This window comes from Anabrus simplex, chromosome 3, assembly GCF_040414725.1.
Source record: "Anabrus simplex isolate iqAnaSimp1 chromosome 3, ASM4041472v1, whole genome shotgun sequence".
In the NCBI taxonomy this organism is placed as follows: domain Eukaryota; kingdom Metazoa; phylum Arthropoda; class Insecta; order Orthoptera; family Tettigoniidae; genus Anabrus; species Anabrus simplex.
In genome coordinates this window covers 490,432,320-490,504,408 of record NC_090267.1, presented here as the reverse complement: position 1 = coordinate 490,504,408, position 72,089 = coordinate 490,432,320, and positions in this window count along the sequence as shown.

Here is a 72,089-nt window from a genome sequence, read left to right as displayed (position 1 = left end):
CGGCCCCTTTGCTCAGGTAACAACACTTCATATGTTGGACTTACCGCCATAGCAGTAGTGATTCTTACTTGTCAATGTTTAAATGAAGTTTAGATTATCTTGGATAAAAATGTGTTGTGTTGCTGACATATGGCAAATACGACACCGCCTAAAGGATTATTCTATGAAAGAAAATTCAGCGTGATTAGCTGCTACTCCCGGAGGCCCGGGTTCGATTCCTGGCCCTGGCACGAAATTTCAAAAGTGGTACGAAGGCTGGAACGGGGTCCACTCAGCCTTGGGAGGTCAACTGTGTAGAGGGGGATATCATTCCCACCTCAGACATCCTCGAAGTGGTTTTCCATAGTTTCCCCACTTCTCCTCCAAGCAAATGCCGGGATGGTAACTAACTTAAGGCCACGGCTGCTTCCTTCCCTCTTCCTTGTCTATGCCTTCCAATCTTCCCATTCCCAACAAAAGGCCCCTGTTCAGCATAGAAGTTGCGGCCGCCTGGGTGAGGTACTGGTCATCCTTCGCAGTTGTATTCCCGACCCGCAGTCTCACGCTCCAGGACACTTCCCTTGAGGTGGTAGAGGTGGGATCCCTCACCGAGTCCGAGAGATAAGCCAACGCTGGAGGGGTAAACAGAGGAAAGAAAGAAAGAACGAAGGTAAATACCCGAAATAGAAACGGAAAACTAAGATGAGAGTGATACCTGCTTTTAGCCACTCCGTAGTTTTGCCCTGGTCTACAGAGAATTCGTGAAATGATAGTGTCCCTTTGCTCTTTTTTTCCTGTTCGGAATACAAAAAAGGCACACAGCAATATATATTCGAGTATTTCCTATCACAGTTAAAGAAAAGCAAATCACCACATCATTAAGAAACGAATTAGCGCATAAATTAAAATCCTTATTCAGGACGAAGTTACAGCGAAAAATCACTTTGTTCTTGTTTCCATAAAATTTCTGCTCGAAGTACGAAAAGGTGCACAAGAATGTCACAAATTCCAATATTTGTAAACACAATTTAAAAAAATATTCACCACACTACACAATAAAAAATAAACTCACTAGCGCATAACTATCAGATCTCAATATCAAGCCAACAAGCACCTCATTGCGAACACATTGCCAACATTTACGACAGCAAAACCATATAAATAAAACTGGAAATGCGGCAATTTGCGGTATACAGCTTCTTGTCAGTGGGTAGTAGGCCAGCGCTCCAGCGGCATTACGGTGAAACTTTCCAATTACAGCTTTATGCTGGGCTTCACAAGCGATTGTCAAGGCCGGTATAAGGAGCGCAGCGAGGAATCCAGTCGGCCGTGGATTAGGCAACGCATTAATAGGCCTACACTGACAACAACCCATAAGCCTGACATCTACCGGTAACCGGTGAGATTACAAACCAAGTGTCCCGATATTCTGACGGAAAATCTCCCGTTCTTCCAAGTCTTTTTTTTTTTTTTTTTTTTTTTTTTTTTTTTTGGCATTCGGGTCGAAGCCCACTCAGCCAGTGAATTATGAATGGAAGGGAGTTTTATAGGAACTTATGTTTTAATTTATTTGTTGCTCGGAGACAGGAGAGATGGATTCGTCTTCTCATCATAATGCCTGTGAGGACATCCAGTGGTACGCGTGACTAGGCCGTGGATCAGAAGAAGGTAGGAGTGTTGTAGTACTATAGGGTAAGTTCGATGCTAGGTGAAGGACTTAGATTCGCAGTCCAATGTCAGAAAGAAATGCATATAACTCAAAGTAAGCAGATTGATCACTTTTGTGGAGAATTGACGAAAGAATAGGGGGTAATTGGTATCCTAATGCCAATAAATTTTGAAGTAGGCAAGTAGTGCGTACAAAGTGGTGTGGACATCCAAAGAATATATGATTAAGATCGGCAACTGTATCAGCTGAACATGAACAGAAGGGAGATCGTAGTACTTGGATTTTGTGCAGATGCTGAGGGAAACAACCATGATGAAACTTCATTCTTGCGATTGCTCTGATGAATTGACGCGAATAGGGACGCTGATGGTGCCAAAGAACGTTTGGAATATCTGGATGGATAGTGGCATAGTGTTTTCCGCGTTGTTGGGAGGTATCATGCCACTCGTTGTTCCACGCCGTCAATTGCCGTCGACGAAGCAAGGAGGTGTAATCCGATGCTGGAACTGTCGTGTAAATCTGTTGGCCTTCAGTGGCAGCAGATCGTGCTGCTTTGTCTGCTAGCTCATTGCCTGGGATTCCTACATGGGCTTTTACCCACACAAATGAAACTTTCTTCCCCTGTGTCTCAAGTCGATGTAGCTGTGCAATAATCTCGTGTACGAGAATCAAGGATGATGTCCGTGAGTTAATGGTTTGTAGACTCTGCAGTGCTGATCTAGAATCAGACAACACCACAATCAACCGCTCAGGAAGATTTGCAGCGTATTCGAGGGCCCCCAAAATGGCTGTAAGCTCAGCCGTAAATATAGATGCTGTCGGAGGTAGCTTGAACTTACCACAACTGCCGGATTGAACATCGATATAGGCTCTACCCACTGTATTACAGTCCTTTGATCCATCTGTGTAGATGTGTCGGGCGTGTGGCCATTCTGCCAGATAACGTTTCAGGCTGACATCGTTACAGTTCACAGTGATCTCAAATGATGTTTCTAGTCGAATATCCAGTTTCTTAATAGTAGTTTCAAAAGAACAGTTAAAACTGGGATGGGTATCTGTAGTGCTTATAATACGCCTGCAACCACTGAGATTGGTAAATTCATCCACTGGGATCGGTTGACGTTTCTTTCTCCAGTAGCGGGAAGTCAGTACTAGGGTAGTCAGCTTGGATATCTTGTGAAGTATTGGAGACTCCCTGTATTGAAAAAGTTTGAAAATATATTTCCCCGCTAGATATTGCCTTCGTAGATGGAGAGGAGGTTCGAGTGTTTCAAGTAGCAGAGCATTTGTAGGTGTAGTCTGCATTGCTCCTATGCAGAGTCTAAGGGCCTTATACTGACATTTGTCTAGTTTAGTTAACAATGTTTTGGAAACCGTAGCAAAGCATCCACTTCCATAATCCAGGAGAGGTCGAATCAAACTTCTGTACAGTTGCAGCGCAATTTTCGGGTCACAGCCCCACCAAGAGCCGCTAATGGCTCGTAAGATATTGACTGAAATATCACACTTACGGAGCACATGATGAATATGTGGAGACCATGTCAATTTGTGATCGATGAGAAGTCCTAGATAAGGCACCACCACCTTGTAGGGAAATAAGTAGGAACCCAGATGAATCGTGTCCAGTGGGGGTCTCGAATGTCGAGTGTAGATAGAGACTGCTGATTTTCCTGCAGATATCGTTAATCCATGGTTATGAAGCCAAGGAGTGAAAGTCCTCATGGCAACCGTCATCTGTTCTTGACACTTGTCCAAGGATTCAGCTTCTGTATAAATGCAAATATCATCAGCATACTGAAGAACTTGAATCTCAGGAGAAAAAATAGATGTGAGGTCTGCTGTGTATATGTTAAAAAGCAACGGAGACAAGATAGAGCCTTGTGGAAGACCTTGGGATGTCATTCGAGGACCAATTGTCGTGCCATTGTGAAACATGATGAGATGTCTATCTTGTAGAAGGCAACTGAGGTTCCCAATAAAGTCCTCTGGGAGATGTAGGAAGCGTAATTTGTCTTCTAAGACGGCAATAAGCACGCTGTCATACGCAGAAGACAGATCAGTGTACAATGACACAACGTAATTGTTATTGCTCAGACCAAGTTGGATGTCTGTAATTAGATGTACAAGTGTATCTATTGTACCTTTCCCACGTCGAAAATCCATTTGTTGAGGTGGTAGCAGCTTGTGATGTTCTACCCACCATTCTAATCGATGCTTAATCATCCTTTCCATAGTCTTGTACAAGCAGGATATCAAGGACAGTGAGCGATAGGATGAAGACAGTCGTGGATTCTTCCCATTCTTCAATAATGGTACCAGACGAATAAGTTTAAATGACGGAGGATGCACTCTTTGAAACCACATCCTGTTCATCAGCTTAAGTAGTTTCTTATGTCCATCACTAGACATGTTGAGTAACATTGGGTAATGGATGTTATCTGGGCCTGGAGAAGTATTATTACTCGTTTTCAAGGCTTTAATAAGTTCTTGAAATTCAAATGGAAGAAGTAGTGGATGGAAATTATCTTCATGGCCATTGCGTGGTAAATAACCTATATGAGCTGAAGGAGGGGCCATTTTTTTCAGGATGTCCTCTTTTATTGGTATCGTACATGTAGATGTAAACTGAGGGCAGTTCTGTGAGTTTCGGAAACGACGAATATTCCGCCACATCGTAGTAGGAGAGATAGATGAGTTGAGAGAAGTACAATATTGGCGCCAACCCTGACGCTTTTTAAGCTTGAATAAGCGTTTTGCTTTCGCTTGAGTTTGTTGTACGGTGAGGAAATTAGCTTCAGAAGCATCCTGTTTATAATGATGGAGTGCCACACGCCTGTCATGCAACGCAGCTTGACATTCGTTATCCCACCAGGGAGTTGGAGGTCGTTTGCTGTATGCATATGGTCTGTTTTGTGGAATTGTAAGGCAGGCTGCTCGATTAATGGAATCGCAGAATGTTTCGTAGTCTCTGACAATGTCATTCGTTTCGTTGTATTCTTCCAGGATGAGATCTATTGCCTCCTTGTAACTTGCCCAGTCAGCTTGTCGAATTTTCCAACGATGTGTTGGGTAGATGGTATGAGGAATGGTTGATGTATTAGTCGATGTTAATAATATTGGAAAGTGGTCAGATCCTAGAGTGTCCTGTAGAACCTGCCAGGAGAAGTCGAGTGCTATTGAAGGAGATGCAAAAGTAACATCTACTGCCGAAGGAGCTTGATTAGGTCGGGAAATTCGGGTAGGGGACCCATCATTCAGTAGCACTAAGTTTTCTTCTTCAGCTACACCCATGAGTTGTATTCCATGTGAGTCAGTAGAAGAACTTCCCCAATTCAAGTGGTGTGAGTTGAAGTCTCCGAAGATAAGTACAGGCTGTGAAAGTTGGGAAAATAGTCGACGCAGTTCGTGTACAGATACCAGTTGGTTAGGTGATCGGTATACGGAAACAATAGTTAACGGTGAACCCCTGTAGTTAACCTTGATGGCACATGTTTCCAATTTCGACCCTCGAAGATTAAGAGTTACTTGATCATAAATGATGTTCTTCTGGAGGAGAATTCCAACCCCCCCATAACCATCACTACGATCACTTCTTATAAAATTGTAGCCTGGAAGCTGAAAGGGGGTAGTATCCTTCAGCCAGGTCTCACTAACTACACACATTGAAACGGAGTAATCTCGCAGTAGAGTCTGAAGGCTAAGTTTATGCGCTCGTATTGAGTGACAGTTCCACTGTATTATTTTATTCAGTTGATGTGCGGTATCCATGGTTATTCTGATTCAAAAGTGATGAAATAACGTCACGTATATGAGAGGGATCAATTTCCGAGGAGGCCGTGTTTTTAAGCGTCAAAATAAACTGGACAATGTTTTCAAGCAGTAGAGTTGTAGGTAGAGCCTGTGGTGTTGTTTGAGGCTGTTGACTTGGTTGAACTTGTTGTGTAGGGTATATAGGTCCAGTGGAGTTGGCAGGAGAACGCTGTCCATTGTAGTATGTTTTCCACTGGTTGTGAACTGGAACTCTAGACTTTGGGGTGGAAGGACGTTTGGGTGTAAAACGAGAGGACACCTTAGAGGTACTAGGGAAAGAAGAGTTGGAAAGGTTATTGGTGGGAAGTGGCCCACGTGCAGGGAAAGGAAGGGATGGAAATTCCTTGTGATAAGATGTACTTGCTGGAGGAGTGTTATTTTGCATCACAGTATTAGCATATGTGCTTGTAGATTCCATTTCGAGTGCTTGCTCAATGGTGATATTTAAATGGGCCATATTATATTTAATCCTACGCTGTCGTTCGTATTCTGGACAGGATCGATCATCTGCACGATGAGGGCCAGAGCAGTAAATACATTTAGGCGGATCTGGAGTAAGGCAATCTGCAGTGATGTGACTGTCGCCGCAGCATGCACAGCGTGCTTTGCTACGACACTGTTTATTTACGTGGCCGTATTTAAGACATTGGTAGCAAAGGGTTACATTCTGGACGTAAGGTTCTACACCACACCGAGTGTTAAATATATACACGTAAGGAGGTAAAGTGCGACCTTCAAATACAACACGCAACAGTTGCCGAGGCACTAGTACAGTCTGTCCGTCTCGTACAAGTTTACGGTGACAGCGATGTACTTCTAATATTTTCTTATCTGACTGAATTTCTGAAAGTAATTCTTCCTCCGAGAAGGACGTATCTACTGCACGAATAAGACCTGTCTTCACCGTTAGATGCCTTGGTATGTAAAGACTGAGTGAGGGGGATTGTAACTGAGCAAGCCTGTTTGCACAGGTAGCGGAAGAAAGTTCTATTTGAACCCTATTACGTCCCTTTGTAGTAATGTTCATTATAGAAGTACGCATGTCTGGAATTAAGGCCCTAATACACTTTCCCACGGACATTGGATGTAACCGGCCGATATGTTTAGTTACCGCACCTGCCTCATCGGGTTTATGTTCAGCATACACTATGAACGGACCTTCATCATCTAACTTATAGAGGTATGACTCATGCTGAGCGCTGCTTCGTACCTGTTGACTTGGAGCTGGGACGTATTCAACTGCACAGGCTGCACAGATGGGGCTGGCGGAAGTGGGCAGCTAGTTCGATGTTCATGAGAATTTTCTGGCACTTATTGACACTGATAGCTTCTTCACACTTAGGCCCTCTTCATTCCAGTAATCAGGACGCTCGTCCGGGAGACCACGTTTGCGTAGTGTAGATATTTGAGAAGGTATTTGGTCTACATCACTTAACGGTCCGTCTGAATAGCACAAGTTTAATGCGGTACCTATAGCTGAGCTAAGTGAATTATGGTTAGATAGAGTACCTAGGCCACCGTCTGATGATTCCTCCATCCTCACGAAGTCCCGGGGACCCTCGTCCCCACTCACAGGTAACACTAATCCCTTATGTGCACGTGTCTATATAATACTATTATTCAATACAGTCACACAGTTCTGTAAACACGGGCACGAGGTGATAGCGAGCTCTAGAAAGCAAAGCGAGTACAGCACAACCGTGTCTAGATGTTAAGGATGTTGGAAAGTTATTTTCACAAGATTAGTTTGCGTAATTACTTAGTTTTGGTATTTATTTGAGGAGCTTGTTTTTCTTCCGACTATATTCGCTTCCAAGTCTTGTGTATCACGTAGACACCGGTATTAAACGAGTTTCCACTGCCCTCTGTGGATTTTAATATTTTCTTTTTCTGTCAAAATTATGGAACATACTATACTACACGTGCACATTTCTGGAAGCGTATTTCCTGTTGCGTGAAAGAAGACTTTCCTCGAACATTTATTATCACTGTGTCAGCAAGAAAGAAGAGACTTTTGATCGGTGAATGTGAAAATCGAAGGCGAATTCCGCATTCCGATTGGTTCTCTTTGGTGGTTGCACTATTTCCTGTTTCTCGATCTTATCCCGCTTCTTCGGTGGGGGCGAGCTAGCATCTGGGTCTTTGATCATCTGACCATCTTAGCGAGCGGACGAGCTCGTCCTTCGGTCCCCTCGTGAGAAACCCGGTCTCAGCGTAAACACTGCTTCTGCGTTTATTTCGGTTTTTAACTTCATTCAAATGTGATAATTTATCTTTTTCTTACACAGGAGTTTGCCCTCGAGTTTCACGTTCACCGCTAAATTTGTCGAAATGACTTGGCTTCTCAGCTAAGATCATATATTATTTATTTGGAGGCAATACCCTTCTTCTTAACCTTTCTATTATGCCTCGGGTTTGTCTCCCGGTATTTCTGTGTCACCTTGCATAAGTACGGAAAATTTATGCACATTATCTGAAGTGTTTTAGATAATGATGCAAGTTTACTATACCTCTGCGTTTGATTTTATTTCTATATTTGCGTAGGATGGGACTAGCCCTCATTTTAGCCGACATGTGTTGTCTAATTAGGGTTTCCATAGGTTTGAATTTGGTGACCAAAATTTTTTTCAGCGCGTTGTAAAGTTTTTTCAATCAATCAATCAATCAATACTGATCTGCATTTAGACCAGTCGTCCAGGTGGCAGATTCCCTATCTGTTGTTTTCCTGGCCTCTTCTTAAATGATTTTAAAGAAATTTGACATTTATTGAACATCTCCCTTGGTAAGTTATTCCAATCCCTAACTCCCCTTCGCATGAACGAATATTTGCTTCAATTTGTCCTCTTTAATTCAAAATTTGTCTTCATATTATGATCTCTCCTACTTGTAAAGACACTGCTCAAAATTTCGACTACTGATGTCATTCCACGCCATCTCTCCACTGACAGCTTGGAACATACTACTTAGTCGAGCAGCTCGTCTCCTTTCTTCCAAGTCCCCCCAACCCAAACTTTGCAACATTTCTGTAACGCTACTCTAGGTCACAGCAAAGTCCCTTACACACGGTAACGCGCCGAGGGCAGCAGAATTTTTCTCATAATACGTATCTTGCGAATATTAATGGCCATAAAAAGGTGTGCTGAATCAGCGATCATTTTGGTGTACGTGGGGCTATATTGTGATATCAGGTGGGAATGCTGTGTGCTGAATATACAGTGGGTTTCTCTCATCGGTTGGCCAGAATGCGCGCCCAGCGTATCTGTCTCTCATTGACTTATTACATAAGGCAATGCCCGCACTTCGCAATTCAGGTCCGCGCTTAGAACGTGTAATAAATGTTCATCTGTCGCTCCAATTCATCTCGAGTTGTGAAGTGTTACTTCTGGGTATAATTCTCGTAATGCCTCCACATGTGTACATGGCAGAGGAAAGGGTATTCATGTACGATAATTATGTGAAAACAGAGTCTTGCAGGGAAGTCGCTAGGCGATGTGGAACAAAATTTGCAGGTGTACGCCCTCCACATAGAGTGACCATGCACAAACTCGTAAACAAGTGGAGAGGAACAGGTTCTTTACTCGATAAGATGTGTTAAAAACGTGTACTTAACGAGGAAAAAGTGAATGAAAATGCAGAAAGATTAGAACATACGCCTACCAAGTCCCTAAGACGACTTGGACAAGAAGCTGGGGTTTTGAAGAGTTCAGCATGGCGGGCCACGAAAATGTAAACATTGCAACCTCATTAGCCTCAATTAGGGAAGACGAACTTCTGTATGTGAAACCGAGTTTCCGAAGAAGATACTAGAAATGTGTGGATGCAGGAGGAGAACAATTCCAACGTTTCCTGTCATAAGGTAGGAGCTTACTTTCTGAAATCTTAATTACCAGTTTTCTTAATTTTGATTGTTATCTCATGCCATGCACGGATAAAGTGAGTCAAGTGCTGTCCTTGCTGCTGTGCCGCGGAGCGGGCAGTGATGAGTCAACGGGAGGCAGATAAGCTGGGCGCGCCTGCCGACCAAGCGATGACATAAATTCACTTCAGATCATGATGCCACAAATTTCTTTCGGTTTAACAAACCTCTTTTTTTGCCTGTGTGTAGAGTATACCTTCTGCCTGTCGTAAGTGGCTACTAAGAGGGGAACTATACTCGCTCTCTCGTCTTCTAAGCCCAAAAATATATCCATGTTTCTATTTTTCTTTCGAGTGGTGTTGTATGTTGAGTGTTCAGCCCGAAGGCTGGTTTGGACCTCAACAGCTCCGCCGTCAGCCGTCATAGATGGCCCAGGCGTCGCTGAAGTGGCGTACTAGGGCACTGACGAGCGAGGTAGTTCCCCGTTGCTTTGCTCACTGAGCCATAAGTTGCTGTTACATATCATTCTTCGAAGTGCACTGAAATGGCCGCACCGACCGACCCTATGAGCAATATTTTTGCACCATTCATAACAGGGACTGGCTGCATAAGGAATGGCATTACTACCATCACTCATACCTCGGTCACTTCCATACTGTCAAAGCCAAGGATGAGACTGAGAGAGGTCAGTGAATATGACACATTTGCTCTAATGTTAACATTGATGCTTTCACGGCCCGTACTTGTAGACACGATATGCGCTTTAGGGTTTATGCCGTGTCAAGAAAATAAGGTGGAACTCTCTACCGCAGGGCCTCTCAAACGCCCAAAATATCACGGGTGCAAATCGAGGCGCAAGAGCTCCGTGCACCGTGCATCGGTCCCGCTCGGCTCGGACCAACGCTTCGTCTCTGGGCTACTCGGCTAAGCTAGGCTCAACTCGGGTCAACTTGGCTCGGATTTGGAGCGCTACGGAGCAAGTGAGGAAGAGGGAGACAGGCGGAGCGAGCGAGACAGGCGTGTGGAAAGAGAGAGACAGCGCTATTGCTCCAAATCGAGGAGTGGGGGTCTGCACTCTGGTCAACCAAGCGTAGTCGTCCACTCCCATATCCTACTTCTTCACATCCTTAACCACCTCCTTCTTCCCTCACATCTCCCCAACCCGCCCGCATCTCTTGGCCAGAGAGAGGGCGTAACCCTCTAAGTAGCCTCCACGGTGTGCACTAGCCATGTGTCTTGGTAGGTGTGCTAGGTACCGACTGACGAGCCCAACCTAGCACACGGGGGCGAAACGCTGGTAACCAGGAATGAGTTAGCTGGAAAATTTATAATGTCCAATAACGGACCATTTATATTGGTATTATAAATTTACTCATTCGGGACAAATATTTCATATTCCCTATGGTAATCAACATCTATATCATCTGATGGTCAAGCTAGCATCAATTTTTGGTAGTGAGACAGGGTCTCTCATAGTGCATTGGCACTGCCGGTGGCTTCAAGTAGCCTATGCAGTGGCCTCCACGGTGTGCACTAGCCATGCGTCTTGGTAGGTGTGCTAGGTACCGACTGACGAGCCCAACCTAGCACACGGGGGCGAAACGCTGGTAACCAGGAATGAGTTAGCTAGAAAAATTATAATGTCCAATAGCGGACCATTTATTTTGGTATTATATTCGTTTCAGGCAAGAAATCAGTACATCGCTCAGAACCACCCAGTACCTGCTTACACTCTCTCTCATTGGTCACACCCATCAGACGCGTTAACACATCCACACATCTGAAGAGTGAGGGGAGGTGGAGGAAACGGAAGTACGAGGATACCTAGCATGAACGTACACACGCAGAATGGAAGATACTTGCTTCCCCGCCTGCCCAGACGTCCCACCAATGGAGGGAGGAACCACACGCCTCCTTCAAGGCAACAGACGTAATGCGTATGTCAACTCACTGAGGGTCAAATTCCCCAGTTTCTTTGTAATTCTTGTGTGCGAGGTCTGGCTAAAATGTTAGCGGTCTCGACTGACTTCACTATAAAATAGCATCGCGCTCAACCACTGTAAGAAAGAATGACCCTTATCTTCGTCAATATATACCCTGTTAAATACTACTACTACTACTACTACTACTACTAATAATAATAATAATAATAATAATAATAATAATAATAATAATACTCAAACACGAGAGTAAAAATCACCTGGCATTAAATAAATATGATTATCAGAGACACAAGGGCATTTGGGAAACCGTTCCTATGAAGTTATTGTCGGCGTTGATCAAACAATTAAATGCCATATATTGGGGTGGGATTACATCGTGCACACTTCATCGCAATTACATTCTAGTTAATTAATTGTTTTCCTTGATTAGAAAAAGCTAGTATAGCCAGAATGGCCGTAAAAACATCATAATCAGTTCCCGAAAAACTGGAGTTGGGAGTGGCCTGTGAGTGCCCCACGTCGCAAGCCACACCTCCTGGAAGACGAACACATGTGACGTTGTCTTGGTCACTTCGCCTTCATCCTCAGGGTTGGCCAAAATCTGCGCCTAAACGTTACATATTAGCTTTTCCACCCAGAATTCTTGTGATCGCGATTCTACATGTAATGCATAATTCGTTAGGCTGTGAATCGTTGGCTGCTTATAACTGTTGAAGAGAAGTCCTCTGTTCATTTGCTTGTGTGTTCTAATATTCACGCACTGGACGGTAGTTGTTACTGAAGATTTTGACGTTGTGGTGTGCAGCGATATATCACGGCACGACTTGAATCGATGCAGAATTTCGCTGTGAATTTTATCTGCGCTTGGTTTTGTTATTTGGCTGCTGCTTCTTAAGCACATTTAATTTTTGCCACTTTTTCAGAAGCACATATATTTGCCATTATTTTCTTCTTTCTTTCTTTCTTAATCTGTTTATCCTCCAGGGTTTGTTTTCCCCCAGACTCAGCGAGGGATCCCACCTCTACCGCCTGCAGTGTCCTAGAGCGTGAGACTTTCGGTCAGGGGATACAACTGGGGAGGAGGACCAGTACATATCACAGGCAACCTCACCTGCCATGCTGAAAAGGGGCCTTGTGAGGGGTTGGGGAGATTCGAAGGGATAGACAAGAAAGAGGGAAGGAAGCGGCCGTGGCCTTAAGTTAGGTACCATCCCGGCATTTGCCTGGAGAAGAAGTGGGAAAACACAGAAAACCACTTCCAGGATGGCTGAGGTGGGAATCGAACGCACCTCTGCTCATTTGACTTCTCGAGGCTGAGTGGACCCCGTTCCAGCCCTCGTACCACTTTTCAAATTTCGTTGCAGAGGCGGGAATGGAAACAGGGCCTCCGGGGATGGCAGCTAATCACGTTAATCACGACACCACAGAGGCGGATACCATTATTTTCGTGGGGCACACTGGTACCCGGGGTTGCCGGGGCAAATTTATTTAATGTAATTAGCTGCATCCCCCATTCCTGAGCCTATAAAAATTAGCTGTTGTCTATTTTCTCCCCCAGTTTGCCTTGAACTTCAATACTGGGGTTTTGTGTGTGCATTAAAAATACATTTAAGCTTTGTTTCTTGTCCCGTTTATCTTGAAATCAAATAGGAAGTTTCACCAATATATGCACCGCCGTTTTTTCGCGATACTGTTGAGCAGAGCGTTCGATGTGGCGATTGTATTGTCAAAAGTGCATTACTGTTTTCTTAACATGGAATGATCGATAGGTATAGGAAGGAATCGACCGTGGTAATGAGGAAGGAACCAACCTGACAATTTTCTGGTTCTGAAATGGGAAATCAAAGAAAATAATTTCGAGAACAAAGTGAGATTCGAGCCTACCCATCCTAGGGTTGCCATAAGGTTCAGGATGAAATTGAGGACTCCAACATCGACAAGTTCCAACCATAGACGCCGACTCCTCGGGAGCACTTGCCCCCATACATATAGTGGTACGAGGACGGAATCGTGTTTTTGCTCCTGTAAGACAGTCAGCGCCGATGATTCCAACTAGTGTATTTGAGTAATTCCATGTGAAAGACGCACTTTTGTATATGATGTTAATGTTAAAAATCAAACAGAGAAACAATAAGAAATCATACATCATGTAAAACACCTACTTTACAGACCACTCCACAATTATATAATATTCCATGTTATTTGCATAGATTTTAAAGTAACAGATGGGATAGCTCACGTGGAATTACTAATTTCTCAATAACACGAGTAAATGGAAACTAAAAACGGCATTTATTTACCTTTGCTTAAAGATATTTATGACATAGAAGTGCCCTGATGCTGATAGCAATCATACTTTTCTAAACTTGACACACTTTTAAGAACTCATCATTCTTTTAAATGTAATCATGAAATTCCTGCCAAGGGATTTCTTTAAAATTGTATTGCAGCAATAGTATTGATTTAACAGATTCTACTTTCAGTCTTGTTCTGTCATCTGCTCATTGTGAATTAATTAAACAAAAATTTATTTCTACACATGCATTATGGCGAGGTAAACAGAAATAGAACTGAGCCAGTTTAAGCAATTCAGAACATTGCTTACTGGACCCATCTGAACCCATTTATTTCTTTTTTTTTTTTTTTTTTTGCTAGGGGCTTTACGTCGCACCGACACGGATAGGTCTTATGGCGACGATGGGATGGGAAAGGGCTAGGAGTTGGAAGCAAGCGGCCGTGGCCTTAATTAAGGTACAGCCCCAGCATTTGCCTGGTGTGAAAATGGGAAACCACGGAAAACCATCTTCAGGGCTGCCGATAGTGGGATTCGAACCTACTATCTCCCGGATGCAAGCTCACAGCCGCGCGCCTCTACGCGCTCGGCCAACTCGCCCGGTCCATTTATTTCTAGCTAACATGGATACAAAATCGGTTTCATCATTATTCAACACACTGGTCCCGGGAGGAAGTAGACAGCGTTAGCTTTGGTCAAGCCTGTTACCATGACGTCAGACTCTGCTTCAGGATGACTAACCAAAAAAAAATCCATTCCTTTTCAAAAACATTTGAGCAAAATTTTTAATAATTTGGTCTGATTTTTAAATTTCAGGACATTTAGGGATTTTTAAAAAATCAGTTGGGACGTCGGGACACATGTTCAAATTCAGGACAATCCCGCTTTTTCAGGACGAATGGCAACCCTAACCCATCCCCGAGTGCAGAGCTGATAGCCGCAACGCACTGAGCTAACCTGTTCCCGGTGTTCGCCCGTTATCGCACGTGGGTGCTCGTCCTTCTCTTCTGTCAACAAGAAACATGCAATGAGGTCGGCTGTAGCCTTCAGGTAATATGCATTCACTTCCTCTGACACTCGGCTAAACAATAGGAAGGCAGGCGCCATGAAATCGCACAAAAACTGAGTCCTTATCCACGTGTTAAGCCCGTTTATGGTAATGTTAGGTAAACTGCTTACACAAGAGACAGTGAGGCAGGCCCTTTCCGAGAAAACTAAGCAAGTTGTGAGTACTTCAAGGCTTTCTTCTGTTGTTACTTGAGTGTCTAAAGCACACGACTGCTAGAGTAAGGTAGGTAAGACGTATCGCGTGTACAGTGGCGGAGATTAGGGAGGGGGAAGGGGGAATTCAATCGCCCCCCGCCCCCTCCCCCAAAAAATGTGGAGAAAATAAAGGTTTCTTCTTCTTGTACCGTATCCTCCTTGGATGTCGGTTGTCATCAGGGCGACCTGGTTCTTTTTGTCTGCAACTCAGGAAATAGTACGGGGTACTGAGCCCATGTCATTTTCATAGTTTCCGTAGCCAATATATACACTTTCTTCCCCTACTTCTCCTTCCTTCATTTTTACGTTGTAAGATAACCTGAAGGAGTCTAATTGATCATTTCGAATGGAATGGCCAAAGTGTCTTGGGTAAAGAGTGCAAGATTGAAAATAATTAAGTGCAAAACAAAAGTAATGGAGTGTAGTCGTGATTAGGAAATTATGTCTTAAAGGAAGTAGATGAATATTGTTACTTGCGTAGAAAAATAACTCAGATGGAAGAAGTAAGGAGGACATAAAATGCAGACTAGCACAGCCTTGGAAAGTCTTTCTTAAGAAAAGAAATTTGCTCACTTCAAACATTGATATAGGGATTACAAAGATGTTTTAGAAGACTTTCATCTGGAGTGTGGCACTGTATGGGAGTGAAACATGGACGATAACTCGCTCAGAAACAAAGAGAATATAAGCTTTCGAAATGTGGTGGTACAGAAAAATGCTGAAGGTGAGATGGATAGATCGAATCACGAATGAAGAGATACTGAATCGAGGAGTTTGTGAGAGAAGATCGGTTTGGCTAAATTGGACCAGAAGAAGAGATAGAATGATAGAACACATCTTAAGACACCCAGGACTTGTGCAGTTGGTTTTTGAGGGAAGTGTAGGCGGTAAGAACGGTAGGGGTAGACCAAGGTATGAATATGACAAGCAGATTAGAGTGGATGTAGGATGCAGTGGTTACGTAGAAATGAAAAGGTTAGCACAGGATAGGGTGGCATGGACAGCTGCATCAAACCAGTTTATGGACTGATGACTCAAACACATGGTCCAAGTACTCAAGTTTCTTCTTTTTTGATGTTGTACATGACCTCTAGCTCCTTGTTCACGCGTACTTCAATGTTACGTATTCTGTCAACCCATGATATTCTGTGCAGCCGTCGGAAGCACCACATCTCAAAAGATCGAAGTTTTTTGGTGGCGTTATCTGTTAGGGTCCAAGTCTCGGCACCATAAAATAAGACATAAAATACGTAACACTGAAGTAAATGGAGACGGAGATTGATCTTAAAGTCCCTGTTACAGAGAAGTTTGCTCATTCTCTTGAATGCAGTCCTTTCCTGTTCAATAGGGACCTAATTTCAACACCATTGTTCCAGCTGCCGATATAATTAAAGCGTTGGAAATGCTCCAGTGGTGTGCCACCTACTGCAGCACTGTATTCAACCACACAGTTTAGTAATGTCTGCAGATCTTCAGCACTTGTTGCAAGAAGAACAGTATCAAATGCATATCGCAGATAATTTATTGTGATCCCATTAACAACGATGCCCTCTTGTCTTCCTTCCAGTGCTTCAGAAAATACCCTTTCAGAACACATATTGAAGAGGAGTGGAGAGAGAACACAGCCTTGCCTCACTCCTTGCTTCATTTCAATAGCACAGGTGTTTGTGCTGCAAACCTTAACTGATGCAGTCTGATTCCTATACAGGTTAACAATAATTCAGATATCTAAAACTAGCAATTATTTTTAAAAAAGCAATTTATACACACCCTGTTGTCTTATCGCCTAATTATTTCCTTTCATTTCCTCAAACATTAAAAAATATAGAGTTCTAGCTCTTTAGGCAAGCAACTCAGTGTTGAAAACATCCTAGGGATATAACCCACCGCGAGAGTTGACCGTGCGGTTAGGGGCGCGCAGCTATGAGCTCGCATTCGGGAGATAGTGGTTTCGAAACCAACTGTCAGCAGCACTGAAGGTGGTTTTCCGTGGTTTCCCTTTTTCATACCAAGCAAATGCTGGCGTTGTACCTTAATTAAGGTCACGGCCGTTTCCTTTCCATTCCTAGGCCTTTCCAGTCCAATCGTCGCCATAAGACCTATCTGTGTCAGTGCTACGTAACGCAAATAGTAGGCATATAAGCTACGAATTTTAGCTAAATAAAGTATAATAAAGCATGAGAATGTATTCTTTATTTATTCGTAAAAATTACAATCCTTTTCTTAACCATCGTTTGCCTTTTTCTGCCACCACGAATGCTAATGTGAGCCAGCACGGCCGACTGGATCTCTCGCTGCGCTCCTTATACCGGCATTGACAATCGCTTGTGAAGCCCAGCATAAAGCTGTAATTGGAAAGTTTCACCGTAATGCCGCTGGAGCGCTGGCCTACTACCCACTGACAGGAAGCTGAATACCACAAATTGCCGAATTTCCAGTTTTATTTATATGGTTTTGTTGTCGTAAATGTTGGCAATGTGTTCGCAATGAGGTGCTTGTTGGCTTGATATTGAGATCTGATAGTTATGCGCTAGTGAGTTTATTTTTTATTGTGTAGTGTATTTTGTGTTGTGTTGTGTATTTTTTAAATTGTGTTTACAAATCTTGGAATTTGTGACATTCTTGTGCACCTTTTCGTACTTCGAGCAGAAATTTGATGGAAACAAGAACAAAGTGATTTCTCGCTGTAACTTATTCCTGAACAAGGATTTTAATTTATGTGCTAATTCGTTTTTTAATGGTGTAGTGATTTGCTTTTCTTTAACTGTGTTAGGAAATATTTGAATATATATTGCTCTGTGCCTTTTTTGTATTCTGAACAGGAACAAAAAGAGCAAAGGGACACTATCATTTCACCAATTCTCTGTAGACCAGGACAAAACTACAGAGTGGCTAAAAGGTGGTAGCACTCTCATCTTAGTTTTCCGTTTCTATTTCGGGTATTTACCTTCTTTCTTTCTTTCTTTCTTACTCCGTTTACCCCTCCAGGTTTGGTTTTTCTCTCGGACTCAGTGAGGGATCTCACCTTTACCACCTCAAGGGTAGTGTCATGGAGCGTGAGACTGCGGGTCGGCGATACAACTGGGAAGGATGACCAGTACCTCGCCCAGGCGGCCGCAACTTCTATGCTGAACAGGGGCCTTGTGTAGGGGATGGGAAGATTGGAAGGCATAGACAAGGAAGAGGAAAGGAAGCAGCCGTGGCCTTAAGTTAGTTACCATCCCGGCATTTACTTGGAGGAGAAGTGGGAAACTATGGAAAAACCACTTCGTGGATGTCTGAGGTGCGAATCGATACTCCCTCTACACAGTTGACCTCCCAAGGCTGAGTGGAACCCGTTCCAGCCTTCGTACCATTTTTGAAATTTCGGCACGGCCAGGAATCGAGCCTGGGCCTCCGGGAGTGGCAGCTAATCACGCTAATCAAGTATTTTTACCCATGAATATTCTTTCATAGAATAATCCTTTAGGCGGTGCCGTATTTGCCATGTGACAGCAACACAACACATTTTTATCCAAGATAATCTGAACTTTAACATTTAAACATTGACAAGTAAGAAACACTACTGCTATGACGGTAAGGCCAACGTATGAAGTGTTGTTACCTGAGCAATGGGGCCGATGACCTAGATGTTAGGCCCCTTTACACAACAAGCATCATCATCATCGAGCAGAGAACAGTTTACAATTTATTTACTCAAAATACTTTTCTCTCACTGAATTTTATTTAAAGTCTTCTTCTTTTTCTTCCTTTTTCACTATTTGTTTTACGTCGCACCGACACAGATAGGTCTTATGACGCCGGTGGAATGGGAAATAGCTAGCAGTAGGAAGGAACCGGCCGTGGCCTTAATTAAGGTACAGCCAGATGTGAAAACGGGAAACCACGGAAAACCATCTCCAGGGCTGCCGACAGTGGGGTTCGAACCCACTATCTCCCAGATGCAAGCACACAGCGCTTGAAGAATTTTAAAACTCTAATTGAACAATGACTCTTAATCTCAATATTAACATCAGAACACATAAGTATTGTGGTAAGTTCTGCTATGTATCTAAATGCCATGATATAAAAACGATTTCTATTATTCCTCACAATTAAGGAACGTCAGTTGGACTACGCCATCCTTCGCAGTTTCATTTCACGACGTTATTTTGGCACATATCAATGAAAGTAGCATTTAAGATTAATCATTTTAACAATATTAGTCAATGTAACATACTATTTTATTTCCTAAATGAAGACACATCGGCAATCAGAGTCAATATCAGAACGTCAGCTGGACTAAGTCATCTCCCCGCAGTTTCATTTCACGACATCATTTTGGCAAATATCAACGAAAGTAACCTTTAAGATTAATCATTTTAACGGTATTAACTTAGGTAACATTCTCCATAACTCTAAATTACGATAAATTGGCAATCAAAATCAATATATTTTCCATAAAGAAGCATGCATTTCTACCGCAAATAGGTCGGCCGCCAGCGCCACGTGTCGAGCTGTGTAACTACTCCGATTACAGTGCGTGGACCCGATTGTCAAGGCCGGTAAGGAGCTAGCTGGAGCGACGCATCAAGTCGGCCGTGGAGCCAGTGTATTGTTTCACCTAAGCACCACTACGAGCGCTAATGTGAGCCAGTGCATTGTTTCACCTAAGCACCACTACGAGCGCTAATGTGAATTAATGCTGAGTTTCATTTAAGTTTCATTCAGTGTGGACATTTAAAAAAAAATCACAAAACGCCTGAGCGTATTGAACTAAGGTACACATTACAGAAAGGATTATGTAAATAAGATGATTTGGCTAGGATTTGAATAAAAAAGAAAACGAGTAAAGGCCGTTTTTTCGGAAGTGCGTATTAGGCCGGAAGTGATTTTCGAATTTTTTTTTTTTTTTTTTTTTTTAGTTTGATAGAACCAAATACAGTAGAGACAATACACGACACTGAGCGAGATATCGAGGGACAGCTATTGGAGCTCACTCTAGCGGATAGACCTGAACAGTACTGATTCTGCCATAAGAGCACGTGTATTTTTGTGTGAAGTTTTTGGTGTTATTTATGCGTTTTCAGTGAGTTGACATAATTAAATAGTAGTGTGTGTCATTCCTTGATATCTCCTCTCAACATGAGGGGAAAGGTATGTGCTGTGTTTGGCTGCAGTAATTACGAAGTAGAGAAAAATGCGCGGTCGTTCTTCAGGTTCCCTCGTGACAAGAACATGTAAGTAATATTGTGTTTGCATATATATTCTTCCAGTGACAGAGATTTTTATAGTACTTCATAATCTTCTGACCTGCTCGACCCATGTTTTAACGGGCTTAAAATATAATACGCATATTTTATTGTATAGTGCAGCAGTTAACCTTCAATACCGTTGTGTTGTTGTAGGTGTGATCTGTGGGTTTTGAAATGTCACAGAAGCGATTTGGATAAAGTGTACAAGAAAGAAGGGACGTTACGCTTGTATAAGAATTATAAGATCTGTTCAGATCATTTCCAGGCCAGCGACTTTAAAAATCCTCGACTATACAGCCAAGGGTATGTTACATTTTTACTCTAATTGTACGTAAATATTTCTCAAAGCATCATTATCGACAACATTTTCAAACTTTTCTTTCTTTTATCCCTCTTCTCAGATTAAAGCCGGGATTTTATAGATTTTCTTTCTGTTAGTAGGCTTTATGTTAAGAGGAAAATTGTCCAGCTATTAAATGTTAATTCATTTCATCATATGTGTAAGGAATGTGCCGATATTTTTATTGACAAATGTCTTAATGTGATGATACATTGTTTTTAAATGAGGAAAAAAGACAAATCCAACCGTAAGATTTCAGGCAGGTATGCTAAAGCTAAAAAAGTAATGCATAAATGAAAGATCAAGCCATTTCACAGCAGTCCATTTCACACCTTGTTTATATGTCTAATTTCAGTCTTTGAATAATAACCTTTTAAATAATTCTTCATTCATTTATCCAGAATTGCTTTAGCAACTTCGAAGTTAATATCTCAATACCACTGTCTTTCTAGACGTAATTTATTTATCCATTTCCGTATATACATTTCCATTGATATTTGAATTTAGCGCGATTTGTTCAGGTCAAGTCACTAGGAGCGCCACCGTCGAATTGTCTCCCATTTTAGCAAGGCGAAATCCGTAAGTGTCGTGTATTGTCTCTACTGTATTTGATAGAACTATCCAAGACTCACAATTTAAAACCTTTCTGTATCTTTTACCCCTTCAACATTCGGCACAACTGAGGAAATTGCTTGATTTTACGCTTTTCGTGGTATGAGGAAAGCTGAAGAAGTAGAAACTGTCAATTCTACCTGTTAACCTGTCCGACTCGTTGGCTGAATGGTCAGCGTACTGACCTTCGGTTTAGAGGGTCCCGGGCTCGATTCCTGGCGAAATTATTTATTATTACCTATGAACCTGTAAAACATACAAACTAGCGCCAAAAACATACGTGGTGCAGAGGTTCACAAATCCAGTACCAAAGGTTCACGAGGTCAAAAGGAAACAAGTCTCATAATGATTAGCCAGACCGCTGGACACTTTCGCAAAGAAACAAACAAACGAGCAAACAAAAATCCTTCTGCGATAGAAAGGAGTGGTTGGCGACAACGAGTGTGGAAGTTGCTGTAATATCACCTACATGGTAGGTACTGGCACATTTTCTCCCGGAGAAGGAGAACTAAAATTGTATATGTATGTTAGGTATTCAGCCCGAAGACTGATTTGATCCTCTGCAGCTCCGCCAACAGCTGTCATAAATAGCCTAGGCGTCACTGAATAGGCGTACTAGGGAAATGAGGAGTGAGGTAGTTTCCCGTTGCTTTCCTCACCGAGCCAGCCGTTGCTATTACATATCAGTCTGCCAAGCCCACTGAAATGCATGCACCAACCGACCCTATGAGTGATATCTTCACACCATTCATAACAGGGACTGGCTGCATAAGCAATGGTATTACTAGCATCACTCATACCTCAGTCACTTTCAAATTGTCAAAGCCAAGGATAAGACTGAGACAGGTCAATGAAAGTAACAAATTTGATGTAGCCCATACCAGAAGACATAGTGCACTGTAAACACTACATCTCGCCAGCAAAGGCATGAACTAAAATTATGTGTTGTAAATAATCGTTCGTCATTATTTTGAGAGGAAATAATTTGCACAATTTTCTTATCATAGTCTCTTCACGATCAAGTTACGTGAAATCTCTTCAGTCTCTAAGCGTAAAAGAACATATTGATCTTAATTTTCCAAACAACATTAATTCAACGTGAGAACATTCGTCGCTCTCATGAAAGGCGAGGTACAGTACGTCTGTACTGCCGCAACTCTTTCACAGTGCCCAGACGCCTCGACCAGACTATAGAACAGGGATGTCCGAATGGCGGTCAACGAGGGCTTTAACAAACAAATATTTAAAGAAATGTTTACAAAAATATTTTGCATCTCGTTCAAAAACGTATTCATTTTTATACCTTTTATAGACCCAAGTCAGAACTACCGGTAATTCATTCTTTAATAGTATTCCCTTTTTAGAAGTTATCACTTGGTCTGAATATATTATTTTTATTTTAAAAATGTAAAATTAAAAATGTAAAATTAAAATTTCGGCTTGAAATGTGCCTTCACAAATGCCATTGCCAAGACTTAACCATTACAAAAATGTCTATGGAATCCATACCAATTTTTGAACTCTATGCCAACCTCTCTGTGGACAATTTTATGCAACGTAGCATACAATGAAAACCAAGAAATACTTTTGTTACGGAGTTATCCGTGGAAGTCAGAGGTGAAAGAAGGTGCGAGCTGGAATGGGTCTAACTACGAGTCCGAAAGATGAATTAAAATTTCAATAAAGGTTATATTTTCAAAACTTAACAATGGTGACATAGAGCTTTGAGCGTACAACAATTAACAACAAGATCAGGTACACAACCAAGAGAAAAATTTAAACAGTTTCCACTAGGGGGAAATAACAAAGAAAATCAGGTACAATGCCGCTTTACAAGAAAGCGCCAGTTAAGTGGTCTTTACAAATTCTGGGCTACGGGCCCAAATTCATCAATCCTTGAGCTCTCAGCTCACAACCACAAAACACCAAAGGGCAGAAAACCGTTAATACATGGAGCATTAGCTCCCAACTTTAAATTTCAAGCCTCTCTAAGGCACTTTTACCACAACACCATAAAGAGCTGACCCGCTCTCGATAGTTCAAGCCTATCAGAATGCCATAAACCAACTTTACACTTGACTGCCCTTAAGGCATAAGGGGTATCTCGTACCCAATCTACTGGGCCTTAGTGTGCAAAAACCAGGTTAATTTAAATGGCCCCAAAACAAAAGGATGGAGGCGTGAATTTGCACTCCTAAATCTAAATTTTAAAACCTAAGTGGCTCTAGGCCGATACACAGGGGATAATCCCAAGCTAGGGAGGTGACCCGTATGAAAAAACTTTAATACATTAAGGAAAAGAAGAAACGGTTATGAAAACGTAGTCACCTCAATTTCAAAATGAAGGGGAGCTCGAGAGGGTGAAGCACTCTCTATCCCCGAATTAAAGTTCAAGAAAACTGAAGTTTACCAGGAAAAGGGTTTACATGTTTAATACTTTACATATGAAAGGTTTCGAATCCTCCTTGAGAGTTAAACTGCTGAGCTAGAACGAAATAAAGATGTTAAAAGGCCATTACCTTGTTGAAGATCTGCTGTCTGAAGAACGAGGCGAGTAAAGACAAAACTTAGGAATACAAAATTTCTTCAAGAGAGTTCATTCCATTGCGCCAGAGTGTATTACCATAGTTTTTGGTAGAGACATCTGTTAGAGAATGTCCACACTTCTTGATCAATGAAAAACAAAAGCAAATCAAAAACACTCAGTGACATCTTCTGATAACAAGTAGAGTTAGTTCGGTGGTTAAAGTTCCGGGTTTCTCCAGTAGAGAAGTTTCAATTGGCGCAAGATATGAACTTGCGTCGCGTAGAGGTGTACCGCCCGGTACAACTTTAATTGTAATTCGTGTAAGAAGCGGTTTCTGTTCTTCGTTCTTCTCGCATTGGTAGTTCTGGCTGGTACACAGGTACACTCACGGAAGTTCTCCTAGAAGTACACTGCTGGAATTTTAGGCTCTTGCAACTATATATCATTGTTCCCTTCACGCTACTCCCACTAAATTGCTCTCCTTAAAGTTTTTTTGATTCCATTATTCATCTCAGTTTATCTTTAGGTATTGTTTTCACTTTTTGTCATTTGTAAAACATTAACACGTTCTTCGCGGTCGTGACACCAAAAACCAAACTCCATGGCACTACAGCCCTTGAAGGGCCTTGGCCTACCAAGCGGCCGCTGCTCAGCCCGAAGGGCTGCATGTTACGAGGTGTCGTGTGGTCAGCACGGGGCCGCTATATCACCGTCAGATAGCTCCTCAATTGTAATCACGTAGGTTGAGTGGACCTCGAACCAGCCCTCAGGTCCAGGTAAAAATCCCTGACCTGGCCGGGAATCGAACCCGGAGCCTCCGGGTAAGAGGCAGGCACGCTACCCCTACACCACGGGGCCGGCGGTTCGGGTCACCATGTGTCCCAAAAAGGTTATTCTTATCCGTCGGTGCGAACTTCCCGAAATTGAGGAGTGAGTAACTACGTCCTAGTTACAAATTTCCGATAACTAACAGCAACATAGTGTTCCTATTGAAGTAAAGGCATACAGCTAGTTTCGATCGGGTCACCCTGTGTTCGGATTGTTGCCAAATCTATATTTTTACGCGGGAATCGTTTGTGCGGTTACGGCGAATGAAGCCTGGGCCTACAGATGGTAAATTATTGTTTAATACGAGGAGTGCCACGCTTCTGACATCTCGTGTAACCTATTCCTTTCTACATTGCTCTCAGGTAAGCAAATATAAGTTTTCACATTTATATTTATTGGAAATGAAATGGCGCATGGCTTTCAGTGCCGGGAAACCCCAGGACGGGTTCGATACGCCAGGTGCAGGTCTTTCGAGTTGATGCCGGTAGGCGACCTGCGCGTCGTGATGAGGATGGAATTATGATGAAGACAACATATACACCCAGCCCCCGTGCCAGGGAAATTAACCAATGATGGTGAAAATTCCCGACTCTGCCGGTAATCGAACCCGAGACTCCTGTGACCAAAGGCCAGCACGCTAACCATTTAGCCATGGAGCCGGACGTATTTATTGGAGTACTTATTGATATGTTTATTATTTTCCGTATATAATATTAACAACCAAGTTAAGGCCCATTTCGTTTTTTAGACATGGAGCCTTCACATTCTGACACACCGGTGGCACCGAAAAAGAAGGATGTTTAGGACTGTACAAGAACCCGGATGAATTGCTCATTATTTGGAGAAAAATGATGACAATGACCGTGATTTTCTTCAGTATCTGATATTAACCCTACGTACAGACTCGTCTTTTGTGATAGTATTTTATTCTTTCTCTCTTAATCAGCTTACCCTCCAGGGTCGGATTTTCCCTCGGACTCAACGAGGGATCCCACCTCTACCGTCTCAAGGGCAGTGTCCTGGAGCTTCAGACATTCGGCCATGGAATACGACTGGGGAGGATGACCAGTACCTCGCCCAGGCGGCCTCAGCTGCTATGCTGAACAGGGGCCTTGCGGGGGATGGGAAGATTGGTAGGGATAGACAAGGAAGAGGGAAGGAAGCTGCCGTGGCCTTAAGTTAGGTACCATCCCGGCATTTGCCTGGACGAGAAGTGGGAAACCACGGAAGACACTTTCAGGATGGCTGAGGTGGGAATCGAACCCCCCTCTACTCAGTTGACCTTCCGAGGCTGAGTAGACCCCGTTCCAGCCCTCGTACCACTTTTCAAATTTCGTGGCAGAGCCGGAAATCGAACCCGGGCTTCCGGGGGTGGCAGCTAATCACACTAACCACTACAGGGTACACCACAGAGGCGGACTAGTACTTTATTACTAAACATAATATGAAAATAATTAACATACGCCTATGATATTCCCATAAAACAGACCAATTAACGAGAAACTAACATTTAATTCCGGTGTCTTTTCTGGGTCACGCACTTGTGGAACCGGAAAACTGTCGCAGAGGTAAATACAACGGATTGTCTCCTCAGAAATAACGCACACAAGTGCTCCAGCATTGTTTTGGATTTCATATGAGTAGTAGGGACCAACCAAAGTCAAATTCGTCAGGTCACCGGTGACCCGAACAGATAATAACTGCAGGCAGCATCGGATTACCGGTGGGCCGATACGACGTAAAATTAAGTTATCAAAATCCAATCAATGTTATTTGCTTTACGTCCCACTAACTACTTTTACGGTCTTCGGAGACGCCGAGGTGCCGGAATTTAGACCCGCAGGAGTTCTTTTACGTGCCAGTAAATCTACCGACACGAGGCTGTCGTATTTAAGCACCTTCAAATACCACCGGCCTGAGCCAGGATCGAACCTGCCAAGTTGGGGTTAGAAGGCCAGCTCCTTAACCGTCTGAGCCACTCAGCCGGCTATCAAAATTCACTGCCGCAGGGAATGTGTTAATTCAAATGAACTGACATTGTTGGGTGCTCTCCTTTCAAATTCAATTGTCCTGGGTATAATAGCGTTCATTTTTAATTTCGATATTTTGTGCAATATATATATATATATATATAAAATAAGAGTTTTGTCTGTACATTGCTCAGAATTTGAAAAGAATGGTATTTCTGTATCGGCCATGTCCACAGTAACAAGAAAATGCATTTTTTTACTTTTCCGTAATGTCTGTCTGTCTGTCTGTCTGTCTGTCTGTCTGTCTGTCTGTCTGTCTGTCTGTCTGTCTGTCTGTCTGTCTGTCTGTCTGTCTGTCTGTCTGTCTGTCTGTCTGTCTGTCTGTCTGTACACGCATCAATAGGAAACGGCTGAAGAGTATTTGATGAAAATCGGTATGTAATGTCGGGTGATAAACCACTACAAGCTCGGCTATAAATTATTTTATTCACGCTGGGTAAAATAGTAGTTTAGGGGAAGGCCTGAAATGTAATTCTCAAATAAGTTATTTATGTTATTAGTGATCGTATCGATAAATCTATATATATAAAATAAGAGTTTTGTCTGTACATTACTCAGAATTTGAAAGGAATGTTATTTCTGTGTCGGTTATGTCCACAGTGACAACGAAATGCATTTCTTACTTTTCCGTAATTTCTGTCTGTCTGTCTGTCTGTCTGTCTGTCTGTCTGTCTGTCTGTCTGTCTGTCTGTCTGTCTGTCTGTCTGTCTGTCTGTCTGTCTGTCTGTCTGTCTGTCTGTCTGTATGTATGTATGTATGTATGTATGTATGTATGTATGTATGTATGTATGTTTGTATGTATGTATGTATGTATGTACACGCATCACGATAAAACGGCTGAAGAGAATTTAATGAAATTCGGTATGTAATGACGGGTGATGAACCACTGCAATCTAGGCTACAAATTATTTTATTCACGCTGAGTGAAATGGTAGTTTAGGGGAAGGTCTGAAATGTAATTCTCAAATAAGTTATTTATGTTATTAGTGGTCGCATCCATAAATACACTGACTGACAGAGCAAATGCAACACCAAGAAGGAGTGGTCAGAACTTTATGCCAATTGCAGGGTAGACTGACGTCACTGAGGTATGCTCATGATGTGAAATGCGCCGCTGTGCTGCGCACGTAGCGAACGATAAATGGGACACGGCGTTGGCGAATGGCCCACTTCGTACCGTGATTTCTCAGCCGACAGTCTTTGTAGAACGTGTTGTCGTGTGCCACAGGACACGTGTATAGCTAAGAATGCCAGGCCGCCGTCAACGGAGGCATTTCCAGCAGACAGACGACTTTACGAGGGGTATGGTGATCGGACTGAGAAGGGCAGGTTGGTCGCTTCGTCAAATCGCAGCCGATACCCATAGGGATGTGTCCACGGTGCAGCGCCTGTGGCGAAGATGGTTGGCGCAGGGACATGTGGCACGTGCGAGGGGTCCAGGCGCAGCCCGAGTGACGTCAGCACGCGAGGATCGGCGCATCCGCCGCCAAGCGGTGGCAGCCCCGCACGCCACGTCAACCGCCATTCTTCAGCATGTGCAAGACACCCTGGCTGTTCCAATATCGACCAGAACAATTTCCCGTCGATTGGTTGAAGGAGGCCTGCACTCCCGGCGTCCGCTCAGAAGACTACCATTGACTCCACAGCATAGACGTGCACGCCTGGCATGGTGCCGGGCTAGAGCGACTTGGATGAGGGAATGGCGGAACGTCGTGTTCTCCGATGAGTCACGCTTCTGTTCTGTCAGTGATAGTCACCGCAGACGAGTGTGGCGTCGGCGTGGAGAAAGGTCAAATCCGGCAGTAACTGTGGAGCGCCCTACCGCTAGACAACGCGGCATCATGGTTTGGGGCGCTATTGCGTATGATTCCACGTCACCTCTAGTGCGTATTCAAGGCACGTTAAATGCCCACCGCTACGTGCAGCATGTGCTGCGGCCGGTGGCACTCCCGTACCTTCAGGGGCTGCCCAATGCTCTGTTTCAGCAGGATAATGCCCGCCCACACACTGCTCGCATCTCCCAACAGGCTCTACGAGGTGTACAGATGCTTCCGTGGCCAGCGTACTCTCCGGATCTCTCACCAATCGAACACGTGTGGGATCTCATTGGACGCCGTTTGCAAACTCTGCCCCAGCCTCGTACGGACGACCAACTGTGGCAAATGGTTGACAGAGAATGGAGAACCATCCCTCAGGACACCATCCGCACTCTTATTGACTCTGTACCTCGACGTGTTTCTGCGTGCATCGCCGCTCGCGGTGGTCCTACATCCTACTGAGTCGATGCCGTGCGCATTGTGTAACCTGCATATCGGTTTGAAATAAACATCAATTATTCATCCGTGCCGTCTCTGTTTTTTCCCCAACTTTCATCCCTTTCGAACCACTCCTTCTTGGTGTTGCATTTGCTCTATCAGTCAGTGTACTACATAACTAACCTAACTTTAGTTATGTCGTAAGTTAGTAGTAGTTATGTAAGTAGTTATTAAATTTCCGATCACTTATGTCTTATACATTGTTACCGTACCGCATATAATCGCAGATATTCATGAATTTGGATTTTTGTTACTAAGTCCATATCAGCGCCGAGTCACGAGAAAATGGGTAAACAGAATTTAGTGAAAATCGGTATGTAAAGTCTGAGAATAAGGAACTACAGTCTACGATATAAATAATTTTGTAAGATACCCTAATATCACAGAGTCGAAAGAAAACTAATGTGAAGGCCTGCAATATAGAAAGCTCATAAACTTTATCAACAATAACACTACATTGACCATTGTTTGTTGTGATGTGCTTTTTGTCTTCTCTTTCCTCTCATCCCCGATAGATAGGATTACTGCAGCGTACCGAGATTTTTTAAATTTGCTTGACGTCGCACCGACACAGGTAGGTCTTATGGCGTCGATGGGATAGGAAAAGTCTAGGAAGTGGAAGGAAGCGGCCGTGGCTTTAATTAAGGTACAGTCCAGGCATTTGCCTGGTGTGAAAATGGGAAACCACGGAGAACCATCGTCAGGGCTGCCGACAGTGGGACTCGAACCCACCATCTCCCGAATACCATCTTCAGGGTTGCCGGCAGTGGGGTTCGAATACACTATCCCCCGGATGCAACCTCACAGCTGCGCGCCCCTAACCACACTTCCAACTCGCTTGATCGTACCGACTGTAACAGCCTGCCTGTATATGGGTGGGAAGTAGCTGGGGTGTAAGATAACTTTCTTCTTTAGCATGCCATTCCTCTGGTTCATACATCTTCTGATATATCTGGTACGTAACACACTAGTTCATCATAGTATTCGAGCTATACAATCCCTACTCTGAGCCACTGATTGGATTGAGTAGTGTGCATATTTAACGGAATAATAACAGAGGAGTGTTCACGGCAGTCTGCGACCTGGTTATTCCAGCTCTGGAACTTTGGACTGTTAGATCGACACCGTAGTACTCTTCGTTGAAAGTGAGAAAGTGTGCGGTTTTTCATTTGATCGAGTATTTTATATCATAACATTGCTTTCAATCGCTACATTCCTACTGACGTTTTTGTAATGACCTATGTTGAATTAAGTTAGGAAAACCACCAAGTCAGTCTTTCTGAGAATCCCGTAGCGAAGCACGGGTACATCATCTAGTTTTATTATAAAATAATGTTTTAGGTAATTAAAATTGTTAAACGTTAATTTTTTTATTGAACTATGCGTATTATGCGGGGCTGCCTGGTCGAGGCTCTGTTCACCCGGAAGGACGTGGGTCCAATTCCCAATCAGCAAGTCGAAAAATTTAAGAAACGAGATTTCCACTTTCGGAGGTGCACATGGCCCTGAGGTTTACTCAGCCTACGCCAAAAATGAGTACCAGGTTAATTCCTGGGGGCAAAGGCGGCCGGGCGTAGAGCTAAGCACTCTACTCCACCAAGTGCCGAGGTTACGAATAGTGGAAGCCATTACCTTCCACCCCTCCCATGGCCCTCATGCCCTGTACGTAGATGACTTTGCTTTTTTGTATTGCTTACTCTTATTTGTGGAATTTTATAAAAATCAGCCTATTATTAAAGTGTGGCCCGCGACCATGCCTACGGTTTCCAATGTGGCCTTCTAGCCCCTGCTATAGAACTACCGGGAGGAATGGAACATCTTGCGCTCTGCCGCGTACTGGTTGATACACTGCACGCAGAAAACAGGACAGGTTTACTGAGGTCGGCAAGTGATCAACATTCGCTGCATAAAGTAAAAGAAAGTTATAACTTGTTTCTTATTCCAATGAGTCATTAGTGTCACTTTGTATAGACTATTAAAGAGCTCGCATGACACAACATTTATACGACAGCAAGTTTCCATATGGAATGGTTTATCCTCGGCAGCGCCCTCCATATGTCACTTCATGGACTGATCTGGGCCACTTTTGTATTCAATGAAGGTCTTTTATTTATAGTAAGTTATTAAGTCTCTAATTAGACCCAGCAGCCGCTCGACATAAACATTATAAATCGTTAATAAAATTTACTATCGAGCTTTTAAGGAAATTTCAGTGAAAATAAATTCAGTATTGCACTGCAAGACTAGTGTTATTTTCAGTAGCCTAACGTCCTGTTCGCAAACTCTAAAAAGGATAATAGTGAACATCAAGTTGGGATAAAAGTGATGCTAAACTACGGCTAGAGCCCTCCACGGATGAGGAAAACCGCGATGTTAGTGTCTTGGCGGATGCAAACTGTACACCAGTGCGGATAAGTTTGCTGATCATTTCTAAATAATGAAGTTTATTAATTTTCATTCAGGTATACTCTTTATTTTCGTTTGTGGTTAGGCGATTCTTGACAGTGGTATGGGATAATGGTGATGTATAAAGAGCCTTCAGACTATAAAGCCGTAAATCTGATCTAAGCCTAACTGGCTCCTGTCCGCAATTAATGAGAGGAAGGAGAAAAGGTCGGTAGTTGTAGCATGAGAAAATCCCTCATAAATCTGTGATTGTGGGGGAGGGTCTTGTGACAGGTATCAGGCCTATTGCATTGTGTTAAGAGATCTATCCATTCCTACACCTTCGGTGTAATATATAGTGGCTAAATATATACAATATCCGCGGATGACCATTTGCGGATGTGGAGCGGATGAGGATAATATTTTTAATATCCGCGCAGGGCTCTAACAATGGCATGCGATTATTATATACATCGTACGTATTTCTCGGTCATTAGACTATTTACATAGCGATAGAACCTCATGGGAAAGACTGCAAGAACCTGTAGGTCATGTCATGTTAAGGAAACAGTACTGCTCTTATGACAACAGGGTTGCCATGCCGAACGGCTCTGCTCAATAGCGTCACGGGAAAACTGCGGCACATAAACTGTTTGGTGAAACTCAGTACTTTGGTTCAAATTAAAAGAATGAAGAAACTAAGCTGTAATTTTTAAAAAAATCTAAGGTACAGTGGTTGTAAGGAGGGGCGGGGGAACTTATTTATGTTTTACAGTAACATGGGTAAACTACTGCACATAAAAACCCTCAGTATATAAGTTCAAGGCAAACTGGCAGAAAATAGACAACAGCTATTTTTATAGGCACGGGGTGGCGGATGCACTTAATTGCATTTGATAAATATACCCAAGCAACGCCGGGTACTATTGGGCCGTCATATAGTCCCGCGAAAAGAATGGTAACAATTGAATGCGCTTGAGAAAAAGTTGTAAAAATATGGCAAAAATAGAATGAGCTTAAGGAACAAAAGCTAAATAATAAAACCAAGGAAAGCAAAAAAGCAAAGTCACCTCCGTGAAGGCCCTTGGAGGAGTGGAAGGTAAAGGCTTCCACCATTGTTAACCTCGGCATGTGATGGGGTAGAGTGGTTAGCTCTACGCCCGGCCGCCTTTGCCCCCAGGAATTAACCTGCTACTCATTTTTGGTATGGGCTGAGTGAACCACAGGGCCATATGCACCTCCGGAAGTGTAAAGCTCGTTTCTTAAATGTTACGACTTCCTGACGGGGATTCGAACCCACGTCCTTCTGGGCAAACCGAGCACGCCTTTGCCGCCTCGGCCAGGCAGCCCCTAATACAACCAAGCAGAGATAAAAATCATAGTGAATTTCTATTCAGCACAAGTCATGCCGTGATTTATTGCTTCACACCACAGCATCAAAATCTTCAGTAACAACTACTGTACAGAACACACTTACAAATAAATAGATGACATTTCTTCAACACTGATAAGCTGCCGGCGATTTACAACGTAACGGATTACGCGATGCATGTACCAGAGCATCTCAGAAGGAAAATGAAGGAAGGTAACAAAGTGATGGCTATTCCCGCCATTGTGCTTCCTCCCTCCGAATGTTTTTGTGAAATAGAAAAGCTTCAGTAGTTATTTTAACAACTCATGGGCTACCAAGTACGTTATAATATTCCTTAATCACGAGGAATTATGGGTGTCTAAGAGAGGGTGTGTTCACTCCTTGTAGGTCCATAAGAGCAATATGCTTTCTTACCATGGAATTAATTATAGGTACCGGGCGAGTTGGCCGTGCGCGTAGAGGCGCGCGGCTGTGAGCTTGCATCCGGGAGATAGTAGATTCGAATCCCACTATCGGCAGCCCTGAAAATGGTTTTCCGTGGTTTCCCATTTTCACACCAGGCAAATGCTGGGGCTGTACCTTAACTAAGGCCACGGCCGCTTCCTTCCAACTCCTAGGCCTTTTCCATCCCATCGTCGCCATAAGACCTTTCTGTGTCGGTGCGACGTAAAGCCCCTAGCAAAAAAAAAATTATAGGTGTTAATATACTGCTAAAAATAGAGGGACAAGAATTTGATCGTGTGCACCATGTAAGTAGTCCGTGATTGAGATATATACCGTTGATCCTATTCTTCCGAAATGTTTTAAGAATGAGTTGAATCCTCCACATTTCGTTGGAAAACCATAGCTTTCAGGCAGTAGTCAAATGTATCGTGCTATGCCTCAGAGTAAAATGGACGAGCAATGGCATCTAGTGAGTGTAAATAAAGAGTACGTCTCTATACTCTTTGTGTACGTTTCATGAGCCGAAATGAGGTGTTTGAATGAGACAGGATGTGTTCGGGCAGTGCCACTACTACAAGAAGGTTGATCTACTCGTGCAGTGGCTACAGGGCTTCGTGTGGCTTCAGCTGTTGTAGGGAGGGCTTGAAAATGATTTCGTAAAACTAGTTCATACACACGATAGCCAGAGCAAGGGAGAGAGAAGACCGATATTTGGTGAATTGTTCTCTCCGCCAGCGCTCTGCGATTGCCCGGGACCTACAGTATGTTCTAAGAGCGTTTTCAGTGATCAAACAATACGCAATAAACTCCTAGAGGCAGATTTAAGACCAAGAAGACCTCATAAGGTCTCAATTAACTGTTCGGCACAAGAGAGATCGACTTCGATTTGCTGACGACCATAGGAACTGGCAGTTACGTCACTGGCGCAATGTATTGTCCCGCTTTCGTCTAACACGGTGAACGGACGGACACGTGTCTATCGTTGTCGTGGTGAACATGATAATGAAGTAGCAGTCCAGGAAATGGACAGATTTGGCTGCAGCTCAGTAATGGTGTGATGTGGCATCACAATTGATGGCCAGTCGGATCTTCAGGTAATCAGAGGCCGACTTCATGCTCAGAGGTACATCAACGAGATTGTACTGGATCATGTTATGCCCAATGCAGTTGTAATATGTTCCCAGTTTGTTCTGTAACTCGACAGTGCGAGAGCGCATTCAGCAGCAGTCACCATGGAAACTCTACAGGACTTCGCGATTCAAACATTAGACTGGCCTGCTCCGTGTCCTGACCTCAATCCAATTGAGCATTTATGGGGTACGTTGGACATACAACTTCTGGGCCGTCTTGTAGCACCTCAGACTCTTGAACAACTTGCTGAGGTTCTTTCTTGAGGAGTGAGACAACATTCCACAAGAAACTGTTCGCAAACTTATCAGGAACATGCCTCAAAGATGTGAGACAGTAATACGGGCACATGGAGGGCCTACCAGATATTGCAATGTTCCTTTTTGTGCTCTATGTGAATTAATTGAAGGACTTTCCACTTTGGTTTACGACATTGTGTTGAATTTCTGGTCATAGCAACAACATGTGTGGTAAGAAGTGAACAGGATATGTGCATTTCAGTTAAATAAAGGTTTCGCCTAGGTACTTACAGTGTTCGCTATGTGGTACTATCATGCCATCAACACAGTAATTAAAACTGAAAGGACTTTTCCTTTTGTGAAACTTACAATCTGTTTATTGTTCCCATTTATCATCTTGCCATTATCCGCTGTTCAACTGCAACTCATTTACTATTCTGTACAGTATAACATCATCCACAAATAGCCTTATATATTCTAATTCTCCGAAATTCTGAAATTCTAGACATTTAGCAACCCATTTAATTACTCTTTTGTCTAGTCCAGTTGCCCTCATTTTCGTCAGTAATCTCCCATGATTTATCCTACCAAAAGCCTTGGATAGGTCAGTAGTGATATAGTCCATTTGACCTGAATCTAAAATATCTATTCTATCTCTCTGGAATCCTACAAGTTAAGCTTCACTGGGATAACCTTTTCTAAACCCGAACTGCCTTCTATCGAACCAGTTAGTAATTTCGCAAAAGTGTCCAACATAATCAGAAAGAATGTTTTCCCAGAGCTTACAAACTACACATGTCAAGCTGACTGGCCTATAATTATCCGCTTTATGCTGTCATCCTTCCCCTTGTACCCTGGAGCGACTATTGCAACTCTCCATTCATTTGGTATCGCTCCTTCATGCAAACAGTAATCAAATTATTTCGGACATGGCACTATATCCCAACCCATAACCTTTAATATATCTCCAGAAATATCATGGGGCCGATCGCCTTAGATGTTAGGCCCCTTCAAACAAGAAGAAAGCAATAAATCTTATCAATCCCGGCTGCCTTTCTAGCTTTCAACTTTTGTATCTTTTTATAAATGTATTTATTATCATAGGTAAATTTCAGCATTTCACCATTATTAGTCGCCTCCTCTATCTGGACATTATCTTTATATGCAACTACCTTTACGAATATTGCTGACTGAATACGTCTACCTTCTGTAAGTCCTTACATACACACTCCCCCCTGTTCTTTAATGATCCCTGGAATGTCCTTCCTCGAACCTGTTTATGTTTCGGTTTAGTCTGTCATCTATAGCTCATTCCATGTTGAAATGAAATGAAATGTCGTATGGCTTTTAGTGCCGGGATATCTCAGGACGGGTTCGGCTCGCCAGGTGTAGGTCTTTCTATTTGACTCCCATAGGCGACTTGTGCGTCTTGATGAGGATGAAATGATGATGAAGACAACACATACACCCAGCCCCCGTGCCATTGGAATTAACCAATTAAGGTTAAAATCCCCGACCCGGCCGGGAATCGAACCCGGGACCCTCTGAACCGAAGGTCAGTACGCTGACCGTTCAGCCAACGAGTCGGACATTCCATGTTAAGAAAAGGGTACTGATCTTATGACAACACAGGGATCTTTACCTGAATCTGAGGGCTGGTTCGAGGTCCACTCAGCCTACGTGATTAGAATTGAGGAGCTATCTGACGGTGAGATGGCGTCCCCGGTCTAGAGAGCCAAGAATAACGGCCGTGATGATTCGTCGTGCTGACCACACGACACCTAGTAATCTGTAGGCCTTCCGGCTGAGCAGCGGTCGCTTGGTAGGCCCAGGCTCTTCGGGGCTGTAGCGCGATGGGGTTTGGTTCTTATGACAACAGGGTCTCCATATCGAACCCCTTTGTTCAACAGCATCACGAGAAAACGGTGGCATGTAACTGTGTGAAATTCTTTATTTAACTTCGAGGTAAAAGGTAGAAGAAACTAAGCTGGAGATAATATTCAGGAACTCTAGGGGATTGGGGGGAGGGGAGGTTAGAGGAGTTCATTTTGATGTTCGTAGGATAACGGCAAAACAGCGGAACATGAATTTGTGAAACTCGTTTTTAAGTTCAAGGTAAAAGGGAGAAAAAAATACGCTGAAAATTAAGCACAGTTTACTTTTTACTTCGTTTCTTCCTCAGTCTCATCCATAAAGTAAATAAATCACTGTATTAATGTTAAAGAAAGAAATCACACACATAGACTAATTAATCACATAACACTCACTCAATACAAGACAAGTCCACACTGATATAAAGGCTAAAAAATGATACGCAACACATAAATAGACGTCTTCTTTACAACAGTTATAAGCTGCCAGGATTCACAGAGTAGCGGTTCACGTGATACATGTAGCAGAGCGGCACAGGAGGGAAATGAAGCAAGGCAACGAAGCGATGGCTGTTTCAGCCATTGAGCTTCCTCCCTTGGAATGTATTTATCAAATAGAAAAGCTTCAGTATTTATTTTAATAGCACTCAGGCATAAAATTCCTCATCCTTTTTTTCCTTCTTTCATAATACAATATAAAGTACATTCTAATATTCCTTAATCACGAGGAATTATGGGCGTCTAGGAGGGGGTGTGTTCGCTCATTGTAGGTCCATGAGAGCAGTAGTTTTCTTAACGCGGAATGACCTATAGAAGGCCAACGGTAAAACGGAACGTCGTAACTGACGAGCAGACAACCAGATGGCGTCAAATTAAAATGTCTGGACTCGGCAGCTGAGGCTAGACTATTATTATAATTTTTAACTCCTTGACTGAGGTTGGCGACAGAAAGGGCATCCGGCCGTAAAAACCTGCCATATAATTTCATCTCAGCTCATTCCCGACCCCGTGTTAGGAAACGGGACTCAGGTGCAGACATGCATTGAAAAATCGTACAATATTGCAGTTCATTCATATTTTTTTAAGTACACCAAACATTCGTACATTTTACGGAAATTCAAGGTGGCAGATATGCTATTCTCACTGCTGTTACCATTTTAATCCTAGACGGAAAGCATTGCTGCGAATAGTGAGAGTAAATTTATGAACTCATCCATACTTATTCGACTGCTAAGAGTTAATGGCGAAGTATATCGTCCTTGGAGAGAAAAAACCTCGTATGTCACAGTGCCCCCCACCCCCCTCATTTTTAATGTTTACATAGAACAGGCAGTAAAAGAAATCGAAGAGGAATTTGAAAAGGGAATCACATTCCAAGGCGAGGAAATCAAAACTTTGAGATTTGCCGATGATATTGTTATTTACCGAGCTCGATAGCTGCAGTCACTTAAGTGCGGCCAGTATCCAGTATTCGGGAGATAGTGGGTTCGAACCCCACTGTCGGCAGCCCTGAAGATGGTTTTCCGTGGTTTCCCATTTTCACACCAGGCAAATGATGGGGCTGTACCTTAATTAATGCCACGGTCGCTTCCTTCCCACTCCTAGCCCTTTCCTGTCCCACCGTCGCCGTAAGATCCATCTGTGTCGGTGCGACGTAAAACAACTTGTTTGATATTGTTATTTTATCTGAGACTGCAGAAGATCTCGAGAAGTTGCTGAAATGTATGGACGAAGTTTTGGGTAAGGAGTGCAAGATGAAAATAAATAAGTCCAAAACAAAAGTAATAGAGTGCATTCGAACGAAGACAGGCGATGCAGGAAATATTAGATTAGGAAATGAAGTCTTAAAGGAAGTAGACGAATATTGTTACTTTGGAAGTAAAATAACTAACGATGGCAGAAGTAAGGAGAACATAAAATGCAGACTAGCACGAGCAAGGAAGAGCTTTCTTAAGAAAAGAAATTTGCTCACTTCAGACATTGAAATAGGAATTAGAAAGATGTTTCTGAAGACTTTCATCTGGTGCGTGGCAATGCATGGAAGTGAATCATGGACGATAACTAGCTCAGAAAGAAAGATAGAAGCTTTTGAGATGTGGTGTTACAGAAGAATACTGAAGGTGAGTTGGATAGATCGAATCACGAATGAAGAGATACTGAATCGAATTGGTGAGAGGAGATCGATTTGGCTAAATTTGACCAGAAGGAGATACAGAATGATAGGAGACATCTTAAGACAACCAGGACTTGTTCAGTTGGTTTTTGAAGGAAGTGTAGATGGTAAGAACGGTAAGGGTAGACCAAGGTATGAATATGACAAGCAGATTAGAGCAGATGTAGGATGCAATAGTTACGTAGGAATGAAAAGGTTAGCATAGGATAGGGTGGCTGCATCAAGCATGTCTATGGAGTGATGACTCAAACACAAAGAACAATATGTCACAGTGCTCTTCCTATCCATTGTGGTACGCCTCTTAGCCACACATGGATATCGAGTCCATCAGAACAATTTCCGCAATTTTAGGAAACTCAGTCGTCACAAATTGGGAACATGCATAATTTTCAAAAATATTTTTTTGGAAAAGTACACCAATGAAATAGTACGTAAACGTATTACATTGTGGTATGTTGCCTTGTTTTCTACCATTAAAAAAATGTTTAATAGTGCCTTTCCGCAAGGCGAGTGAAACGGCCTCTGACGTAAGCGGCGCGCTGTGACGTCACGATCCAGTACCGCATGGAGCTCTACCAGCCGTTGTGCATCAGCCGTTGCTAAAAGCCGATTGTTTATTATTCATGATCGCGAGTAACTTCGAAATGACAGAAGAAAGGTTCGAAACAGCACAGTCAGACAATCTACCCTGTGTAGATGTCATCATTCTTGAAAAATGTGACTTTTGTGGCCGCAGAAATTCGCGGATAACAAGCAAGTTTGTAAGTGGCGTCTTTTATATACGTGCAATGTACTGTAACCCATAGTATTAGGATAACAACGAACCTGGATAGATATCACATCACTTTCAACATTTCCTTCTAGACTGATTCCCCTATTAAAGAATAACATTACATTTTCGGGCTTTCAGCATTAGTAAAGTAAGAAATCGGATTTCAGCACTAACATAAACATATAGGTAGCATTATAGCACTAGTCCGCTTCTGTGGTGTAGTGGTTAATGTGTGCCACTCCCGGAGGCCCGGTTTCGATTCCCGGCTCTGCCATGAAAGTTGAAAACAAATAGTACGAGGACTGGAACGGGGTCTACTCAGCCTCGGGAGGTCAACTGAGTAGAAGGGTTTCGAATCCCACCTCAGCCATCCTCGAAGTGGTTTTTCGTATTTTCCTACTTCTCCTCCAGGCACCTAAGGCCACGGCCGTTTCCTTCCCTCTTCCTTGTCTATCCCTTCCGATCCTCCCATCCTCCAACAAGTCCCCTGTTGAGCATAACGGGTGAGGCCGCCTGGGCGAGGTAATGGCCCTCCTCACCAGTTTCATCACCATACTCAAAGTCTCAACGTTTCAGGACACTGCCCTTGAAGTGGTAGAGGTGAAATCCCTCGCTGAGTCCGAGAGAAAACCAACCCTGAAGGATAAACTGATTAAGAAAGAAAGAAAGAAGGAAAGAAAGAAAGATCATAGTAGGCCTACTATAGGGCTATAATCTATCATTCCCAAAAAAATATATATTTATGGTTGGGACAACTGGCCTACCCACTTCCAGGGCCCATGAAAGAGAATTAAATATCTTTGTGGAGGGAAAAAGTTAAACATGATAAAGATAAATATGACTTCACAAGTCGGGCTGAGTGGTTCAGACTGTTGAGGTGCTGGCCTTCTGACCCCAACTTGGTTCAGTCCGGTGGTAGTTGAAGGTGCTCAAATACGTCAGCCTCGTGTCCAAGACGTAATTGAAGCATTTAAATAAAGCATTATACATTACAATTTAAAGTTTTACCACTAGAACAGCTGACATGGAAAAGTGATTTGAAAATTCAAACAAATTCATCTTACGTTAAAATATTAAAAATATATATATATATAAACTGTAAACTTTTCCGATATATCACCAGCATTTCTCCGGCTCGCCAAAATCCATTTCTTCCTAGTTTTAGCGTCTTTGGAACATTTATAAACAATTTGTTTGGTATGGTATGCGATGTGCTATTGCACATCGGAACTCTACACCATTTATAAGTTTTCTGCCTCACTGTCTGCGCAGGATTCATTTTAAGTCTAAAATATACCACTCAGATTATTATCCAATGTATAGACCTCGAATTTAACCATACTAGACACTAACGTAAAGTAGAAACACGCGAAGTGTATCCTGCTTCTCACAGCACACTGTGTTATTTCGTCTGCTAATTCAGTCAACCTGTACGATGACGTCAGACCAATGAGATCGCGTGCTTGCGTGACGTGACATTTTCGTAGATTTTTATCACGTTTGGAGTTATTATTTGTACATTCTGATCACATTTTTGAATTCTGCATGAAATTTTGAATCAGATTAGCATATTTTTAATTAAAACCCCGGATCATGCATGTTCCCTATTACCAGCGTTTCGCCCCAGTGCGGCATGGGGAAGGTGCGGTATGTAACCGATGAACACATGATGCACTGGGACGAAACACTGGAAATTTATGACGATTGAGTTACATGAAATTTATTTAGCTACTTCAATCGGAAGCTATATTTTTGGTTAGTTTCCGCTCTCTTAGTTTTCCTATGCTCACGTATAAAAGAAAATGAACCATACAGTTCCGCTCTTTAGGAATATTTGTATGCGTCACGTATTTACGCACTCGTACAGTGTACTCTATTTAGACTAAGGATTATTCTCCTTTACACCTTCGTGTACAAACATGAACACAACGGACGTGTTATAATGGCCTGCTTATCCATATGAGGCTGGAAGGCGTGACCAGTTGTATGGAAAATAATGTATAGATAGAGCATTGTAACATACGACGTATTGTTTCTTTCCCGACGATGTTTGAAACTAATATTCTAGAAAATCTGGGAAGAGGATAACACAGTTAAAACATTACATGTAACAAGCTTTAGCAGCTTCATTTTAGATAAAACCCCGTATTGACTATAAAATCAAGTAGCGAATATTTGAGAATAAAAATATTATATTTAAGCGGTCCGCCTATTCAGTACATATATAATTTATTAAATCTAGTGCATGTTTCTTCCCCGAAGGGACACCATCAGCTAGAATAAATCACACAATGTTATCAGATAGAAATAATTGTGTGATTTGTTCTACCTGATGATGTCCCTTAGGGAAAGGAGCATGCTCTAGATTTAATAAATTACATATGTGTTGAATAGGCTGACCGCTTACATATAATATTTAAGTTATTCTTAAATATTCGTTACTTGATCAGTAACAGGCAACTTTAGTGAATGGAATTGCTCCCTTCAACGTCCAGTTCTGTCGTGGTGGAGTTCTAGCTAACTGCGCCTAAGCAACACTATCGGAAGTTCCAAACAGCTTTCTCTCGTATTCAGGCTGCCATATCCAGCAAGTTTTATGATGTTTTCTTTCTTATGCTATGATTTATCTCCTTTAGAAGCCTTTATTTGTATCTTGTTGTTCCCATTCCTTAGGTCGTTTGCGACCTTCACGAGCACATATGGCTCTGAAAACGAGAAGAAAGATCACCTTATTTTCAAAATCTCAATAAAGTTCTAGAAGGTCAAAAATGAAGAATGTTCCACTTTTAGCCTCAAGAGTAACCTTAAGAATGTAAAACAGGTTTTATATCTAACACCTACCTGCGCAGCCATACTCTTCACGACAGGGCAGGGAACTCCACGGGTTGTACTTCTAAAGTTTGAATTCCGAGATAGTAATAATATCCGACTCCTTGTCTGAATGGCCAGATTAGGGGCCTTCGGTTCAGAGGGGCCCGGGTTCGATTCCAAACCGACTTGGAGGTTTTAATCGCAATTGATTCATTCTTCTGACTCAGGGACTGAGTGTTTGTGTTTGTTCCAACACTTTGCTGTTCATATAATCTCAGTACACCACACTGTCAACCACCTCAGAAACACGAAATAGTGATTAAATTCCTCCACGTAGGGTTGGCGTCTGGAAGGGCACCCGACTGTAAAACAGGTCCAAATACACATGTGTGACACAGTTCGCACCCGCAAACCCTCAGGTGTGGGAAAAGCGTCAGAATAATAATAACTAGAGGACCCGTGCTGCTCCGCCTTTTCAAAGGTTTTATGAACATTTAATTTATGGTATGCCGCAGTTCGTCCATCATGCCGTCTGTTTGGTAAAAATCTATCCATATATTCGCTTTTTTTTTATCCTGTAGTTCTTGATGTAAAGCTTGGCATTGTGTCGTAGAAGGCAAGGGTATTTTTAATCGCAGTTCATCTATATAGAACTGTTGTCTTGAGCCTCATAAGCTGGTCTTGAAGGAGCGTTTTTTGACAGGCAGAGAACTTTCTAAAGATACATGACCTTCATTATTTCCAGTCTAGCTAGGTTATCCTTAGATAAGTGTTCCCAGATAATTTCTAAGGCGTATGTCATTATGGGGTCTGTTTGTACGTAGACTTTTTTCTCTTACCAGCATGTAAGTAATTAAGAACGCTTTGTCATGTGTTGAATATATTTGGAAGCTGGGAGAGGTTAGAGAATCAAAATCTATCTAGCAGGAATAGTATTCTTCCGTGATCAGAGGAAGTGTATACTCCCTGGCTTGACAGGTGGTAATCAAACATCAGAATATTAATGTAGGTGTTAGTCGCTTAGCAATCTGCTGAATACAGAATGTATTGCGGGTTAGAGTAAGCCTTCCCCTGCAATTATTGAAGTGATCATTTAATGATTTTTTTTTTTTGCTAGTAGCTTTACGTCACACCGACACAGATAGGTTTCATGGCGACGATGGGACAGGGAAGGGCTGAGAGTGGGAAGGAAGCGGCCGTGGCCTTAATTAAGGTACAGCCCCAGCATTTGCCTGGTGTGAAAATGGGAAACCACGGAAAACCATCTTCAGGGCTGCCGAGAGTGGGGTTCGAACCTACTACCTCCCGAATACTGGATACTGGCCGCACTCAAGCGACTGCAGCTATCGAGCTCGGTAATGATTTTATTTTATGACTAGCTGATGTATCCGTGCTTCGCAATGGAATTCTGAGAAAGACTGTCTTTGTGGTTTTCCCAACTGAAGTCAACATAGGTCATTACAACGACGTCAGTAGGAATGCCGCGATTAAAAGCAATGTTATCAGACAAAATACTCGATCAAATGAAAAACCGCACATTTTCTCACTTTTAACGCTGCCGATCTAACATTCCAAAGTTCCAGAGCTGGAATGACCAGCTCGCAGACAGCCGCGAACACTCCTCTGCCATTATTCTGATAAATATGCACACTGCTCATTCCAATCAGTGCCTCGGAGTAGAGATCGAATAGCTGGAATACTATGATGAACCAGTGTGCTACGTACCAGTAGCATCAGACAATTTATGAAACAGAGAAATAGCATGCTAAAGAAGAGAGTTGTCTAACTCCCCAGCTACTTCCCGCCAATATTCAGTCAGGCTGTTATACTCGGTACGCAGCAGTGATCCCATCTATCGGAGATAACTGGCAGCAGACGACACAAAGCACATTACATCAAACAATGGTTAATGTAATGTTATTGTTGATCAATTTTATGAGCTTTCTATATTGTAGGCCTTGACGTTTAGTTTTCTCCCGCCGGGCTGAGTGGCTCAGACGCTTAAGACGTTGGCCTTCTCACCCCAACTTGGCAGGTTCGATCCTGGCTCTGTCCGGTGGTATTTGAAGGTGCTCAAATACGTCGGCCTCGTGTCGGTAGATTTACTGGCACGTAAAAGAACTCCTGCGGGACTAAATTTCGGCACCTCGGCGTCTCCAAAAACCGTAAAAGAGTAGTTAGTGGGACGTAAAGCAAATAACATTATTTTTAGTTTTCTTCCCACTCTGTGATATTAGGGCATCTTATGTAAAGTGAGTCCTCCCTTCTTTCATGATTCAGTCTTATCTTCTTATTCAAGCGATCGTTCCTTCATGAGCTTTTTCTCAATTTTATAATCATCTTCACAATTTCTCTTTTCGATATGGACCGATGACCGTGCGTTTTCACACCTTGAGACAATCACGATAAAATCCATGGCCCGTTAACACGATTGAACAATAATTCCATGTAAGCAATACTCGGTGTTGATATGGACTGATAAAATAATCTAGTCCGCCTCTGTGGTGTAGTGGTTAGTGTGATTAGCTGCCACCCCCGGAGGCCCGGGTTCGATTCCCGGGTCTGCCACGAAATTTGAAAAGTGGTACGAGGGCTCGAACCGGGTCCACTCAGCCTAGGAAGGTCAACTGAGTAGAGGTGGGTTCGATTCCCACCTCAGCCATCCTGGAAGTGGTTTTCCGTGGTTTCCCACTTCTCCTCCAGGCAATTGCCGGGATGGTACCTAACGTCAGGCCACGGCCGATTCCTTCCCTCTTCCTTTCCTGTCCCTTCCAGTCTTCCCATCCACCCACAAGGCCCCTGTTCAGCATACCAGGTGAGGCTGCCTGGGCGAGGCACTGGTCATCCTCCCCAGTTGTATCCCTGACCCAGACTCTGAAGCTTCAGGACACTGCCATTGAGGTGGTAGAGGTGGGGTCCCTCGCTGAGTCCGAGGGATAAACCGACCCTGGAGTGTAAACAGATTAAGAAGAAGAAATCTAAATTCTTATTATCGTCGTCCCCCTGTGGGTGAGGATGGTAAAATAAAACCCACGGTAGCCCCTGTCTGCTGTAAGAGGCGACTAAATGTGGCCCCACAGGCTCTGAACTTGGGAGGGTGGGTTTGCAAACATGGGGTCCTTAGCTGAGTCCTGGCATTGCTTCCACTTACGTGTGCCACGCTTCCCACTTTCATCTAACCTATCCGACCTCCCTTGGTCAAGTCTTGTCCTCCTCTGACCCCGACAGTATTACGTATGGAGGCCTAGGGAGTCTTTCATTTTCACGCCCTCCGTGCCCCTTGTCTTTCTTAGGCCGATGTCTTCATTCTTCGAAGTGTCGGACCCCTTCCGTTTTTTTCTCTCTGATTAGTGTTATATAGAGGAGAGTTGCCTAGTTGTACTACCTCTTAAAACAATAATCACCACCACCACTCTTATCATACTCGGTACGGTAAAACTGAATAAAACATAAATGATCGGAGATCGTATTCTCTATAACTTTTGTTATGTAGTACTTTTCGATATGAAGGTAATCAAAAATTAAATTTGGGGGACCTTCTCTTAAACTACCATTTCAACCAGGGTGAATAGCATTATTTATAGCGTAGACTGTAGTTCCTTATTCCTCTACTTTACATACCGATTTTCACTAAATTCTGTTTACACATTTTCTCGTGATTGGGCGCTGATATGGACTTAGCAACAAAAAACCAAATTCATGAATATCTCTGTTATAGCCTGTAAAGTAAAAATGTATAATACATACATGATCGGAAATTTAATTATATATAATTCAGGTGCGTAGTATTTATCCATAATAATAATTTCGTGTGACTTTTTCTAGCCGAGTGTAACCCTTGTAAGGCAGACCCTCCGATGAGGGTGGGCGGCTCATCCATGTGTAGGTAACTGCGTGTTATTGTGGTGGAGGATAGTGTATGTGTCGTGTGTGATTTGCAAGGATGTTGGGGACAGCACAAACACCCAGTCCCAGAGCCACGGGAATTAATCATTTAAGGTTAAAATCTCCGACCCGGCCGAGAATCCAATCCGGGACCCCTGTGACTTAAGCATTTAGCCTTGGAGCCGGACATTTATCTATAGGACCACTGATAACATAAATATTTGAAAATTAAATTTTAGGCCTTCCCCTAAACTACCATTTCACTCAGCGTGAATAAAATTATTTATGGCCTAGATTGTAGCGACTTATTCCCCGACTTCACATACCGATTTTCATTAAATTCTCTTTAGCACTTTTCTCGTGATCCGCGTACGTACATACATACATACATACAAATATTACGGAAAATTAAAAAGTGCATTTACTTGTTAGTATGGTCACGGCCGATACAAACATTGCATTCCTTTTAAATTCTGAGTTATGTACAGACAAAACTCTTATTTTATATACTGTATATAGATTAATCTATAGGAAGTTGGCTGAACTTAGAGACCTATCAATGGTTCATGATTCACCGGCAGCTAGTTCCTGAGGGAATAAAACAAAAATGAAGCAACTCGGTCCGGCAGAACGGACGGACGGATTTGTCAAACATATTTTTAGTGAACTCTCTTAATATAGAGATAATTCTTAAACAAATGAGGTTCCAGAACAAAGCAAAAAAAAAGGAAGACAGGTACTCTTTAGACAAAGGGGAGAGAGAAACAACACAACCAGAGGATGCGTAATTACTGGACAAACATCTCTGGCGGAAGACCCGCCATCTTTGAAGGAAGTAGTAAGCTGCTACGCCATATTTTCTGGTGGCAGCAAGGAACAAATACTCACTTATAAAATGATAGGCCTATATTTCTTCTTGTATTCCCTCTATTTGTAAATTAATTGCAGAATACGACTTAGGCATCTTTCCTTGTTGAAAACTAACAGCTGAAACATGACGAATAGAGTTCTATTCGTCATGGCTGAAGAGTGACCCCAGGAAACATGGCGGACTTGTTGAAACTTTCCTCAGCTATGAGCTATGTATGAGCCCTTCCCAGCCAGTCTATGTAGTATATTATAGGTCGTTGATCAAAACCCAACCCAAACGCAATAGCTGAATATCTAAAGTGTTAATTCCAACAGTTAATGTGGGATGGAATATAATACATTTATTTATCATCTACATGCTAACCCAATCATAGGTGATGCAATAGATTATTAAATAACTATCCGCACTAAGGGAAAATTTAATGATAAATACAAATTTACACATACCTGCAAATGTACATCTTCACAGAGATTTTCTGCAGATATGATACACATACACTATTCAAATAATAATTCGCACATAATTTACACAATTACCACGTTGAGCGCCTCCGTAGCTCAGGTGCCAGCACGCCGGCCTCTCACCGGTGGGTTCCGTGGTTCAAATCCCGGTCACTCCATGTGACATTTGTGGTGGACATAGCGGAGGCAGGACGGGTTTTTCTCCGGGTACTCCGATTTTCCCTGTCATATTTCATTCCAGCAACACTCTCCATTAACATTTCAGTTCATCTGTCAGTCATTAATCATTGTCCCAGAGGAGAGCAACAGGCACATTTCCTATCCTCGCCGCTAGATGGGGGCTTCATTCATTCCATTCCTGACCCGGTATAATGACTGGAAACAGGCTGTGGATTTGCATTTTCACCACGTTGAGCCCCTGAGAAGGAATCTCCGTATTGCAGTGGAAGGGTGATGAAAACTGTCAAGTGACCCTTCCAGCTGATTTATGGTCCTAACGACTTTCATGAACCAAGTGTTCTGGAGTGCAACTGTTCTACATTTGGGCAAGTGGAATGCAAATTTGTACCTTGTTCGCCTGCTTGGAACAGTAGAGCCGGACAGTCCACTTTACTCTTGAAGCATTTTGTTGCTAACATTGCGGGATAAAATGAAATGCCTTTGGCAGCATGGGATACTAACCCGTTAGTTATCCTCGCCCAGAAGAAAAGTACACATTGTAAATCTCCGAAAGTCGCTCTCTTTCACAATTGAACCTCCCGTCATGGAACCAACTTTTAGCACTCAGGGACGTATGCAGAAATTATTTTCGGGAGGGGATAAAATATATTAAAATTTGAGGACTTCTATAAAATTGTGAAATTAGAAACAGCACATTACAACTTTCACAATAACACAATAATGTAATTAAGACACATTTTTATTCATGTTGAGGGCCGATGACCTTCGATATTAGGCCTCTTTAAACAACAAGCATCATCATCATCTATTCATGTTGAAGATTACAATAGCAGATCTTCCCCGGGATTTTTTGGCCAGCTCATGGAATATATTTTCTACGGTCACATGTTTTTCTTTGTGTATATACAAAAGAGCTAAGGCATTAAATCCTTCCTGTGCAGTCATATTCTGCAAATAACCTTTTAAATATTTCAGGGTTGAAAAAGAGCTTTTTGGCATGGCAGCCGTTACTATGGCTCATCCCATGTTAGAAAACAGTGTTGCTCTTATAGACGTACAAGGAGTGAACACACTCCCTCCTAGACACTCATAATTCCTTGTGAATATTACAATGTATTTTATATTGTATAATGAAAGGAAGAAAATGGATGAGAAATTTATTTGCCCACGAGTTATTCAAATAACTACTTAACATTCTCTATTTAATAAGTTGATTCGTACCGGGCGAGTTAGCCGTGCGCGTAGAGGCGCATGGCTGTGAGCTTGCATCCGGGAGATAGTAGGTTCGAATCCCACTATCGGCAGCCCTGAAGATGGTTTTCCGTGGTTTCCTATTTTCACACCAGGCAAATGCTCGGGCTGTACCTTAATTAAGGCCACGGCCGCTTTCTTCCAACTCCTAGGCCTTTCCTATCCCATCGTCGCCATAAGACCTATCTGTGTCGGTGCGACGTAAAGCCCCTAGCAAAAAAAAAAAAAAATGATTCGCAAGGAGGAAGCACAATGGCGGTAACAGCTATCGCTTTGTTACCTTCCTTCATTTTCCTTCTGAGTTGCTCTGGTACGTGTTACGCTGTGAGTCGCCGGCACCTTATCACTGTTGAAGAGAAGTCATCTATTTATTTGCGTGTGTGTTCTCATATTCGTGTATTGTACAGTAGTTGTTACTGAAGATTTTGATGCTGTGGTGTGCAGCACATCACGGCATCACGTGTACTGACACAGAAATTAGCTATGATGGTTATCTGTGCTTGGTTTTGTTGTTTAGCTTTTGTTTCTTAAACGCATTTTATTATGCCCCATTTTTACCACTTTTTCACAAGAACAGTTAATTGTTACGGCACTTGGTTTATCCAGTGGCTGAATATTGTGCCCCGATGTGGCAACGTAGCGCTCATACTAGGAAGATCGACGTCCATTTGAACGAATGTATGAGAACCATAACAGGCACACTAAAATCCACCCCAATCCCGTGGCTACATACTATCAGTAACATACCACCTCCGGAACTGAGACGACAGGAAGCAACTACAAGCGAGTGGAAAAAGTTACACCATTCTGATCATCCACAGAATCTCCCAATCCACAAGGTCCTTACTGACCTACCTCCTTCTCGTCTTAAGTCAAGGAACCCAATATGGCATGACATAACTGGCTTCAGTATCCAGGAAAAATAGCGTCAAAACTCGAGCTCTGCACGTGTGAAACACCAAGGCATCCAAGACCCCACAACTGGACTCCCAGGATTTCACCTGAAGAGACACCAATGATCTAAACTCAACCGTTTAAGAACAGGCCACGCTAGATGTAATGCCATGCTACATAAGTGGGGACTTTGAGAATCCCCTGCCTGTGACTGCGGAGCCTCTTTCCAGTCAGTGCAACACATTATTGAGGAGTGCCCTCTGAGGAAGTATGATGGACCAGCCCGAGATGTCCCTTCTTAGAATGGCTACAGCAACTGGACATTGATTTGTAAATATGAACGCTACCAACATTCTTGTCCTTGCATATATTGTAAATTTTCGTTTTCTTATGTATACTTGCCATACGATAAATTAATTAACGGCACAGTAGTACCCGGCGTTGCCTGGAGAAATTCATTAAATTCAGTTAACTACATCCCCCACCCCGAGCCTATACAAATGATCTGTTGTCTATTTTCTCCCAGTTTGCCTGGAACTTCATTAGTGGCTTTAAGTCGCACGACACAGATAGGTCTTATGGCGACGATGGGATAGGAAAGGCCTAGGAGTTGGAAGGAAGCGGCCGTGGCTTTAATTAAGGTACAGCCCCAGCATTTTCCTGGTGTGAAAATGGGAAACCACGGAAAACCATCTTCAGACCTACCGACAGTGCGATTCGAACCCACTATCTCCCGGATGCGAGTTCACAGCTGCGTGGCTCTAACGACACGGCCAACTCGCCCGGCAACTTCAATACTGAGGTTTTGTACGTGCAGTAGTTTACCCATGTTGTTGTAAAAACCAAAATAAGCCCCTCGCCCTACAACCCCTGTACCCTAGATTTCAAAGAAAATAATTTTCTTCCTTCGTGTATTTTGAACTTACGTACTGAGTTTCACCAATATATGTGCCACTATTTTCCCGTGATGCTGATGACCAGAGCCGTTGGATATGGCAACCTTGTTGTCATAAGCGCAATAACTCGATGTATTGTTGGGAAAATACCACTGTCGCAAAATGTTAAATGCAGAAATGAATTCCATTGGTTGAGAAATTGTTTCTATAGCTCATTCCTATCCAAGGAATTGTAAACGGTATGTTGGACGTTTAAAACCTGTACCTTTGTAGATTGTAACACAAAAAAGATAACGTGTCAGCTTCCCTTGAATGAATTAATATAAGAAAATAAAACAGATTGTTTATATCGAGCGCAGTATAAATCAATCCGGAATATCTTGAATAGTGGAGGAGAGCTTCGTAATCACAATCGCACGTCAATGCTCCCTCCCCTTCCTGCAAAGTGTGTCCGCTCTCTCGCTTCACTGTGACGTATGCTTGCTACGTAAGCTGCCCGCATTTACGTCACGTCAGCCCGGCCGCACTGGGCTAGCCTCAACGGGCGCCCAGCTGAGCACCTCTGTTCTATAAGAAAAAGTTGCATATAATTATTATTATTCATTAATGGAAGCATCGAGACATTCTTGCATTTACGTAGTTCAAATTAAAAGCAAAACAATGAGCCACCTATTATCTTCCTTTACATGGTTGGCACAATTAATCATAAGTTCTAAATTTCAATTATTTTTTGGGTGGAAGGGGGGGGGGGGCGAATTATACCTTACCGAGCTCGATAGCTGCAGTCGCTTAAGTGCGGCCAGTATCCAGTAATCTGGGGATAGTGTGTTCGAACCCCACTGTCGGCAGCCCTGGAGATGGTTTTCCGTGTTTCCCATTATCACACCAAGCAAATGCTGGGGCTGTACCTTACTTAAGGCCACGGCCGCTTCCTTCCCATTCCTAGGCCCTCCCTATGCCATCGTTGCCATAAAACCCATCTGTGTCGGTGCGACGTAAAGCAAAAAAAAAAGAATTATACCTCCAATTCCACCCCTCTGAGTACCGTACGCCCCTGTTAGCACTTGAGGCTAGCTGTGACTGCTATCATGCGCGATAACTTGAGGCCCACCGTCCGGCAGTAAGATAAATAATTAGTATGCCTGTCATGGAAGCACGTCTGCTGCGCTCATAATTCCAAAATTATCTGACATCGCTGTTTTCATAGTCAATAGAACGCGTGTCTTGTTAACAAGCCGGCACATTTAACAGTCTGCTGTCGCGCTGTGGCGTCACAACGACACGGAGACTGACAGCTCACGTCTAGCGTGAGATATTACTCTAGCCAGCAGTTTACTTACAGCGAGTCTTGAAATATGGCTGGAGTGCTTCGGTTGAAGGGCTTATATTGTTCGCAATATTTATAGATTCACCAAGATTAGCTGCCACCCCTGGAGACCGGGGTTCGATTACCGGCTCTTCCACGAAATTTAAAAGGTCGTACGAGGGCTGGAATGGGGTACACTCAGCCTCGTGAGGTCTGGAAGTGGTTTTCCGTGGTTTCCCACTTCTCCTCCAGGCAAATGCCGAAATGGTACCTAACCTAAGGCCACCGGGCGAGTTGGCCGTGCGGTTAGAGGCGCGCGGCTGTGAGCTTGCATCCGGGAGATAGTGGGTTCGAATCCCACTGTCGGCAGCCCCGGAGATGGTTTTCCGTGGTTTCCCATTTTCACGCCAGAAAAATGCTGGGGCTGTGCCTTAATTAAGGCCACGGCCGCTTCCTTCCCTCTTCCTTGTCCATCCCTTCCAATATCTTCATCCCCCACAAGGCCCGTGTTAACCATAGCAGGCGAGGCCATCTGGGCGAGGTACTGGTCATCCTTTCCAGTTGTATCCGCCGACCCCAAGTCTCACGCTCCAAGACACTGCCCGTGAGACGGTAGAGGTGGGATCCCTCGCTGAGTCCAAGGAAGAAACCGACCCTGGGGAGTAAACAGATTATGAAAGAAAGAAGGAAAGAAATAGATTCACAAAGAATGAGACACTGAAGCATGTCTCAAAAAAGAAACGTTTCCCTTTGCGTAAAGTCAATGATCATGATTGTATTTCAATAAATGAAACTCAATGTTATATCAAGGAGAACTGCAACTCTACGACAAAGAAACTTAACATGTAGGCACAACATCTTTGGCGACCAAGGCATACGGTAACGACTAGTGTGATGTCACTGACGGTTCTCTTTCTATTTCAACACATTCTGTTTATACAAATCCACAGCCGCAGCATCTTTGGCGACGAAGATAATAAAAGGATATAAAAAGGCAGGTGTCTGCCATTAAACTGAAAACTGCCCGACTCGTTTGACTGGCAGTAGGCAAGTAGGCATACATTACAATGAAAATTTCCTAACGACTAATGTGACGTCACTGACGGTACACTTTCTATTTCACCACATTATATTTATATAAATCTACATCCGCAGTATCTTTGACGACCAAGGCCTAAGGTAAAGACTAATATCATATCGCTGACGATACACTTTTTTTTTATCACAACACACACTATTTATAAAAATCCACAGCCACAGCATCATTTTTTGACCAAGACCTGCGGTAACGACTAATGTGACGTCACTGACGGTACATTTTTTATTTCAACAGACACTATTTATAAATTGTTGTCAGCCATATTAATCATATTACACGGTAAAAATGTATGTCCCATTAAACTACAAATAAAAGGGGTAGAAGAAGAAACATTAAATAGTGAAGTGTTTTAAGTTATTTTGAGAAGGTCCCCAGTTCATTTTCCCAACTGAAGCGACCGAAAGATCAAGTGACATTGTGCTACACCATTGTCCCCATAGTAAGTGCTGTCGCAATGCAATTCGTTTGAGAACTCTTACATTCTAGAACTGACTGCGATATTGAACACTTGTCATAGCTATCGCCTGTGGCAGTAAACTAAGTGCATATTCCCAGTGACTGTGTGGTGGCATATTTATACCTGTGTAGATAGCTCTTTTGGAAGGGTCTACGATTATTTCTGGGGCTCCACCCAATGATTTGGGAGATGACACCCCACCACTTCGACCATTTCACGAGTTCTCTCCTCTACCAACCCCTGCAGTAAAACCTACTCCCTTAGATAGTCAGATTAATGTAATTAACCCTGGAAACTTTGGCTTCATTCCAGAGATCCTCCAGCTTCTTAAATTAGTCACAAATTCTACAGCCATCTCTTCTCAAGTCACTGCTCAATCTATAGTGACACAAATTGTGAACCAACTATGACTAACAAAGTTGCTAAAACTACCCCCTCTACCTCCGAATGGAAAGTAGTCAGTCCAAATCCACCAGAAAGGCTATATTCCCCGGAAGGGTTAGAAGGACGACGCAACCAATCAGGAAAAATGCGCCCATTAAAATAAGTAATGCTTTTTCAATTCTCGCTGGGAGCAACCAACCTTGCGGTAATCAGCAATCCTATTCTGCCAGGAGAGTACCTGGCGAGACGGAAGCGACTCCCGCTACAAGTGAATCGGAGGCTGTGGCCTCAACTTCACAGTCCCGGGACCCCGAATTGGTCCCCAGTGAGGTCTCACCTATGGATGAAGAACCCAATTCGGTGGTCAGAAAGATAGGGTCCCCCCAGTAATTGTGTCGACAAAGTTAATTTTTCCCGTGATACTAAATACCTTAAAGGTATTCTCAGAAGAAGCCGGCCCCGTGGTGTAGGGGTAGCGTGCCTGCCTCTTACCCGGAGGCCCTGAATTCGATTTCCGGCCAGGTCAGGGATTTTACCTGGACCTGAGGGCTGGCTCGAGGTCCAATCAGCTTACGTGATTAGAATTGAGGAGCTCTCTGACGGTGAGATAGCGGCCCTGGTCTAGAAAGCCAAGAATAACGGCCGAGAGGATTTGTCGTGCTGACCACACGACACCTCGTAAACTTCAGGTCTTCAGGCTGAGCAGCGGTCGCGTGGTAGGCCAGGGCCCTTCAAGTGCTATAGTGCCATGGGGTTTGGTTTTGGTTTTGGTTATTCTCAGTGGGGAGTTAAGAGTAATCAATCAACGTGATTGCTTAAAATATCACGCTGCGAACCATGTGACCTTGCCGTGGTGGGGAGGCTTGCGTGTCCCAATGATGCAGATAGCCGAGCCGCAGGTGCAACCATATCGGATGGGTATCTGTTGAGAGACCAGACTAACGAATGGTTCATCGAAAGGGCGGTAGCGGCCTTTCGGTAGTTGCAAGGGCGGCAGTCTGGATGATTGACTGATACGGCCTTGTAATAATACTCAACATGGCTTAAGTGTGTTGATACTGCTACACGGCTGAAAGCAACGGGAAACTACAGCCGTAACTAACTCCCGAGGACATGCAGCTCTCTCTGTATGAATGATGTACTGATGATGGCTTCCTCCCGGGTAAAATATTCCGGAGGTAAACTAGTCCCCCATTCGGATCTCCGGGGGGGACTACACGAGAGGGGGCAATCATCAGGAAGATGGATACTGACATTCTGCGAGTCGGAGCGTGGAATGTTAGAAGTTTGAATCGTTGTGGTAGGTTAGAGAATCTGAAAAGGGAGATGGATAGGCTAAAGTTAGATGTAGTTGGCATAAGTGAAGTACGTTGGCAGGAAGAACAAGATTTTTGGTCAGGCGACTACCGAATTATCAACACAAAATCAAACAGAGGAAATGCAGGAGTTGGTTTAATAATGAATAAGAAAATAGGGCAGCGGGTAAGCTACTACGACCAGCATAGTGAAAGAATTATTGTCGTCAAAATAGACACCAAACCAATGCCCACCACAATGGTGCAGGTCTATATGCCTGCTAGTTCAGCGGATGATGAAGAAATCGAAAGAATATATGAGGAGATAGAAGATTTAATACAATATGTAAAAGGTGACGAGAATCTAATTGTGATGGGAGACTGGAATGCAGTGGTAGGCCAAGGAAGAGAAGGTAGTACAGTAGGAGAATTTGGATTGGGACAAAGGAACGAAAGAGGAAGCCGGCTGGTTGAATTCTGCACTGAATTTAGTCCTTGCCAATACTTGGTTCAAACACCACAAACGACGGCTGTATACGTGGACGAGACCTGGAGACACTGGAAGGTATCAAATAGACTTCATTATGATTAGGCAGAGATTCAGAAACCAGGTGTTGGATTGCAAAACTTTCCCAGGAGCAGACGTGGACTCTGACCACAACTTGTTGGTCATGAAGTGCCGGCTGAAGTTGAAGAAATTGAAGAAAGGAAAGAATGCAAAAAGATGGGATCTAGACAATTTGAAAGAAAAGAGTGTGAGGGATTGTTTCAAGTAACATGTTGCACAAGGACTAAATGAAAAGGCTGAAGGAAACACTATAGATGAAGAGTGGAGAGTCATGAAAAATGAAGTCAGTAGGGCTGCTGAAGAAATGTTAGGAAGGAAGAAAATATCAACTAAGAATCAGTGGATAACTCAGGAGATACTAGACCTGATTGATGAACGACGAAAATACAAGAATGCTAGAAATGAAGAGGGCAGAAAAGAATACAGGCGATTAAAGAATGAAGTGGATAGAAAGTGCAAGGTAGCTGAAGGAGAAATGCAAGGATGTCGAAGGCTGTATGGTCCTGGGAAAGGTAGATGCTGCATACAGGAAAATCAAGAAAACCTTTGGAGAAAGGAAATCTAGGTGTATGAATATTAAGAGCTCAGATGAAAAAACCACTTCTAGGGAAAGAAGACAAAGCAGAAAGATGGCAGGAGCATATCCAACAGTTGTATCAAGGTAAAGATGTAGATAATTTGGTTCTGGAACATGAAGAGGCTGTTGATGCTGATGAAATGGGAGACCCAATTTTGAGGTCAGAGTTTGACAGAGCTGTGAGTGACCTCAATAGGAACAAGGCACCTGGAATTGATGACATTCCCTCTGAATTACTGACTGCCTTAGGAGAAAGCAGCATGGCAAGGTTATTTCATTTAGTGTGCAAGATGTATGAGACAGGAGAAGTCCCATCCGATTTTCGGAAGAATGTTGTTATACCTATTCCCAAGAAAGCCGGTGCTGACAGGTGTGAAAACTACCGCACCATTAGTTTAGTATCTCATGCCTGAAAAATTTTAACACGTATTATTTACAGAAGAATGGAAAAACAAGTTGAAGCTGAGTTGGGAGAAGATCAATTTGGCTTCAGAAGAAATGTGGCAACACGTGAAGCAATCCTGACTTTACGTCTGATCTTAGAGGATCGAATCAAGAAGGACAAGCCCACGTACATGGCATTCGTAGATCTAGAAAAGGCATTCGATAATGTTGATTGGACCAAGCTATTTATGATTCTGAAGATGATAGGGATCAGATACCGAGAACGAAGAATTATCTACAATCTGTATAAAAATCAGTCTGCAGTGATAAGAATCGAGGGCTTTGAAAAAGAAGCAGCAATCCAGAAAGGAGTGAGGCAAGGCTGCAGTTTGTCCCCTCTCCTTTTCAATGTTTACCTAGAACAGGCAGTAAAGGAAATCAAAGAGAAATTTGGAAAGGGAATCACAGTCCAAGGAGAAGAAATCAAAACCTTGAGATTTGCCGATGATATTGTTATTTTATCTGAGACTGCAGAAGATCTCGAGAAGTTGCTGAATGGTATGGATGAAGTCTTGGGTAAAGAGTACAAGATGAAAATAAATAAGTCCAAAACAAACGTAATGGAGTGCAGTCGAACGAAGGCAGGTGATGCAGGAAATATTAGATTAGGAAATGAAGTGTTAAAGGAAGTAGATGAATATTGTTACTTGGGTAGTAAAATATCTAACGATGGCAGAAGTAAGGAGGACATAAAATGCAGACTAGCTCAAGCAAGGAAGAGCTTTCTTAAGAAAAGAAATTTGCTCACTTTAAACATTGATATCGGAATTAGAAAGATGTTTTTGAAGACTTTCGTGTGGAGCGTGGCATTGTATGGAAGTGAAACATGGACGATAACTGGCTCAGAAAGAAAGAGAATAGAAGCTTTTGAAATGTGGTGTTACAGAAGAATGTTGAAGGTGAGATGGATAGATCGAATCACGAATGAAGAGATACTGAATCAAATTGGTGAGAGGAGATCGATGTGGCTAAATTTGACGGGAAGAAGAGATAGAATGATAGGACACATCTTAAGACACCCAGGACTTGTTCAGTTGGTTTTTGAAGGAAGTGTATGGGGGTAAGAACAGTAGGGGTAGACCAAGGTATGAATATGACAAGCAGATTAGAGAAGATGTAGGATGCAATAGTTACGTAGAAATGAAAAGGTTAGCACAGGATAGGGTGGCATGGAGGGCTGCATCAAGCCAGTCTATGGACTGATGACTCAAACACACAACATAGAGGATTACAAAAGGTTGAAAACATACTTCGAAAATTCAACTGATCCCCACTACACCCATCAGTTACCCCACTCCAGACCATTAAAAGTTATTATAAGAAATCCAATCGAGACCGTCGATATTGACGATGAAAAAATTGAACTAACAGAATTAGGATATGCAACTATAGACGTGCACCAGTTCTCAAGACGAGACAACAGTAAGAGAGTTATCAAACTCCCAGTATTCTCCCTGACACTTCCCCGGGGAAGTAAGAAAATTTGGTCAGTGGTAATACCCCAGTACAATGTCATAAGTGCCAGCGGTTTGGCCGCTCAGCCAACTATTGCTACATACCTTTGAGGTGTGTGAAGTGTGGTTCTGCACATGCTCCAAATCAGTGTCCCCTTAAACCCGAGGAAAAGGCGTACTGTGTAAACTGTGGTGGCGATCATCCTGCCTCCTGGAAAGGATGTTAGTTATTTGTTCAGCAGATGGAGGCTAGCAAACAGAAATCACCTGCGCGAAAACGCACTATTATTCAGCAAGCTAGACAGGTCACCAGTGACTTTTCTTTTGCGAATGCTGCAGGGGGAGACACCCCTCCTGCCTCCTCTGCTCCAGGAGTGACGATAAGTGACCTCTCCGGCATACGAGAAATTTTGTCTTTATTAAGGGAACTTAACCTCCCCAGGTTAGTTCTCATATTACGTGAAACGGCTATTAAGCTTAGACAGTGTACCGATATATTTAGTAAAATAGAGGTACTATTTAACGCCTTCTTGAGTTATTATTACTCAGAGTAGGCGACTGTCTGACTATGGACTCACTATATGTGCTTTTAATTGCGAAGGCGTGACTGACCAAAGACTTGAGCTCGAGGCCTTCGTCTCGGACAATAACATCGACGTTTTACTATTATCGGAAACCTATCTTAAACCTCATATAAATTTTAAACTACGTAACATGACAGTACACAGACTCGACAGACCGACGCCTAAGGGTGGAATAGCCGTATGTATTAAATCGAAGATAGTACATCATGTGCTACTTCCTCCCTCTGACATGACTCTGGAATGTATCGGTGTAGAGGTAAAGCTGAACCACCTCCACTATCGTATATATTCCGTTTACTCAAGACCTACAAGTCCTCTGCAACCAGCAGACTTGGACTTTTTACTAAATCAACAAGATAGGGTTCCGATAATAGTAGCCGGCGACCTCAATTCAAAGCACATAGACTTCAAATGTAGAACTACTAATCCAAAGGGAAAGATTCTAGCTAGTTTTTTACATGATAATAATGCTCTGATTTACACCTCTGATGAACCAACCTACTATCCGTGGTCATCAAAGTGTAAACCAGACATTCTAGACGTTGTTCTGTGTAAAACTTATTACAACCCGATTGAGGTTAATGTACACAGAGTTCTAAATTCAGATCACGCACCAATCATCTTTAATCTTACGTGGACATATCAGAGAGCGCCTCTACCTGACGGTATATTCATTTTGCTAGATATAATCGACATATCTATAAAAATACGTATGAATACCAGGCTCACTTTCGAAACTAAAGACAAAATATACTTTGCCATTACTCATTTTATTCATAAAATGCGTAATGCAATACGATACGCAAAAACAATTACGGTGACAGGCTCAAACACAAGAAAGAATGAACCCCAGTGGCAAGGCCAGGTAGGCAACTCCCATGGTCCGGCTAACACAGGGATACCTCCACCCGATGCCAACAGAACAGGGTTTCACAACCAGTCACCAGACAACCAGACTCAGACTCCAGATCTCCTTAAGGACTTGATCCAAATTAAAAATAATGTTAGGAAGCGCTGGCAGAGATTTCAGGATTCTGCTGATAAAGAAGAATTCAAACAATTAAAGAAAGTTATACAGGCCAGACTACTTGAACGTAAGATTGAAAGATGGGAGTCGCTAACTGCGACCTTAACTAAGAGTGACAGCGACTTTTGGCGCGTCACTCACTCCCTGACCGGATCTAAAGCAACAAACCGTGCTATTCACGGGTGACATGGGCAAGCCTTCTCCCCATTGGAAAACGCCGAGTATTTCTCAGATACTTTAGAAAGTCAATTCACAGCCAATAGAGCTACGAACGACGAAGACATTGTTAACATTCATGACGATAGTCTGCGAAACGTTTCGAGACTTAGAAGACAGTGGACAACGACCATGAACGAATTTGACAAAATTACTCCTATGGAGATTAGACGGGTCATCAGACAACTACAAAAGGGCAAAGCCGCAGGCCTACGTAGTGTAACAACAGAGCACTTAAAATATTTGCCCCCCAATGCATTAAAATTTTTGGCAGATATTTTCAATGCTTGCATTTCCATTGGCTAATTCCCTAGAGAATGGAAAATAGCAAAGATAATAATGATCCCCAAGCCCGGAAAGGAGCACCTTCTCCCTCAAAATTATAGACCCATCTCATTGCTGTCCCATATTTCAAAGATACTTGAGAGATGCCTTTTAAGACGCCTCAATTCTCACCTCAACAGTCATGACATAATACGACCCGAGCAGTTCGGGTTCAGGACAAATCGTAGTGCCCTGCTACAGGTACTACGACTGTTATACGACATAAAACTGCCATAGACATCATACAGCCGGTCCCGGCTATATTCTTGGACATCGAACATGCATTTGATACAGTGTGGCACCCATTGTTGTTATATACACTGACTGACAAAGCAAATGCAACACCAAGAAGGAGTAGTTCGAAAGGGATGAAAGTTGGGGAAAAAACAGAGACGGCACGGACGAATAATTGATGTTTATTTCAAACCGATATGCAGGTTACACAATGCGCACGGCATCGACTCAGTAGGATGTAGGACCACAGCGAGCGGCGATGCACGCAGAAACACGTCGAGGTACAGAGTCAATAAGAGTGCGGATGGTGTCCTGAGGGATGGTTCTCCATTCTCTGTCAACCATTTGCCACAGTTGGTCGTCCGTACGAGGCTGGGGCAGAGTTTGCAAACGGCGTCCAATGAGATCCCACACGTGTTCGATTGGTGAGAGATCCGGAGAGTACGCTGGCCACGGAAGCATCTGTACACCTCGTAGAGCCTGTTGGGAGATGCGAGCAGTGTGTGGGCGGGCATTATCCTGCTGAAACAGAGCATTGGGCAGCCCCTGAAGGTACGGGAGTGCCACCGGCCGCAGCACATGCTGCACGTAGCGGTGGGCATTTAACGTGCCTTGAATACGCACTAGAGGTGACGTGGAATCATACGCAATAGCGCCCCAAACCATGATGCCGCGTTGTCTAGCGGTAGGGCGCTCCACAGTTACTGCCGGATTTGACCTTTCTCCACGCCGACGCCACACTCGTCTGCGGTGACTATCACTGACAGAACAGAAGCGTGACTCATCGGAGAACACGACGTTCCGCCATCCATCCATTCCCTCATCCAAGTCGCTCTAGCCCGGCACCATGCCAGGCGTGCACGTCTATGCTGTGGAGTCAATGGTAGTCTTCTGAGCGGACGCCGGGAGTGCAGGCCTCCTTCAACCAATCGACGGAAAATTGTTCTGGTCGATATTGGAACAGCCAGGGTGTCTTGCACATGCTGAAGAATGGCGGTTGACGTGGCGTGCGGGGCTGCCACCGCCTGGCGGCGGATGCGCCGATCCTCGCGTGCTGACGTCACTCGGGCTGCGCCTGGACCCCTCGCACGTGCCACATGTCCCTGCGCCAACCATCTTCGCCACAGGCGCTGCACCGTGGACACATCCCTATGGGTATCGGCTGCGATTTGACGAAGCGACCAACCTGCCCTTCTCAGCCCGATCACCATACCCCTCGTAAAGTCGTCTGTCTGCTGGAAATGCCTCCGTTGACGGCGGCCTGGCATTCTTAGCTATACACGTGTCCTGTGGCACACGACAACACGTTCTACAATGACTGTCGGCTGAGAAATCACGGTACGAAGTGGGCCATTCGCCAACGCCGTGTCCCATTTATCGTTCGCTACGTGCGCAGCACAGCGGCGCATTTCACATCATGAGCATACCTCAGTGACGTCAGTCTACCCTGCAATTGGCATAAAGTTCTGACCACTCCTTCTTGGTGTTGCATTTGCTCTGTCAGTCAGTGTAAAATGCACTTTGATGCCCATGTACAGCCACGCCTGACTCGAATGGTAGCCAGCTTCCTGGACAGAAGATCGTTCTTTGTGAGTGGAGACGTGAGCGCACCTCCATTTGCGGAGTGGAAGCGGGGGTACCCTAAGGCAGCACACTTTCACCGGTGCTCTACAGCCTCATGGTGAACGATCTTCCAAGATTACCGCACGTACGTATAGCGCAGTACGCAGTACGTCATAGCTAAACGACATCTGAGCTTTAAATACTTATCTGAATATTTAACGCTCTTTGAGGACTGGTACGACGTTAACCGTGTTAAGGTTAACGCGAAGAAGACGGTTGCCATGAACTTTACTAGACTCAAAATAGATCCCCCGCCACTGATTTTTAACAATACCTCCTTACCATGGCAACGTAGGACAGGATATTTGGGAATGACCCTGGATAGGAAAGTTTTATGGAGAGATCATATTACTCAGGCCATCGCAAGAGCGAAAGTCCGTACGTCTGCTCTGTACCCTCTCTTGAGGGACAGACATCTGCATGTTCAACTCAAAAAGAGGATGTATCTAGCCCGCATTATGCCTGTCTTAATGTTCGGCTGCGAAGCCAGGGGGGATATATCCCCAAGACATATATTAGAGCACTACAGATCGTACAAAACAGGGTCATATCCACTATGACCAGCTCCCCACGATTCACGAATCTACGAAGACTACACACCTCCCTACAAATACTGACAATAGACAAGACAGGTCTAGGTGTATTAGGTCGTATCCCTGCCGGTCCTCAAGATCGCGGCATCAACATGTTTAGAAAACTTTTCCAAATTTCAAAATTGCCTACTAGGCGTAAAACCCGAGGACCGTGGCTAATGTATAAAAGATAAAACTGATGCGTGAAAAGTAGGGGTTTTTCATACCGATCATGTATTCTATACATGACCGGATACGATTTTTCCCCGATAGCGAATATTTTTAAGGTCAGAAAAACTTACCTTAGGTGAGTTTCTCTCTCCTCAATTAAAAAAATAATCAGATACATGTAAAGGGACCAGGTTTAGGTCCTGGGACATACAGATCCATATGAGAGACCAAAAAAAACTATTTATAAAAATCCACAGCCGCAGCATCTTTGGCGACCAAGGCCTACGTAACGACTAGTTTGGCGTTACTTCCGTCACACATTTTGTTGCGTTACGCAAATTTTCGGATGAACCGCCCCCGCCCCCGCCAACAAGCCATAGTCATAAGACATACTCATGTCAAAACATTAAAAAGTAGTAGACCACTATCGGCAGGCCTAGAGGTGGTTTTCCATGGTTTTCCATTTTCACACTAGGCGAATGCTGGGGCTGTACGTTAACCAAAGCCACGGCGGTTTCCTTCCCATTCCTAGCCCTTTCCTGTCCCATCGTCGCCGTAAGACCTATGTGTCGGTGGACGTAAAGAAAAAGTAGTCTGCCGTTACGTCAATAATAATAATAATAATAATAATAATAATAATAATAATAATAATAATAATAATAATAATAATAATTCCGCCTCTGTGGTGTAGTGGTTGGTGTGATTAGCAGCTACCCCCGGAGACCCGGGTCGATTCCCGATTCTGCCACGAAATTTGAAAAGTGGTACGATAGCTTGAACGGGATCCACTCAGCCTCGCGAGGTCAACTGAGTAAAGAGGGGTTCGATTCCCACCTCAGCCATCCTGGAAGTGGTTTTCTGTGGTTTCCCACTTCTCCAGACAAATGCCGCTATGGTAGGTACCTAACTTAAGGCCACGGCCGCTTCCTTCCTTGCTTCCTTCCTTCCTTCCTTCCTTCCTTCCTTCCTTCCTTCCTTCCTTCCTTCCTTCCTTCCAATTCCCCCCACCCCTGTTCAGCGTAGGAGGTAACCCCACCTGGGCGAGTTACTAGCCCTCCTTCCCAGTTGTATCCCCCTACCCAAAGTCTCACGCTCCAGGACACTGCCCTTACTGAGTCCGAGGGAAAACGAATCCAGGACGGTAAACGGATTAAGGAAGAAGGAAGGAAAGAAAGAAAGATAGATAGAAAGAAAAAAGAAAGAAAGAAAGAAAGAAAGAAAGAAAGAAAGAAAGAAAGAAAGAAAGAAAAATGAACACTAATTTTGATCAAAATAGATGTCAATTTTTCCAGCCCCTAATATTATTGAAGATGTTTCCGTGCGCCATTCTGATGAGTTTATATAATACGAGAAGGATAATATTCTGGCCATAAGCAGCTGTTAATTGGTTGAAGTTACTGATATTGTTGTATTGGATTGGTCATTCATATTCGTGTATAATATGTATGGTGTTGAAAATCTGTGTCGTGCAGACACAGCAGCAAAAAAATAAATTAAAAAACAAAGAATAAAGGCGGAAGTGTTTTCTTCTAAGAATAGAGTAGAGGTGTTTCGTCAATAACAAGGTGTAGGTCTACCGGTCAACGCCCAGCACAAAAAAGGTGGCGAGATGTGAAAGGTGTAGGGGTCCCTCGTTGTAGGAGAGCTAAGACTGAAAACACTGTATTCAATTTGTCAAAGATGAAATCACGCCCTGCGTGGGGATGACCTACAGACAACATGAGAGGACAGATTATTCAATGACATTGTACACAAGATTTTAAAGGTAATTTCAATCAACATCACGTACTGGGCAAGGTCTCTTTACGGTTACGACCAATATCCATCGCTGCACGGGTTACTTCACCATTAAAACTCTAAACCCCGGTGTAGGCCCTACTATTTTGAAGACAATGACTTGATAATATATACCGTAACTGTCAGACATTATAGATATTACATTTACATAACCCCTTATTTCCGAATATGGGCAGGGTAGAAAAAAATCTGTCCAGGAAAATATTTATAAGACTGACGCGGAATTGACCCTTTATCATGAACAGGAGAACAGCACAGCACAGGAAGTGCTAGAAACCTTGACTTCGATGGACAAGTCGTTTGCTGTCACATGTCTAGGCCTGTGCATCTCCCGAGTACGTCATTACGTGTGAGTGAGTGAGACGAGCAGTGAGCACTTGAATGCAGCACAAAATGGTGCTCAGATAAAACAGCGCGTGTTCATTGTCCAGTGTTTTGCGGAACACGATTTCTGCAAGAGTTTAAGACTGGAAGTGTTTTGGGCAAAACCACCAGCAAAGTCTGCAATGACATACTTAGTGGCAAATTGGCGCGAAACGTAACTTTCCGAAAAGAGTGCGAACAGCAGAAAACATTGGTCGAGTGAAGGGAGTTTGGAAAGTTCCCCACACTGACACTTCCACACAGTGCAAGAACTACTGACCCTTCGCAAGAGGGCAGTACCCTTGAGCGCGAGACTTTGGGCCTGGGGGAATATAACTGCGGAGGAGGATCAGTACTTCGCCCAGGTGGCCTCACTTGCTATGCTGAACAAGGACCTTGTGGGAGGTCTTCTCGATTGGAATGGATAGACAAGGAAGACGGAAGGAAGCGGCCGTGGCCTTAAGTTAGGTACCATCCTGGCATTTGCCTGGAGGAGGAGTGAGAAACCACGGAAACCACTCCCAGGATGGCTGAGGTGGGAGAACACTCCTCTACTCACTTGACCCCGTTCCAGCCCTCGTACCACGTTTCAAATTTCATGGCAGTGCCAGGAATCGAAACCGGGCCTCCCGGGGTTGTAGCATATCACGCTAACCACTACACCACATAGGCGTATTATTATTATTATTATTATTATTATTATTATTATTATTATTATTATTATTATTATTATTCTTTATCTGTTTTCCCTCCAGGGTCCCTTTTCCCTCGGACTCAGCGAGGTATCCCATTTCTACCTTCTTAAGGGCAGTGTCCTGGAGCTTCAGACTCTGGTGGGGGGTTACAACTGGGGTGGATGATCAGTACTTCCCCAGGCGGCCTCACCTGCTATGGCTGAGGTGGGAATCGAACCCACCTCTACTCAGTTGACCTCCCGAGGCTGAGTGGACTGCGTTCCAGCCCTCGTACCATTTTTCAAATTGCATGGCAGTGCCAGGAATCGAACGCGGGCCTCCGGGGCTGGTAGCAAATCACGCTAACCACTACACCACTTAGGCGGATTATTATTGTTATTATTATTATTATTATTATTATTATTATTATTATTGATTCGTTGTGCCCAACTGTAGAGCGCGTTTGAACTTGTTTTGCACAATGTTTCTTCTTCTTTTCTTCACAATATCTCTTCATTCTTTCACTGTGTTCCTTTCTGCGTGTTTCTGTCCAGCCTGTATTTTTTCTTCTTGGTTTCTCTGCAAATTTATGTTTGTTTACTAAGCTTCTAAATTTCATTCTATCTTGAATGGTTTCGTTCTCAATACCGATTTCTTGTAGATCTTCATGAATTTCTGCTAACCAATTGTTGCGGATTTTGAGTCCTAGAGCTAGATTTATAATTTTCTTTGTCAGCCTGTTGTTATCCATTCTGTGTAGGTGTCCGTAGAATTTTAGTCGTCTCTTTCTGATGGTATCTGTGATTTTTTCTGTGAATTGCAAAATTTCGTGTGTTTTCTTTTTCATCCAAATTCCATTTTCGAACTTTGGTCCTAGGATTTTTCTGAGAATTTTCCTCTCTTGTTTCTCAATGCTTTTCATTTGTGACCTGCCGCCAATGATCAGTGTTTCAGATGCATAAAGTGCCTCTGGTTTGATGACTGTATTGTAGTGTCGTAATTTTGCATTTTTTGATATACATCTTTTGTTGTATTTGTTCCATGTGATTTTGTAAGCCCTTTGCAGTTTAGCAGTTCTTTCTTTGTTAGCTTCCTGATTTAACCCTGCTGGCTGAATAATTTCACCTAGATACTTGAATTTGTCTACTTGGGAAATTATTCCACATTTGGTGATTAATGGTTGATAGTCGAATCTTGATTTAGTTCCTTCCATAAACTGCGTCTTTTCAAATGAAATTTGAAGTCCGGTTTTTGCGGCTATTTCATGCAATTTTTCTATGGAGTGGATTACTTCTTGTCTGTTGTTCGAAAGGATCGCAAGGTCATCTGCGAAAGCTAAGCAATCAAGGTGAATTTTGGCTTTAAGAAGTCTGCCAATGTTTATACCTTTAGTTTCTTTTCTCCATTCAGGAATCACTTTTTCCAAAACTAAATTGAATAGTAGCGGAGATAGTCCATCTCCCTGTCGGACACCAGTTCTGATTTCGAACTGTTCAGAAATTTCTCCCAAGAACTTAACTTTTGATGTTGTGTTGGTCAGAGTTTGTTTAATCAATTCCCTCATTTTCCTGTCGACTTGAAATTCCTCTAGTATGTTGAACAGGGTGTGCCGATCTACGGAATCATACGCCTTTTTGAAGTCAACAAAGGTGATTACTGTTTGTTTGGTTTTGCGAATCTGTAGTATGGTTTTTAGGTTTAGGATTTGTTCTGCGCAGGATCTCCCTTTCAGGAATCCAGGTGGTCTGTTTGTACTTACTTACTTACTTACTCGTTTTCATTCCTCGCCGGGAGGGCGAGGCGGGCCCCTTAGAGCGTGACGCGTTCGCTCGGGCCAAGGGAAGCGAAGAGAACTGTGAGGAACAAGGAATGAGTGAGATGGGAAGAGTGATGTGACAAATTTAATGAGGTGGGCTACGGATATGCGAATTTTATGGGATTTTCGCTAGGATTGAAATTTAGAGAGGATTACTAGGATAGTATTGAAAAGTGAGGAGGTGCAAGGACGTAGTGAGATTATGAAGGGAAGATATTAAGTACCGGATGATATCGAGTGGCGGAGGTGGGTAATGAAAGAAGCTATATGGGTGAGGAGGTGGACTGACAGATTGACGAGGTGAGAAGTTGGCTGCCTGGGGGCGGCGGGGAGAATTTTTGGTGGGATGTCTGGCAGAATTGAGGGGGGGGGGTGATATGGACGGTTCTACTCTATGACGTTTGGCATATATGTAAGCTCCGTGGTCGATGAGGTGTTGAACATCTATGGCGCTCGGGACGTGGATGCGTACCATGAATGTTGGCCCTTTTGCATTTTTGATGCGGAAGACTCGGCGGACTGGGATGTCTTCAGCTTGTAGTTGGTGAAGTATGGTCCTTTCGGAGAGAGCCGGGTCCACTCCACGGATGACACAGCTGGACATTCTGTGAGAAGTTGTTGGTGGCTGCGAGGTCGATGATGTTGCGGAGGCTGCTGTTCTGGGTGAAGCTGGCGAAGGCGGTGCGTCGACTGTAATATTCGTTGTTCCAGCAAATACATAGTGATGTTGAGGGATGGGGGAAGTGAGGAGTGAAGAGGTCATTAGTGAAGGTGGGTGACATGGGACAACTGTTGGAACAGCGATCTGCGAAGTACTGAGGGTAGATGTCGGAGTGGTGGATGTGACGGTGGTGGTCGTGGTGGTGGTAAAGGGAGGGGTGTAGAAATTTGACGAAGTCTGTAGTTGTGGTGGTCCCTGTGATGGCGTAGTTGTAGGCTCGGCTGTGGTATAGGCAGTTGGCTGGGCTGATGTAGTTGTTACCGGAACTTCTTCTACTCGATGGAGCCTGCCTTGGATATAAACATCATTATCAACAGCATTCCAGAAGTGATCGGCAGATGGAGTATAGAGTAGCACATCAGTCGATGGTCCTGGGCCGGCGGAAGATCGCATGGCATGGTGGATGCCAATCGTACGGAGTTCTGCTTCAATTTCTTCTTCGGGGATAGCTGGATTGACATTCCTGGCGAGACAGACATATAGAGTGGGGAGGCCGACTTCCATCTTGGTGTCAGCCTGATATGCTTTTTTGGGTTCGGCGAGGCAGCAAAGTTAGAGTTGGTGAGCCACCAGGCCGAAAAAAGAATCAATTGGAGATGCACAGAGAATAGGGCAAACAAGTTTCGAGTTGCGCGAGGTGATGTGGTCTGTTTGTTTCTCTAATCTATTAAGTAGAGCTTTAGAGAAGATTTTATATACGAGTGAGAGGAGAGAAATTTCTCTGTAGTTATTAATATCTGATTTGTCTCCTTTCTTGTGAAGTGGGTGAATCAATGCACATTTCCAATCCTCCGGAATTTCTTCAGAAAACTAGATTTCCTGTAAGATTTTTTTAATACTCTGGGCCAGTTTGTCACCACCAATTTTCAACATTTCAGCGATTATTCCATCTTCTCCTGGTGCTTTATTGTCTTTTAAATCTCTGATTATTTGTTTGACTTCTTGTAACGTGGGGTGTTCTGAATCTGGATTAGGTGTTGGCTTTTCATAAGTGAATTGTTCTTTCGGAGATTCACAGTTTAAAAGGTCCATGAAATGGTTTGCTAGGAGTTCACAATTTCCCTTATTACTTGTTTCCAAAGTCCCATCTGTACGTTTCAAACAGAGACTAGGTGCCTGGTAATTGGATAATTCTTCTCTGAATGTTCTGTAGAAGTTCCGTGTATTGTTTTTCTTGAAATCTTCTTCGATTTCTGCCAGTCTGTTTTGATCATATTTTCGTTTTTCAGATCTGATAATTTTTTAGGTTTGTTTCTGTGTTTTGAAGAATTAATCACGATTTTTATCAGTTTTATGGGAACTCCAGTTTAGCCAGGACCTAATTCTGACTTCTATGGCCTTGTCACAGGTGTCATTCCACCACCTGTGTTTGCGTTTCTTGGGGAGTTGCTGATGTTTTGTGAAGCTTTCGAGAGTGTGTCCTTGAGTTCTAGCCAGTTTGAAGGAGCATCGTTGGAGATATTCGCAAGGAAATTGTCTGAGTTCTGTCTCAGGTGTTCAGGGTCGATTCTTGGGTTTCTGATTGATTTGGTTTTCTTCCTGTTGGGTTGAAACTGTACTTTAACAAGAGATAGGTGGTGGTCGGAGTCAATCATTTCCTTTTTGACTTTAACGTTCATCATTTCTTTTTGGTTTTTCTTGGAAATAGCCACATGGCCTAGTTGAAATTCTCCTAAATGCATGTTGGGGGATCTCCATGTCATTTTCTTTTGTGGAAGTATCAGGAAATGAGTTGACATCAATTTTAGATCGAAATTCTCGCAGAAGCCAATTAAACGTTCTCCATTTTTATTGGTTCTTTTGTGAGCAGGATAAAGTCCTACAGTGGTCTTAATTTTTTTCTTTTTCTTTTTTTTTTTTTTGCTAGGGGCTTTACGTCGCACCGACACAGATAGGTCTTAAATTTCTTCTCTTTGCCAATTTGTGCATTGAAGTCCCCCAGCATAATTTTGACATGATATTTTGGAATTTTGGCTGTAATTTCTTCTAGTAATGCCCAGAAGTCATCTGCCTTCTGTGCGTCTTTTTGATTGTAATTGTTTGTAGGTGCATGTGCATTGATTAGTGTATAAGCTTTGATTCCTGATTTGATTGTCATTAGCGAAATTATTTCAGAAGGAGATGTAAAGTATAATACCGAATTTGTGATATTTTTTCTCACTGCAAAACCAGTGCCAAATTGCAATATTTTGTTAGGGAGGAGGGTAGCTGGTTTACCTTTATAAATTCTATAGTTTCCTGATTCAAAATGATTTTCGTCATTGTACCTAGTTTCTTGGAGTGCCAGAATTTGGATGTTGAGTTGGTCTAATGTGTCTGTTAAGTGCTTCAACTTTCCAATTTTGCGAAGAGTGTTGATGTTTAAAGTGCCAATAAAATGTTTTTCCTTTGGGCGAAGAGATTTGGGAAGCTCCGATACATTCCCGCATGATGTTCTCGGTCCCCCCAAAATACGATGACCGAGAAAACCTAGTATGAATACTAGGGCCTGGGGTAGTAGTATCATTAACTGACGTTGACATCATGCTAGTAAGTTGAAAATAATGGGGAGATTGATCTTTGTCAATCTCATAGTTACAACTAAGGTACTGAGCCTCAGAGGTTGCCTCAAGATGTTTTCTGGGTGTGCCTGTTTTTGGTCCGCGAGAGGTATTTTGTTTCCCTCAAGCCCTCCGGATAAGTCCGACGAGCCCCCCGATCCGCCACCTGGGACGCGCCCGATAGGGTAACAGGCAAAAAACCCCACGGGATTATTATTATTATTATTATTATTATTATTATTATTATTATTATTATTATTATTATTATTATTATTATTATTTATCTGTTTACCCTCCAGGGTCGATTTTTCCCTCGGACTCAGCGAGGGATCCCACCTCTACCGCCTCAAGGGCAGTGTCCTGGAGCTTCAGACTACTCTGGGTCGGGGGATACAACTGGGGAGGATAACCAGTACCTCGCCCAGGCGGTCTCACGTTCTGTGCTGAACAGGGGCCTTGCGGGAGGATGGGAAGATTGAAAGGGATGGACAAGGAATAGGGAAGGAATTGGTCGTGGCCGTAAGTTAGGTACCATCCCGGCATTTGCCTGGAGGAAGATTGAGAAACCATGGAAACCAATTCCAGGATGGCTGAGGTAGGAATCGAACACACCTCTACTCAGTTGACCTCCCGAGGCTGAGTGGACCCCGTTCAAGCCCTCGTACCACTTTTCAAATTTCATGACAGTGCCAGGAATCGAACCCGGGCCTCCGGGCGGGGCTGGTAGAAAATCACGCTAACCACTACACCACATAGGTGGATTATTATTATTATTATTATTATTATTATTATTATTATTATTATTATTATTATTATTATTATTAAGCATTGCCGGTAATTCCTACAGTCGGCCCTTAGAACTAGATCACTAACAGCATATGCCGTTCACCCTGGCCCATTAAACACCACGTAGGCTACTGCATATATGAATAGTCTCAGAGCGTGACATTGAACAATGGTAATAAAGCAGCCAGCTGACAACTTTCAGTGAGCTCGACGAGCAATCGGTCCGAGCCATGACAAGTGATCGCAGTATGGGGAATGTCATGAATAACACATATTCTACATAGACCTGACCTCATGCAGAGAAATAAACATCATACGTGACACAAAGCCTATTAAAACCAAGACTAACAATTCTGTAGCTTGTATATTTGTAATAAAAGTCCTGTCTACAAGAAAACATCCAGCTCATTAAACAGACGTTCCATTCAATGAGGAAAATGACCTGTGAATGGAATTCTGTCTTTATTCATAAAGAGATCTAAGAAGGAGAGGCCAGTCCAATCGATTTCAACGAGCTTCAATGCAGCTGTTGAGGGACACTGAACAGTAACTCGTGTGTAAAGGTTGAGGTCAATACGCTTTCGTTTTCGAAAATATTGAGGTCAAATGTCATGACGGCGTTACTGCATAAGTGAAGTCGAGAGTGTCGGTTCCAGAGGTAGCAGTCTTGACTCTTCGCAAGTCCGTTCGCAGCCCATTCGAGGTTCTAGAACGTACTTAAATCT